Below are 60,948 nucleotides of genomic sequence, written 5' to 3' on the forward strand. Positions count from 1 at the left end.
TGCACAAGAAAAACTCAGTACACTACATGAATATTTTTATACATGCTAGAGTGCATATCGATTCTGTGAAAGTGATGTGAAGATACCTTGGAAACAGCAACACTAGCAGGGAAATTAGTTTCAAACAAAAGCCACACACAGCAGGAGGCATCTAGATTATTTTAGGCACAAATCCAAGCAATAAAGCTCATTTAAAGTGCAATTCCGTTTTTTTCTTTTGTGTTTATTCACTTGTTAAAATGCGTAATTGCCTCTGTACACACATACTGAACAGTAGTTGAATACTTTTGTGAATATTGCACAAAAGAATGAGAAATCAAAACCAAAAAAAAAAAAATACGGCAATAAACCAGTTTTAGAAACCTAAAAAAAACCCTGAAGATATCAAATCCTTTAATTTACACATTTAGGATAATCTGCACCAGAACTGATGATATATCTGCACCTTCCATAAGGTAGATACGTTACCTGAAAATACATACTTAATCCCATTTGACAAGCTCTACACAACACCCTCTTACCTGTCTCTCCCCCAACCCCCGTCCTTCACTCAAGTGAAGCTTCAAACTTCACTACTTCTCTTCCAGTTGCCCATCTACTGACAGGCTTTGCTCGTACTCTGGACTTACTATACATGCAACAGAGCCTTCCCTGGTAAAGCCTGAATAGCCAAAATATGTAGTTGTCTTTAGAGGGACGCGAAGTTAGCAGCTGAATGCAAATACAATTCAGGCTAGCGTCTGTCTCATCCATGATCAAATCCTTCTGTCTCCAGCTCAATGTCTCACTAATCTGTCAGAGCAAAATGGGGAAATGCTATAACAACGAATATAATCTATTTATGTTCCTTTTACACAGAAAAAAAGAAACAAACCACAGAATAAATCTATTTTTTGTTCTTCTAGAAAAAAAAAAATTAAGAACTGTCTTTTTTCTGAAAACCCTGATCATCTTTTTGCTTTAATTCCTCAATTTTCAGTAAAGGTGCAGACAGACAGATAACTATACATTTAAATATAAACATAAAAATTTTAACATCACTAAGTCAGGCTGGTGATACCTCCAGAATAAGAAGCAAAAGAACTCATGGTGAAATCTCTCTGTCAATACCATTAAGTGAAAATCATCTTTTTACACAAAATCACATATAACTAAAAATAAAATCCGCTTCTCTTCAAGGAAACTAAACTTAAAAAACCACCTTCTATAGAAATCTACATGGACCAGAAAATGAACCAGGAATCTGATCATTCCCTCAGCAGTTTTTAAACTCCTGAGGAAACACAGTTAGCTGCCAGGAGCTAGTTTTGGGGAATATGAAAAGTCAATTTTATTTTTGTATTAAAAGTAAATGCTTGCACTGAAGGCCATCTCATTCAATGCTTTCAAGAAAAGAAAGACTTTTTTCCTGCAGAATAATTGTTACACCAATCTTGTAGTTATTTTGATCCTGTATCAACTGTAGCAATGTTACCCTTTTACATTGTCTCCATCCCAGATGACATAAGTCCTGCAGGTTTCCTTTCAGACTGATATAAGCAGAACCTCCTCCCTACCCATTTTCCCCCCAAGCTTTAGTTTTCCCACTTCATTGTCAGTTAAAAGAATTTGGTGTGACAAATCCAAAAAACTTCCTTGTATGTTAATTATGTACTGAGAAAATCAGGTGAGATGATCATGTTTTTTTCCTCCTCCCATCCAAGTAAGTTATCCATCAAGATACCCTAATTAAAGGGCTTATATTACAGCACCTGATTACTGAACTTATTTATGTAATGTCTATACCTATTCACTTTACTTCTCTCAAAGAAAATACTGTAATATGTCAATGTCCTATAGCCGAAGCTGAGAACAAACTATTACTATGTTTCATTTTACTGACATTATATGCTGTTCAGGAACAGATTTTGAGCAAAGACATTGTAACAGCCTTCTGCTGCTGACTTTAAAAACAATTCAAGAACAGACGCAGCCCACCGCCCCACCCTCAATTAGTGACATTCAAGAGACAGTGATGGGAAAGAAGGGGAGAATTGGAGATGGGACATAACATGAAGTTTCTGGAAAGCTTCACTGGATATGCATATATTTATCTCACAGCACATTATGTCATGGTCCCATAATTGCACCATGATGGGCATCTATTTCCAGACCACTTCAGAAAAAATACTTTTCCTAGAGAGCATAAAAAAAGGGTTGTTTTTTTTTTTTTGCTTTATTTCCCCAAAAAGCTCTTTCCCAGTTATCATGCACTTTAGAAATTACAAAAAAAAAAAATTTTACAAAAAAACCCAAAACCAAAATACACATCTCTGAAAAACTCTTAAGAGTACCAGCTCTGGATCAGGACATATTAGGATTGCTCAAAGCAAATAGGTGGGGTTAAATCTTTTTTTTTTTCTTTTTTTTTTTTTTTAAATAGTTGCTTTTTTAATACAAGTTTTATTCTGTAAAATAGTTTCGAATCCTTACACATATGGCAAAGTTTGTGCAAAATTTCAAGTCAGGTACTTCAGAGTCTTTCAATATTAAACAGAATATCAATAAATACAAGTAGTATAATAAAAGTTAAAAATATTAATTAAAATGCATGTTGTGCAACCTTGACATAGGTGTTACGGACCCTTATTCCCAGAGGCTCCCTACTTACCAATTTATAAGAGCCTGTATTGGAAGGTTTTGCACAAGCATCCTTAGCACTGCATTTTAAGAATCTACCTGGTAATGTGTCTATTCAACACAATAAAAACATACCACAATCTTTTAACAAATGATGACATTTAAGAGAAGATTTGTTTCACCCTGTGAAATCTGCTTATTGTCTGTGAACAGTGAAAATGGGATAAATAAAGAACAGAGTAATTTCAGATTACAGCAAAACAAAACAACACAACCCACCCAACCCATCAGATTAAATAACATTAAATATGTCAGTCTTGAGATAATGATAAATACAAGGATTTTTGCATAGGCCTCTGGAATACAGAGTCAGAACTATGGCCAATAAAACATCTGCTAGTAAGCCTAATTTTCCACCACTCAAACCTAACGAGTACTCAGAACCAAGAAGTTAAACTGAACAGTAATTTCATTGTCTAGTAACTCAAACAGAGGTAAGAAATTTCTGCCATCCTGAAATAATACACGGTGCAGCATTCTGGTATTCGTGGTCACCACAGACTTCAGTATTTGCTCGATTACTAAGATCATTGGGCAATACAAACTTTAATACAGACCTATGATATAATAAAACACTCTCAAGAGAAGCTGCATGGCTTGTAACATGAGCCTCAGAACATAACAGGATGGAGTATGGAAACACTAAGGAAAGATGCTTTTTTTAATATTCACTCAGGATTTGCAGGCTGTGGATAAAGCAGCCTCAAAGGCAGTTAAAACATAGGAAGTAGTTTAATGTATGGCATCACTCAATGAGATGTAGGTACGTTCTCAATGTGTCTTTGGTTTAGGGAGGCGGGACTGCCGATTAGAGGGCAAACTATCCCCACCATGCAAACTGGTGTTCTGTGTTTGCACGTTTTCCTTTCTTTGTACTGGTGGCTTTGGGATGTTAGTCTTCAAACAGGTGTTCTGAGGCTCTGGAGACACCGGTGTGGATTTCTGACTGCTCATTTGCTTAGATTTAACAAAGGACATAGTTGGTGGGCGAAGTTTAGACACTTTCTGACTCTGTTTACCCTTTAGGTTATCCTGACCAGATGTTGGCTGTAGCTGAGTCAAACTACTCAATGGCGGAAGCTCACGTTCCTTGGAAGCAGTGGAATGATTCGCAGATCGTGCGAGAACAGCCATCGTAGGAGGCACTAAAGCATTTGGGGGCTTCGCGATGCTTAAAGTCTTTGGCCGAGAACCCTGGTTTGTGAATGAGGATTGACCTTTCACAGCTAATTCAGTCCGCACCTCTCTAGAATCAGCTTGTGTAGAGGTCTGAAAACAGGAACGAGATGGTAATGTCCCTTCTTTATTACTAGCCACCTCTCCAGGGTCTTCAAGATTTTTATTTTTCACATTTTCCAAATATGATGTATTCTCATCTTTTATGTTTAACTGTATGCTCATTAAAGAGTTTACATCATTCAGGCTATTTGTGAGAGAGACAGTTGCAGCATTTTGATTCTGATGATTGCTATTTTCATGCAGACCATGTTTAGGATATTCACTGTGGGCCTCGATATGTGGTGTTTTTATTAGTTTTCCCTGGGCGAGGAGGTCTGTGGAACTGGGAAGGCTGCTGGAAGGCTGTAGTACTTGAGGCTGTTGAAGAGAAAAAAAAAAAATACAGTAATGTATTAGGCAAAGAAAACACCAGATAACATTCTGAATCCAACGTGCGCTGACTGGATGCTTGATAAAGGCCATATAGCTGTCTTTTCAAAATCAAAACTTTGACAAAACAGGATGGTTCATGGGACATGTAAAACATGACTTGAAACTTAAGGAGAAAAAACTATACCAGCACTGAAATACATAACAACATAAAGACAAAAAAATAAACCAATTTGCTTAAAAAAAAAAAAAAAGAAACATGAAAAAGGCATGGTTGATGGTTTCACCTAAATCTGCAGGACAGCATAAGAATTGCAGATGAGTACCGATCAGTTCTGACTGAAGTGCTTAATAAACAAATGCACCGCCTATCAGACTGTATCCATCTTTCACTGTCTACTCACTGCATACTCAAGTTAACTATCCCAAACCTTTTATCGATGTTCTATACTGCACAGGCAGGAAAGGAGTTAAATGGACCACCTGACTTTACAGTGCATTTTTTTTGCCTTACTGAGGTCAGAAAATTTGATACAGCTATGTTGTGATTAGGCTACTGACTAGACTTAGGTAACTGTTTTATCTTGAATGGATTTCAAATGGGCTGATAAAGAAATCATCTTCAACAATGCAGTACAACAGAGTACATGTGAAGCCAGAAATCATGTACTATTACACTGATGACCAAGGGATAAAGACAACTTAATAAAGATTTTATATTTTATCAAAAGATACAATCTAAGCAGACATGTATCAGACCAGAGAATTGCCAGTACCTCTTCTGTGTGATTTCTATTCTCTTTGCTCTTCCCTGTAAGAAGACTTTAAAGATTAATGTGTGTGCTAGCTTCACAAACACATCTTAGACCTGCAACTTGTATACAGATCTTGGAAGGACTATCAAAAATTCTGCAATTCATGGCAAAACCCAAAATCTATTAAAACTTAAACTATAGTTTTAGCAAGTTTCAGGTTCAGATGATTTTATCACATTCTTTATAAAGGAGAGAAACTGAACTACTACAAGCTAGTCTTATGCCTAAACTATTTGTATTCTTACCAACTGATAGATTGCATGAACATAGTAAACAGGCTTATAATATTTGTTTACTAGTGAAACCCAGTAAAAAAGAAGCAATGCTTCTCTTTAAACATTTTGACTAAAAATGTCACTTTAGTCATTCTCTTAAATTATTCACACCTTCTAAATGAGAAAGCCAATTATTTGTCTGATCTTTTTAGCTCTTAATATCAGCAGGAAGAATGTAATGATAGCTGTGCATGCCAAAGTCCTGTTACACTTCTAGGACGACAGCACATCTTGGAACTCTTTAAGCTTTTTATCTTTTCCCTGTCAGGATTACTACTGAAAACTGAATCCTCAAAATTCCTCATCAGGAAGAAAAAAAAATAATGGTAATGAGAGAAATATCAAGGTTCCTCAATCTAATTTTGATTTAGTAGCAGTTTTTCCCTTTAGAATATACTGATTCTACCTGTAAGCAAAGGCAACATCTAAGCTTGACCAGCGACATCAGCAAGTGATAGACAGGTAAGTGCAGGTGTGTTGAGCAGTCTGAACATGATTGTTTTGCAAAGAGGGAGGAATAGAAGGAAAAAAAAAAAAAGAAAAAAGCCTTCAAAATTATGTCAAATTAGTATCAAAACGTTACTCCTTACATGACCAAAACTAGCTTAACTTTGTTAATCTTTTTAACCAAGCAATCCCACAGGAAGGAAGTACTGAACACAGTTAATAATTAAATATATTAAGAGAACTGTAGCTTAAAAAAAAATGAATCCTCTAGATATTTTTGTCATTTTTCAGTTTTTATGTATGGGTTACAGAAGTCATTATCCTTCCAGCTTAGGAGCTAACAGACAGATGTTGGTCAAAATGATGTATTGATTTGAGACCTCACCTGCAAAAACAAAACTGCTGAAAATGAGTGCGGAAACCAAAGGAATATATACTTGATTCCCATACAAACACTTCAACAAATAATTCAAGTTTTCTAATCCTACTTGAAGTCAAAAACTAGTACATTTATAGCAAACAATATTGTGTCAAATTCTGATATGTAAAAGTGTCAGAAAACTTTTTCCCCTCCCCTACAAAGGATTTCTAAATGCCAGTATTCAAAAATGCAGATAAATATCTAATCTAAGCATTACAAATCCTAACTTTCTATCAAATAATCCTCGTTACGCTAAACAGCAAAATGAAAAAAATTTGTAAGTTACAGAAGAAACTAAATTTGTATGGGAAGTTGAGCTAAGTACAGCAAAGCAGCACGCTTTCAATAACGCTAGTTTGAGTTCTTTGGACAAAAGTGAGGTAATATTTGAGCTTTTTCATTTGGACAATTTTGCATTTTTACATACAAAAATAGACAAATACATATTTTCCTCATTATCCTTCATAACCTAAAAAGGTCTAAGCAGCTTAATATCCAGAAAGTTAGTAATTCAAAGATAGAAAACAGCTACATGCTCAGAATTATGAGGACACTAAAGCTATGGTATCATATTTGCTAAGTTGTTTTAAGTACTGTACTGTTTTCTAAGTCTATGTTTCTACTTAGTCAAAGTCTGTCCAATTATCACGATTACAGATTTTAATCTCTTCAAATTGCTACATGCATTAACATTCCAATGACATTGAAAGCAGAAAAACACCACTTCCACAATAAGCAAGTAACAGTTTGCAAGGTGTCTAACACTGAAAATTACATTATCTTCATCCATAGCTCACATCTTTGCCTTATACATAAGTTTTCCTCTTACTAGGGAAGTCTTAATAAAATACGACCATGTTATTAGTCAAAAAAACCCAAACTATCCAGCAGAAGGGCTAGTACTTGATGAATTCCATCACAAGGAGGAAGGGGAATAGGAAGATAAAGAAGCATTCCACGTCCTAGGCACAGTATTTTATTTCATGGAAGTCTTAAATAGTTTGTCATCTGCATTGCTTTGAGTGCACTTTTGATAATATTTCAGGGTGCAACAGACCATGTCTTGGTATAGGCTGTCGTGCTAACCAGACTTTTATTTTTGTCCCATAAAGAAAATATTCAGGTGGACAAACACACCTGCATTCTTTTGGGAACGTTACTGAATGAAATTAGTTCTCCCCAAATTGAAAGTACATTAGACAAAATGGTTTAGGCACATGCTTCTTTTTGACAACAAAGAAACAAACTTTTCTGTACCAGCAAGAGCTTCAAAGACTTGCATGTATTGATGCACCAATCAAAATTACTAGATTACGGTCCCTACCACATTAGCTTAAAAGATTTTTCTCTTACTTCTTTCAAGCAAAACTAGCTGTTTCATCATCCAGAGAAAAGTGACAACACATGCACGAAGAGGACTGCCATTACTACACAGTTATTGAACCACTAGGATTGCATGAGCTTTGTGTTGGAAAACTGAGACAAGTATGTTATACTGAAAGAAGTTAAATCAATGTGGTCATGACAGCAGTATTCATCGCAATATCACTGCTTCAAAATTCCCTTCAGTTTTGCTTTGGTTATTCTGTATCTCTTATCTCAGAACCCATCTTGATTCCCTATGTAATACCTCTGTAGCATGAAATAAAGGCATTTTCTCCCTGCAGTATTTTGAGGAACAAGGGCAGTGAAGTGATGAGAAATCTGAGAACAGCATGCACATCTCCAATAAACATGCATCATGCATAGGGCAAAAAAAAAAAAAAAAACCAACAGTGAAAATGCATGAGGAGGAGATGGGAAGAAATCTGAAGTTGTACTGTACCACGCTTTATCACAGAAGTAATGGACTAACTTCTCAACTCCTTGCCAATGGCATAATGGGAAAGCAGAGACAAGAAAAAGACAAGGACAATGATGTCAGAGGACCAAGACAAAACAATGAGCAATTGCCATGACAGAACCGCAATTTTTCACCATTTAAATTGCAATTACCATATCCCCCATCGGTTTTCAATCCACCTTCCAGAAACAAAGGTAGCAACAGTGTTTAAGTAATGCAGTACAAATAATATTTATACCAAGACCTGCAAGGAATACCTTTGCTTTCATAACTTGAAGTCTTTTAACATGGTTAATCTCTTACACTTCAAATACTGTTTAGAGCTGTAACTAGAAATTGTGTGTATGATTACAAATGTATACATCAAAAATATTTGCACCCATGCACATTCATGTTAGACACCTAACAGTGAATAACAATGCCATAAGATACAGTGCATTACATATTTTGATCATGTTTGCCATACTGTTTAATAACCCATTTTCCTAGCAACTTGCTCAGGAGCTTGAAGAGATTCCGAACTACTGTGGTTTCTTTCTGGAGGGGGGGGGCGAGGGGGAAGGGACATAAACCCTGCTACCTAGGTTTTTCATTTTCTGATCAGTTCTGACACCCCTTATCATCTCACTGCCTTGGCACAGGATAAGCTGTCCTTTCAGACGCCTTCATTTGAAGACAGCCTTGCTGAAAGGCTATGCTGGAAAGCTCTCATTTTCTACCTCTGGAAAACATCAACATTTCATACCTTAAATCTGTAGCATTTGCCAATACCTTCGTTTTGGACTTCCCCCCCCTCCCGCCTCCCTTTTAGCTAGCTATATTATACCCATATTTCAACATTGTACAATAGGATTCCATAGTATGGAGTATGACTTCGAATAATGATACAAAGCAACCCTGATTTTTTTTTTTTTTTTGAACTACAATTCACCACAGCATGAGGGTAGTAAAATAATTGGTAATATGGCTTAGTATGATTTTTCATCTGTATAGAAATCCCTAGCTTAAAGAAAAATACTGTCTGTCTTGAAGAAAAATTACTGAAAGTAATATATAATCACATCAAGGCAGGCATTTCATCCATAAATGCAGATATATGTGCAACAAACAGACAAATACGACCACATGCAACATTAAGTTTTGTTTGCAAATATATACTTAAGTTAGGTATAAGAGACATTTCTCTTGCGTTCAATCTGCAACTACCCAACTTGGGAGAAGGGAGTTTTTCTTAAAAGACGCTTCTTCATATAGCTGAACACTTATTTATCAGAGAAAAAATAATTACTTATGAAGGACAGTAATGTAATGACTCCAGGACATTATTAATAATTTGTCACCCTCTTAACATGAGTCACAGAACTTCCAAGAAAATATTCTGAAGCAACTTGTTCTGCTAACACCAACATTTTGTACATCCTACAAAGAATCTGAATCAGTCAATAAAGGTTTGAAAACTTTTCATAGTGTTAACCAACATACCTTTGTTTAAAAAAAAAAAAAAAAAAAAACACCAAACAAAAACCCACACATGAAAATGCAAAGCCTGGACCTGATTTATAGTCAATGTGCATACAGCAGCTTTCCTGCTGGTGATAAAAAGCTATGTGTCAGCTGCTAGAATTGCTTACGTTATCTTTATTTGTAATGGCTACATAATAAAAAGTCTAAATACTTTTTCCATGAAGTGCACAGTAAGCGGAGATGTGAACAACTACAATTCTTGAGTAACAAAACAGTTTTCACCAGTGTTTGTGTGTGGAGAACACTTGGGGCTAGGGGCCTGGAGAAAGCAGTATAATATTCTTTTATTACAACAAGACTTCATAATTGGTTCATTGACAATGTGTATTCTAAATGCTGTGTTTCTACAGCTGCATCATTAAAGCTTCATAATACAAATGTAAAAGATTTAAATTGTACTGAAGAAAGTTTGCTATGTCATCAAATTGCATCCTATAACCAACAGAAAAATAAAGGACCATTACGTAAGAGTGGAGTTCACATATGTGAGTTATAGGAATAAAAAAATCATTATTTTGTTCATAAAATGACAAAAATCAATGTAGTATTATGAAAGTCTTTATGAAATACAAAATGCTGGCTTATTTCTAACGCTGTTGAAACAACATGAAGTTAATAAATGTTAAAGTATTAAAACATAATTCTCATTAAAAGTGCAAAACACACATCCAATTCTAAAGTGTGTTAACAAAGTGCAGTGATCCAGTAAGTTCCCAGAGCAAGTTAAGCAGCAGGTATGCTAACACTGTAATTGGTGCTAACAGAGAAGAACTGTGAGAGTATGACAGTATTGTAATACTATGTAGCAGGGACATATTGCCTGTCCTGTACGGCAGCAGTAAAATTATATTACAGTATATAAACAACTAAATATAAACATTTACAGATTTATACCCTCATAATCTACAGTGCTTGTAAGTGATCTATGTATCCATCAGCTATCAACAACATAGTGAAGAAACCTGCAGTATTCACGAGCGTAGATGATATTTTAGTTTGGGGATCCACAAGTTAGAGAAGAAATGCTTCAATTCCAACATCTCCAGACAGAAAACACAGCCAGACAAGAACTGAGAGTACTTCATGTTCGCATCACCTTCTCCATATTATTGCAAAAGAACACTAATATTAACATTAAGGCTGTTTTCCTGTTCTCAGTGGTGATACCCAGCTCACCACTTGCCTTGAAACTCCACATCTGGCATTCAACACTACCTCAAAAACCAGCAGACCAAAACCAACTGAACCAAGGGAAGATGTAATGTGGGGAAAGAAGAATGCTAGTGATAATTCCAGTATGTTCTACTTCATGGGACTCTTCACACAGTGACAAATCATTAATTTTTCAAGAGGGTCAGTAAAAATGTCCAAGAAACCTAATTTATGCTCAGTGTTTATCTTTTGATCAAACTTAAGACTTAAAGAAAAAGGCTAAGAACACTCAGAGGAAACATTTCTTTTCCTAAGCAATAGGTTAATTGTAGCTTAGGTTGATTAGTCAAGAGACAGTTCTTATCTACTTCATTTCCTTTACTAGTAATTCATAGAATTTAATGTATAAGACTTAGTCTAAAAAATCCAAACTGCTTTAGTAATGGAAGTTTGCTTTGGAATCCCTGAATAAGAAGCTGCTGCCATTAGTGGAGGAATGAGGTGGGGGCTCAGAGAACTGATAAGAGATTAGCAAAGTTGTCTTCTTCAGTTAAGCAATGTGAATGACGTGATACCAGAGGCATACATCTGGCAGCTTAGACCTCATCCTCCCATTCTGACTCTGATCGGTAAGCCCCAAAAACGTGACATTTATATGCTCCTCAGGTCTAAACCCGATCTTTTTAAACTCAGACTCTGCTGACAGGACAGCAAAATAGCCAGGCTGTGCTACTGCTGGCCCTCTACCCAGAAGCAGAAGACATGATGATCAGTGTGTAGGGGTTTTACATTCATTACACACACACACAGACCCCCACATCAAACATCACAGAAAATGAAGCACGTCCCTCCACTGCATAAAGAAAAGCCTATGAAACAGGCTGTGCATTCCCGATGAGTTAAATGAACATTGTCACAGAAACATCAAGAGAGTATTTGAAACACAATTTACAAAATATTTTATAAGACTCTTTCTTGTAATTCAAGTAAGTTCGGATTATTGCAATCTGAAATATATGTAAGCTTAGTTTTCCAATGTGCAGTTTACTCTTTGGATCTCCTTGGCCCTGGAAATTTTACTTTATTTCCATAATTTTACTTCTTCCTTTATTTCTTGTCCAAATACACTCTTGGGCTTTGCTAGGCAGTCAAACACACTGTAATTCTCAAATTACAGTACATTTAAAAAAAATATAACTTTAGCTTTATGAATTAGTTCTATTTCTTTGAACAATTATCTGTTTATAACGCAATACCAAAGCAGAAAATAAGACTTACCATTTCTCTGTCTATGTAAGCATACAGTTTTAAAATCAGCAATTGTCTTTTGTTTTGCAGATCCAAGCCAAGAGAACAAATGCATCTTACATCAGCCCACATTGTAGCTAGCACATAAGGAATGTTAATAAACCATGCAAGTTTTGCAACAGCCACTTCAGTGTATTAGAATGTAAAAATACAACAAATACCAAGAAGGAAAAAAAATTAGTTTCGGGGAAGCCATTCTGAAAAGTTAAGAAAACTTCTCGTGAGAGGCAACAAAAACTTTCTCACCAACATTTTTATGTACACCCACAATGTGTTTATGTAAATACAACCACATATGCACACGTGCAGACTTACAAGCAAACTGAACACGTATACAAACAAGATAGTATTACAGCCATGAAAAAGAAAGGGAAAATGCAGCAAGCAAGATTTATGTTAAGACAAGACTGGAAACAAGGGCCTACATGGGTTTGCTTGAAGAACTGCTGAAGTAAATCAGCGTTTAATAACTGTTACAAAGCTGTAAGTTGTAGCTGCTTATATACTGGCCAAAGGAAGCATTTTGGTTAGCCACAGGCTATTGTGTATGCCTGCAGATCTGCCTGAGAAAGGAGGGTACTACGAGATGAACAGTGCGTGCAAAGGGGAAGCTTCTACTGGAACACGGTGAGGGAGATGAGTGAGAGGTACAGACTCACTCTGTCTGCGGTGCGGTGGAACAGTCCGAGGGATGCCCTGGAATGAGCCCTGCCAGGGAGAGAAGGAGGGAGCAGAATACCCACCCTGTGCAGAAAGAGAGAGGGGGAGAAGTATAATAAAAAAAAGAGAACAGGGAAAAACAAGACACCAAAAAGGCACACCATTCTTTTTTCCTTTTTTTCCCCAGAAAGATATTATTATATATCCCAGTTGTTCTACTTCGTACAAGCAAACACTACATCCTGCTAAAGCCCTGAAGAAAAATGACATAATTATGTGCTGAACTAGTCAGAAATCTTACATTCTTATTAAATATATTTGCACACATTTCTGTTAAAGATGTTTTTAAGGGAAAAGTATAGGAGCTCAGCTTTTCACGTTAAAAAAAAAAACCATGCTAAAAATCGTATTTTTATATGTTTCAAAAATGTTTTTAAACTGCCTCACCAAGCAGTAAGTTGCTGAATACTAATCTATCAGAAAAGCAATCAGCTTTTGTTTACAACAAAAGATTTCTAATGCATAGGAACAGATTTCCTAGCAAATCCTGGTGCTTTAGAGTCCACTTCACTCATATTTTGATAGCATTATTGAATGTGAAAAAGGAGAGATGACATAACTGTTTTCCTTGCACTTGGCTCTTGGAGCTTGAGTCTTCCATTACAGGATCAGAGTACTGCGCAGATCAATGCCATGCAAGGTTTGCCTGTCACATGTTTCAGATCACCACAAAAGTGACACGTGGTTGCTGCATTCTCAAAACAAGTAAAAGTAATTCTATGCAGTCTATCGTTTGCTCCATACCCTTACCTTTAAAAGAAATCTATCCAAGCTGGAACTGCCCTCTTAAATCACATAACCTTGATTTCCTATTTCAGCACCACAGAATTAAGTCTTTACGACCCCTTCACTGTTTAGCAGCTGAAAACTACTCCTTTTATGAGTTTTGGAATATTGGTGCTAACAGTAACAACGGCCATTGCCTCCTGTCTACCAGTAACCAGCAGATATCAACAGCAACCAGTTGTAGCTACTCTTTCAGAAAGCAGGCGTAAGGTATCTGACCAAACATTTGTATCGAAGAAAACAGGAACACAGTTTGCTCCTCCTCTCCAGTTTCTCTGCTGGCACATCTGCTGCCAATCATACTGCCAGGGCTGGACAAACAATAAAGTACTTTATTTCCATGCTGCTTTTAAAAGAACATTAAGCATCACATTATTTCTATAAAGAAATACTCTGCTTTTATTTACCCTAGGAGAATTTTTAACACTTCCCTGACCTTCCAGTTATCTTAATCTAGACTTGACCCATCACTATTCCAAATTTCAGAACTGCTAAGATGTAACCTAACATGTGCATTTCATCAAGTCTTAGAATTTGCTAGCCAGAACGCTATTAAACTAGAACAGGGAATAAAGAAAAAATTCTGACAAGACTTCTTTGTTCTTCCTCAGAAGCTGAGATAAAACAACTAATGGAGCAAAACCCAAGGAAAAAATGAAACAAGTTCTTTACTCTGATTATCTCTAGATGGAGATATTGACTCCCTAACACGTTCTTAAAGTCCTCTATCAGTAGCCACTAATGTCAACACAATTTTTAGACTGCTGCATGGAAGAACAACAGTACTAGCTTCAGTCAAGCGGTATGAGAAAATAATATGTTGCATCAGCTGAGTAGATACTAAATACAGAAATATTCCTGGAAACAACATGAATCAATTAATGATTGATTGATGAGACATCAACAAAAGCTTTGGATTTTCACAGCACCATACAAAAGAACACTTCATTTTTCAGACTTGTTCGCATTTCATCCTACATTGCAACAGGGTGGTGGAACAACAACAACAAAGAATTCTTTCCATTCTCTAAAGGTAACTGAATCTCCAGACAGTAAAAGCACGCAGTATTATCAGGCATAGGTCTCATCTTGTAGAGACTTATTTGAGTTGGCAATGGGCTTTTTCCAGACATCAAAATTTTAAGCGCATTAAGAAGGGAGGTGAAAATTTTATATTCTCCCCCTTCCTCACTCCAAAAAGAGAGATTAAGACAAGCACAAGCCAACTGAGCTACATAACATGATATTATTGCAAAAGCAAAGAAATATTGAGATGCTTGATACATTTTTTTAAGCATCCATATTAGCACTTCAAAACACAGCACTAAGTTCAGTCTTCTCAATACCTCTTCATGGTATTTAATCACTACTCTGAGTGGAGAAGTAAACAAAGAAAGTGCAAGCAACTTCCTTCAGTGTTTTGCCTGATAAACTGAACTGCTCTCCAGGCATATGGTTCCATCCCCTTCTCCCAAATGCTGGAGAACATTCTATAATCTCAGAAGCAGAAGAACTAGCTCTTCCTCTGGCAGCAGTCTTGAGAATTTACACTGCTGCATATAGGCAAACGTAAAATAAATGCCAGATTTCTTATTTATAAAAAAATCCTAACAAGCATTGTTTAATTGTACATCAAATAAGGTAATCAAAATCAACATCAATTGAACCAAGTAAGGACCAGGAAATACAGCACTGAGAATTTATTAAGATGGGTGTTATGGCTTATACTGATTTTACAAATGATAAAGGCTGTACTGATTCCATAGGTATAGCACATTAAGAGATAAGTATCTGCAAATACACCTGGCTTATGAAAAGATTACTTATATTTTAATAGTATTTTACAGAACTCCAATGAATTTACAAAGCTTTCTGCTTTAAACAACAACTCACATCCATCCCCTCCTACTAGTGAAATGTGTGCTGAGGTTCCCATGAAATCCAAAGAACAGGAAAAAAAGAAACACAGACTAATAAGCACAACTCCTCAGATTATGGTACATATTAAAAATACACAGAAAATGTGGTCATTTCCTACTAAATATAGGGAAGAAGAAAAACCTGAATCACAATTTATTTATGCTTGATTATTAAAGTCTATAAAACTCATAAGCAAACAATGCTAGAATTGAAAGATGAGAACATGACTTACCTCAGGTTCTATAAAAAAAATCCAAAACATTTGATGGCATTCTTCTGGGTTCTGAAGCCTAGTCTGATGCAAGTCTGTCCACTTGCACTTTAATGTTAGACAGCAGTCAGAACACTTCCTCCCCTCAGCTGTTATATGCAAGCAGCCACTAAAACTTAAATCCCATTCCTCTCATTTCCCAGATACTGGAATTGTGAAATAGCAAAAGCATCCCAAAAGAGAAACGATTCAGAATTTTAAACACCAGGCAAAACAGGAGACTCAGGAGTGGAAAAATAAGAGCAGCTGAAATACAGCAGCCTACAAACCAGAGAAAATAATGAATGTTCTTCAGAGATCCTGATGAATAGTACAACTGCTGCTAAAAGCTTTATGAAGTTCTGACCCTAACTGCACTGGAAAACCTGTTTGTTTGTTTTTTAAGAAAGGCTACTATGAAAAAATTAAGGACAGAGTTTTCCATTGCTGTGAACAGAGCTCAACCTCAGCATAAGCGATCACATGAACGAAAGCAATTGCTTCTGCCAGAAAAGGACAAAAGAAATATTTCTAAGCTATTGCTAAACAGTATTTTTAGGCCAACAGCCAAATATTCTGGCTCTTTTCCCAAGGATACACCAATATTCAAAACTACTACTGCTTTAAAAAGTTTTCTGTTGCAGAAACACAGATACAAGAAACACCCATTTTTATCCATACAGCTGGAGCTTTTGAGCACTTCCAAGAAGAGATGATTTTTGCTGCGTCTCACTTCGCACTGTCAGTTGTCTCATATAAACTCAGAGCTCCACATCATGAACAAACCTAGAATGACATACTTCAGGTATCAATGCAAACAAAATGGTTTTGCAGCAGTCTCCTCTTGCTAGCCTAGCACTCAGAAAGAGATTATGAATGAGTAGTTCTGACATGCAATAGACTTTTTGAAACTAGGTCAAAAAAGTCAACAAAAAACCTCCGATCTTATATGCCTATTTATTAAACCAACAAGATCTGCCTGTGAAAAGTTTAAAGGACCTCTCTTCTGTATATGCACCTCCATGTTATGCACTGTCACTGTAACAGTGTAAGACACAGATGGACAACACTATCTAGTCCAGCTATGGTTCTGTCTCACCAAGAATGTACATTATAACGGATCAGCAAGCAAACAGCAGAGTACTGGAGAATGAGACCTAGGCTGAATGTGAAGATAAACACCAATACAGTGCCTAGGCTTCAAAACCTGGAATTTAAATTCATTGTTGCAGAGTCAAAGCATATAGGAAGTTTAAGGCTAAGGCGGAAGGAGATACTAAAAAAACAAAAGACAACAGTACACAAACACAGCTGAAGTATTACAAAGGTTCATCAAGACAATTGGTGTGAAAGGCTTTGGAATGACAAACTGGAACAATACTCAAATGGAATATCTCGGTGCAAAAAGAGAGATGTAGCAAAGAACATGAACATGCATGCTCCCATGCAAACAGAAAGTTTTTGTTGTTATTTTACCAGAGACAAGAATTAACTTGTATATGCATTTAGAAAGCAAAGCTTATTCTCATCACTGTGTACTGCTCTGATACCAAGGAGAAAAATCAGCTTTTACTGTACACTGTCTATTGTTGCAGGGTACAGGAGATCACCCATGATATAGGAAGAGCTGTGTTATGCTAGGGAACTGGGTCTCAGGGGTCAGAATCTTCTACGGACATCTTCAACCAAATTTAGGGCTTTGTAGTTTGCTTGCTTGTCTTTTAGTTCTCAGCATCTGCAAACAACCTTTCCACTTTGAGAAGCCAAGTAATTCGTCAACATAAACTTGACACCTAACACCTTTACCCTCAAAATCTTAAAAAATAATATCAATATTTAGTATTACACAAAGCATGCTGCAATGCCTGTAAGACAATTGTGGCAATGGAGGCTCACATTTTTCTTCTTTGTCACCTTCGTCCATCAACATTAATTTTTTCAGGTAATTTTATGTTCAATACCTTCTTCCAGGTTTTGGGTTTTTCCTTCAATGATAGTTAAATTATATACTTAAAGTAACTGGAAGTGAATTCTGTATAAGAGATCTATCTATAAATCATCCTTCCAGAAACGTCATCGTCTACCCTGTCAGGGGATCCTTGTACAAGCCTTTATCCTGAGGATGGCTAACCAAAAATAATGTTTCCCTCATGGACAGTCAGAAATCACGTAAGCTTTGAGCATGCTGTCAGGACACTACTTATAAGAAATACCATGTAACAGATGCAGTAGCTAGGCAATAGAGAGCTGCCTATTAATTCTCAATATGCCCAATTTCCAAAACATTTATTTTCAGCCACTAGCTTTTTATTACACAAGTACTACATTCCAAGGATTAACCTAAAGCTATGTATCTTCCAGTTATGTACATATTTACCTTTAAATATGAAGAAAACCTAAACGTACTTTCAAAAACTGTGGTGCCTCAAGAGAATAACCCCAAACAAGTTTATAATCACCTCAGGATGGGCCATTTTCTAGAAATATCTGGTAATAATGAAACTAACAATTAAGAACAAGACTTTTTAAAAAGCATACTTAATGATAATTCACTTGTCTATTTACTGGGAGAACAACGAAGTGATTAGAAATATTAGCTATTTCAAATGGAAAGCAGAACTGCAATATATTGCTGCAATTCACATGGTCTTAAATTCCCAAGTGAAAACTTTTAACAGCTGATTTCCACTCTTACTGTTTCCTACTTTATTCTAGCATCTGTTCTTTATGAAACACTACATTAATAGTGTTAAGCAGGTTTATGAAAGCTTTAAAAATATTTCTTGACATTTCTTGAAATGGAAGTAAATTACTGTGTGTTCCTAGACTGGTGTTTAAGCTTCAGGAATGAAAACACAGTCAGTTCTGCTAGAATTTGTAAACTGTCACAATAATCTTGAAAGTTATAAACAAACTAAAGTAACTTCCTGATATTCACCATCATTTACAGTGACTGCCAGGTCAACACTTACAGGAAAAAATGAAATAGTTGAATATTCATCAGCTTTGATTAACTATTATAGAGCTTAAAGGAGCAAAAAGCTTATATGCCTCAAAAGGAGCCATTTGCTCATTGCCAAGACTTCAATTATAACTTGATTTTAAAAAATGTAGTCTATACAAAAACTTCATCATTTCATAAACATTGACTACATTTCACAATTCATGCCATATTTAGGACCAATAAACTTTATTTCTTTCAGCCTGCATTCTCAGTTCCATTATATTAAACCGAACAAGAACGTTAGTGAAGTGAAGCAATTATTTTCTAAGACTTTTTTTTTTTAGTGAGAATACATTTTACTTGGTTTTCTCCTACTGTTTTCATTTATCATACTCCTCCCTCAAGAAAATAGAGCCAATTATCTCTCCTTTGTATTGCAAGCAGCGTTTTACATCACTGTGTTCCAGATCAACAGCGATTCCATGCCAAGGTTTCTTCTATATTTATACTTCTATTAAGCCATGCAAGGAAGCATGTTAGCAGAGGAACTATTAAACCAGAAAATTGAGGTCTCAACATTAGAACTGAAACTTGGCTACAACAGCAGGCCTCTAGGAAATCCCACATTATGGAGTCCTTATCAATTTTTGATTGCTTACAAGAAGCCAATAACTTACAAATATGCAAACAAGACGACATAAAAAAACCAATCCAAAACCCCAGAAATTCTGCCCAAAACTTTTCAGCTGTCAATTACAAATAAAAGCTTCTGAAGAGCAGTATATTTTGAAAATTTGTCAATACTTCATGAATTTTCTCAATTCCTTTATTAATTTTCGTAAGAAGCTTGACATGGAGATAAAAATACTGAGACATTTATAATGTGCATCTAATGACCATATGCCTACACACATATGCTTAAACACATGTATACATATATCCGTACACATACACACATCCAACCATGAATACAGCAGCGGGTTTGTTTTTAAAAAATAGTCTCCCTTAACCCAAAATTCCTCACAATAAAAAGTGCCTTTTTGACCAAAACTACTGCAGAACTTAAAACAAACACACTGAACAACTTGACCAAAACAGACAATTGAGCTAAATGACTCCTTTTACCCGAGATGTCAACTCATATTCCCCATCTTCTCCAAGATCTTTCTCTTATCAATTAATACCACAGGTTGGTCAAATAAAAGCTTCTGTAGTTAGCAGCTAACTTTCAATGGTTACTAATCTGTTTCTGAAATTATATGGAAAGTCAGACAGGAAAAAAACGAGATGGAAACAACAATAGCTGCTAACGTAGTAAAAGTATCAGTGCAGATAAATGTCAAATGAACATCACATACGAAATTAAAACTTGGAACAAAAAAACAAGACAAGAGCCCAAAAGCTCCAAAGTAACAGAAAAAGAGAAACAAATGGGATAAACAAAGACATCACACATACATTCTGGAACAGAGGTGTCAGAGCAAACTAAAAGCTATTTAAAGTTATGTTCTTTATATATTGGGTTCTTATCAGACAGAAGACGGTTGGCAAAGTACAGTCTCAATAGGACAAAGCTGTTTGCTAGCAACTGGTGAACAAACAGCATGGTGGTATTTCTATCGTAGCACTACGTATTTAAAAGAGTAATTTTAGAAGGATAGCAGGGGTGATTTATCTTTAGTACAACCTTACACGAAGTAACTCGATGCAGGGTAAAAACAAAAAAAAACCCCAAAAGTCTAACCCATTTTTAACGTTTTAAAGGAATCTCTTAGAATTCTCTAGCTAAAGCAATAGCTTCAAGATGCAAAGCCTATTTGCTAGTGACTGACAAAAGCCTGTTTATCACTCAAAGGTAATTCCTTACTACTATATAATATCAAGTGTGTTGTCCCTCCCCATCTTATGTATTGTGTTAGTGTTCCATGAACAATGAAAATTTTATATAAAATGGAAGCAAATGTGATCCATGCAACAACATATGGGAACGAAGATGTCCTTTGTCAAAGTGATTTTCACCAAATACTTTTGAATGAGTCAAGTTCTTCAATAAATTATAACAATAAAATAAAAATAAATTATTTTGTGGGTTGTTTCTTTTTTTTTTATAAAAATGATTAATTTTTGGTTTTACACTGAAACTGAGAATACACTGTTGCTCTTCCTCAACAAATGTGAGAGCATCAACAATGAAAATTTAACCAGGAAAAAAATCAAATACACATATCTATGACTTTAAAGTCAGGCTGTAAGAAAATATCTTATATAGGATTAGATATACAGCTTGGACTGCCTGTAACTTAAATAGTGCAAAGGGGGATTATTTTAAGAGGAGACTTCTAAAGTTTAATTACTTAGTTTAAAATAAATGTTTGTAATAAATGTTTAAATAAAAGGGTTGCAAAAGAATGCAAGGGACGCACAGCAGGAAGGATACCACTCTCACATACAGCAAAGAATCTCTTAAACAAGGCCAACTTGTGTGATGGCAAAAGTAACAGAACTGGCGAATGAAATGCAGAAAGTCATAACCAAGAAAGAATGGCATGTTTCACTCACAGAACTCCTCCTCCAGGAGGTTTGCGTAAATTTATCAGCATACGTGCATGTTGCCCCTGTAGGTTTTTGACTGTCTTTCTGGCAGTTACATCTAGTGGCCTTAATCACCCCCAAAAAGAGAAAAAGAAAGGAGAATGTTAGAAAGTAACTAATGAAGCCTCTTGAAAAGCACAGATCAAATATCATGCATTACTTGACAGTTCAGCACAATATGACTAAACTGTAGAAACTAGTATTTACAGTGCTGCACAACTCCTTTTCCCAAACTATATTTAGAAATAATCTAGAATAAATGTTGACATTTGGAAAGTGTGTTTGATTCACTTAAATTTCTGAAGCACCAAATTCTCTAATTCACCTTTCAATAATTACAAATAGAAATTTCACCCATCTTTACTGCAGAGTTCCTTAGCTGCAATGCAGTTTTCAGTTACTACAGCAATTAGGTATACGACCTATCAGGGAAGGAAATATTTCTTTGAAGAAACCTTTGGAGGCTGATGGTAAGAGTGAGACTAAGTGTACTGAAAAATTAACAGTTATTGCGAAATACTAACAGACAAGACAATTTGTTCTGCTATGCTGCGACCTGGAATTCTGTTGTTTAAGCAGCAGAGCAAAAAGCCAAATCTAAAACAAAAATGAAAGAGTAAGAGGGAATGATCACATGTTAGACACTGAGGAGGTGAAGACCACATGTCAGTTTCAGTACACCCTTGTACAAAAGCACATGCTAAACCTTTCATTAGAGATTAGAGTCACACAAGACTGTCTCCGGCCATGATAAATAAATACAGTGTGCACCTCTTGGCATCTCATCTACCCTACTTTTAAGATCTTGCTGTGGCTTGAAATGGTGCGGCTATTTTACAAGAATTATCACAGCAGATGAGTTTACCAGAACCAAATGTAGAGATATGCATGCCAAAATCCAAAGAACAGAACGAGAGGAAAAGGCAAAAAGGCATACATTAGTTTTGCTTGAGGACTTGTATGTCCACCTGAACCTGATTTATGATGAAAGTGTCCCCATAACTTTTATTTATTTGGCCAATCTTACTATTCAACATTTTGGTTGGGTGGTTTTGTGTTGGGTTTTTTTTTTATTTGTCTCTTGTTTTGTGTCTTTTTTGGGGTTTTGGGGGTTTTGTTTTGTTTTGAAGAATCAACTTTGAATACAACCTTACTCAGCTTTAAATTCCGTGGTGGAATTCTTTATTAAGCTAATGGACAGCAGGGGAAAGGACAGGGTGAAAAAAAAAAAACAACAAAAAATCTTCAAGCAGAAGAACTGGGCCAATACTTGCTAATTTTTAAAATACTTTCAAAGTTCTTATCTTTGCTAATTGTTATTGCTAAACAGCTTCTAGAATTTTATGTTCAAAGAGTTTGTTTTGAAAATGAAATATACTTAACCAATGTGTAAACATCCTTGCTTAGTGCCACTCACAAATCATGACTGGCCTACAGAATTAAAGACCCCAGGTGTACAGCTGCTAACGCACTAGAGCATATAGAATCAGACAACTAACTCAACCTTTACCGACAGGTGGGTCGAAACAGAACCCAAATCGACCTTTCCTATAATGGAAGTGTAGGAAAAAAATTAAGACCTCTAGCCCTCTTATAAAGCCTTCATAAGAACTTTCTATTGAACGCACTCTGCAGCGCACACTTGGGATTTTGTTAAACATTTAGCATTAAACTTACAAGTTGATGCTCTAATTGATTGATTGTTTCATCCTTTTTCTTCAGTTCATCTTTAAGCTGCCTTATCTCATTCAGCAGATCATCCATCTGCAATAGAACAGTTGGCAATATGAGGTTTTCTATAAGGGCTACACAATCTAAATCAACATCTCTACAGGACATACTACACAGATGTTGATGGAGGCCTGGCAGCAGGGCCTACGTCCATATAGTAGCACACATCTACTATTCCCATTTCACTGAAGATGTTATTAGTTACTGCTTTAGTACAATACCCAGACTGATTTGTTGTGCAATTTTTCAAATCATAAGCCAGCATCAATTAAAGAAGTGACAACCCCATATGTCAAGCATTTTTTTGTTAAGTTAAAAAGCAACATTTTTTCCTCTAGGAATTAGGACTAAGATTTTTAGATTTTGAGGCAGGTGACTGTAAACGAACGGGCACAACAATAATTAAGAGAAAAGGAGGCCTAAATCTTAACAATGTAGATGCCAGAGTTGCTACAGAATGTTCCTAATGGATCTACAGCTTTGGAAAACATCTTAAACCCTGAAACCAGGATTTGGACAGGCAACCTTCAAACAGGAATAAGATTGTAAGTGTTCTTCCCATTCAAGAAGTATTTCTAATTTTGTGTATCTTCAGTAAGTATTGTTCCCCTCCTGTAACTGCAGGATTAGCGATCTTGCTATGCTGATTTTACAGTAAGAGCCAAGCAACGCTACTGAACCTTATCACTGTAGAAAGCACAATAGTACAAGTCTGTAACCAGAGAAGATGATTTTTTTGGAATATTCATTGTGATTGCTTTTTCCTTTAATACCCATTCTAAAACAATAAATTCACCTTTGACTTTGTGGGGTTCGTGTTGGTTTTGAGTTACATCTGCAATACCTGCATTACCTCAGGGAAAACTTACTTTAGATTAAATATATTTTAAACTGAAGTTATCAATAAACATAATGAAACAGAGCAAGTAATTGAATAAGTAATGTATGATTTACACTTCAAGGCAAAAATTGTCTTCTCAAATTCTAGCACTTATCAAGCAGGCAGAAAATTTTTGAAAGAAGTTACTCTACAGCTGTTAATTCCCTTATGACTGCTACAAATACCAAAAGACAAAGTTATTTTAATAATTTAAACTATGCTAGCATTTTTAAGTATGGATTTTAAAAGGTCAAATAAACCCTTCTATTTTAACAAAACTGAAAACACAAAGTACAAAAACATATGCTAGGTTTGCATTTATGTAGAAGAAATAAGTACTACTTCATAGTGACACAGAAGTTTTTGGTTTGTGTTCATAAACACGAACAGGTCTGTATCTCTTATTCTGTAGATTAAATCAGTGTCATTTACCTTAACGGTTGACTCAGGTTCTTGCAGTTCTGGACTTGATGGAACTGAGACTGGGATGTCCTGGAGTGACCCATTGTCATCATTCTATTAGAGAACAAAACCAAGAGCAACAGCTTGAATGACTTGCTGAAACAACTCCCTTGCAAATTTGCTTTCAAGGATGGAGACACATGACCTCTCTGCTGAACCTGTTAAAATGTCTGACCTCTCTCACTGTGAGTTTTTCTATTCTTCCTCTGATAGGAAAGACTCCCTTGCTGCAGCATATATACAGTGCCATGAATAGCCTCCCTCACTTCACAAAGCTGTAGGAACAGCTGCAGCTATGTCAAAGTGTGCTGATTTTGCACAAAAATCTGATTAAAACTGGCCATTGTGTTCAAACATGTTCTATCAGGAAGGAATGGTGATGCCATGCGATTTTAAAAGCTACATTTCTTTCAGTGTCCATTCAAATACTACAGCTGAGCAATATCAAAATATACAGTCAAAATATTTCAGCTAGGAATTTTTAACTAAAAAAGCAACATTTGCTACTGGGCAGACTAATACAAAATTCACAGCCATCAGAACTAAGTATCAACTATAAAAATCAGAACCACACAAAAGTATTCTTCCACCTGCCATAACATCCGTGAACTCTGAAATAAAGCACAGCAAGCAGAAACAGAAATAACCATGTAAGATGCCAAAAGATGATTGCCTAGATATGCCCTGAAGCACTAAAGCTCTTGTGACAAAAACGCACATAGACATTATGTGCAGCAATGTAAAGTTGCAGCACTCAACCCTGAAAAGTTTCAGTTCAGTGACAGAGTCATGCCACAGGCTGAACAACTGACAGTGTAGTCTCGTGATACTTTCTCAGCTTTGTACCATGATGTTGTGTCCAATCTTAATGTGACACAAAATCTACAGTTACACATTAAAATAACAGTACAGTTATTTTATGGTCGTGGAAAATCATAACCCCCATTTCCTTAGCATAAACCCACTTATTTCCCTCCTGCTTCCTGTCCATCTCCTCCATCTGCTACCTTCTTAAAAAGTGAATCTTCTACTTTCATTCTTTAGGGTTCTTAGAGGAGTTTCTTTACCCAGTGACCTCAGTGCCTAAGATTGCATTTGTACAATATAAGAGCAGCATGTCACAAAACCTGTCTAAAACCACTCTGAGGCTGAGCCAGCAACTCCCCAAAACCACAAGAGTAAAACTACAGCTCAAATGCTAAACATCAATACAGGGAAAAAGCCACAATAGACCTGTTTATGTTCTTTATGTCCATATGTTAGCTTTTTTGCTTTTTAATCCATAAGCAAACTAAACTGCAGAGAAACATCAAGGAGATTGTCCAGATGCAAAAAGGCAAAAAATTAAAATTTATGAATTTTCAACAATTAAATTTTTACTTTTTCCTATATAGTCACCAACTACTTGCAGCCAAAATATGCACAACATCACCAGATTTAAAAGAAAAAAATACTAAGAACTATCATACAATTCCAAATTGCTTTTACCATACTACAAACAGTTACATTTAATTTCCATCATTTAGATGTAATTTTCATCTTACAGGTTTTTGGTGTCATTTTGGTGTTTGTTTTGGTTTTGTTAAATTCTTGGCTTTTTTTTTTTTAAAAAAGGACTATTAATTGTGAGGGCAGTCAAATTTCAAGGCTTCTGACTCCTTAACATAGCAAGTATTTCAGCTTACACTGTCCAACACACAGTTGTATTCAATTCACAAGTAGTTGCTTGTCCCTTCTGGGCAGATCGCCAGCAAGTGACAAGCTGATGAAGCAGCAGTTTACAGTCTATGTTATGAACAAGTTCTAATATAGTGTTTTGAAATAATTTGCACAATAATGTCATTATTTAATCCAAAACATTTCTACAATGGTAGAGTAAGTGAGCAGCAATTAGAATAATTTACAGATTAACAGGTTATATTTTATATATTTTATCTTATATTTTTTATTTATCTTATAGTCTATAATTAAGATTTCACGAACATTTGTTTTTTTAAACAATTATTCAAACAAATACACTCAGAAGGAAAGCTATGTCAGACAGTCACAATTATAATTGTGAAGGAGTCATCATGGGAATGGAAAACACAAAACGGGACAGGCAAAAGGATCTCGCATGGTTTTTAAACGCTCTATCACTGATAGCTCTGGTATACCTTTTATTCCCATTAAAATGGATGTAAGTGGAACAATAAAACATTCTACAACAGCAGATTAAGACCTAATTGCAAAGACAGTATGTCACATTCTCTGGTGATTTAAATCCAGCCCTATGCTATGCCTGACCAATATTCACTAGCAAAGCAAGAACTAAGTTCCTTTGCATCAATTCCCTTACCATTGTCTTAATTATCTTAATACATATAATGAACATAGGGCAACTGAAAAAAATCCAGTTCTAACACTCTCAGTGGGAACTTCAGCATTCCATTGTGAACATATGCTAGGATTAATCCATGAAACATTTATTGTTCTGCTTTTTCGATCTTGCTCATCATATTGCTTAAATGAGACTGAGGAAGGGGAAAAAAAAAAAAAAATCAGCAGAATAAGGCTATCCATGTACAAAAAAAGATATTAGAATTAGCAAAAAGAAATGGCAAAAAAACAAATGCTACTGGTTATATGCACATGCTATTTTTGGTAGCCTAGAAATTATATGCTAAAATATAAAAAAATTTTGGAAAATTGGAGAACAAACTTTTAACCTTTAGGTAAAATTACAATAAACTTTATAAAGGTATCATTACATTGCAAGAGGCAATATAAAAAACTTCTACCTCTTGGGTTTTACCTAACATTTTAACAATAGTAGAATACATTATTTACTCCAGTATAATCATGTCTTCAGAGCAGTTGCACTATCCTAATTCGTGCCAAATGTAAAAGCTGCTTGCAAAAAGAAGAACTCAGGGTAGTTTGTAACCCATATCAAAACCAAAGGCTTATCAAATGCATTGAAAAATAAGTTCTACCTATAAACATAAATAGCAACAAAATATTTTAATTTTAATTCTTTAGCAGAAGATTGCTTTGGAAAAACAGCAGCATTAGAAGGAAAAAGTAGTAGTTAATATTTGTAACTCTCTCCTAAATTGAAAACATTGCAACAAACAACCCAAACCTCATACATTCTGGCAATCCTGGTACAGTTATTTTTAAACATTACTGGCAGTTTAGGGATGAAAATAACCTGCAGTGTGTAAACTGACAGAGGACTAACATTGTAGGGATAGTCTTCAGTTATAGATTGATTACTTTAACCCAATATAAATTTTTTTTTTTTCGAATGCAATGTTTATTCGAGAATATGCTCATTTAAGAAATAGTCAGGTAATATGGCAGCGACTGATCATTTCACAGCCCTTTTCTTGTTGCTATGAGTATCAGCAACCCATTTGAATCGCTACCTGTCTACACTGATTTTCAACTCAATCACATTTGTTGGAAAGTTCTTGCTGGACTTAAGTCAATAGCATATATTTCAGCTTTGGGCCAGTTTCTGGTGGTCCCTATGTAATAAACTGAGGTAACCACATGCCTCAAGATGTGTTTTAAAGTGGCTTATAAAATTATAGCAAACCAAAGAGTCAGAAACCATTACAAAATACCCCAGCAAGACAGAAAATCATTCTAAACTTACTAATAGCTACATAAAGGGAACAGGTGGCTGTGGTAGAAAAAAAATCCACACATAAATCCTTTTCAAACACTTTTAGAATACTAAAAGACTAAAAGGTTGCTCTGAAACTTTGAAATAAGTTTCTGAAGACAAGTGTGAAGAGATATAATTCACCACCTCTCTAACAGTATTTTAGTCTTTATCAGCATAGTGCCTATAACAAATGCAGAGGAATATCTAAAGCTTTACAACCATGACTATCAAAGTAGCCTGATTTCATGCTGAGTATTATTTCAGCTTCATATTCCTTTGCAAAGGGTATCTGCTGAGAAAATTAATACCATCTTTGATTTCTACAAACCAGTTGGTTTTATTGTTTTAGAAGAAAGTCAGCAAGATTTACAGATACAATTAAGTGTATGTCTAGGCAAAATATGTAACAATCCTTTCTTCCCCAAGTATTAACACTGTCATGCACCTTATTTCTCTGGACAATTAATTTTTCACATGTCAATCATTTTTACATACCCATTCACAAATGTTACGGTCTAATTGAGGCACTTGTTTATATTCGCAAGTCTGCATCTGTCATTTTTAACCCATCTCAAGAACATGAGCTAAAGGTTACGGGAATAACCCTCCATCATGGCTGTCACAGGTACTCTACAACTCACCCAAATACAAAGAGGCACAAGTTGAAACATGTATTTGAGTGGCTGTACTTCACATGCTCTCATGCCAATATTTTACGTGTGAAATCTTTAGCACAAATCCCCGTGCTTGCCTCACCTTACAAATTCCCAAAGAACTGACTTTGTGCTTTTGATAAACAGAATATTAAACATTAATTTTTGCTTAGTGACAGATTATTATTTATGAAGAAATGTATCAGAAAAGCATTCAGTCAAGAACAGCCCAATAAAAAAACCTTACTACCTTTTAACCTAGTGTGCTGATTATACATAGCAGCAGTTTACCTACTATAGATTGCTGGGCTTTGATCACTGCAGTATTTCTGCTGATAAACAGTTCAGCAACTCAAAAATGCCATATTTGTTTGTATTTTCTCCTATCCTCTCAGCAGTTACATATTCTCATTTTACCTGCCTCTATTTTAAAAAGAAAAAAATACAACCAAAAGAAAAGTCAAGCTCCATGACTAAATACACCATAATAGTCCCCAGAACACATTTCAACATTATAAACATATGCCTTCTATACAGCATACAGACGATGCAGCTGTTCTCACTGCCCATCCTCCCTTTTCCCCTTGCTTCTCTGGGTGATCTTACTTGCAGGCTTCAGTTCAAAGCACATGTAAAATTAAAGAAAAATTGTAAAACTTCTAGAATAGGAGAGAAGAGATAAAGGGTATTCTCTCAGAAGAAATCTGCCATACTGCCTCAGAGGAAGACACAAAGCTCAAAGCTTAAAGACAATAATGGCTTTCATTATACTAATGTATTTTAAATTCTTCTATCAGAAAAATCAACCCATTAGAAGCAAATGCATTTTCAGCAATTATCTTGTGGTTCTCTAACAGCATAAGCTGCATTTTAACATGTAAGATTTTAGAAGAACATACTACTAATAATAGTAAGTGTTCAAGACCAGGTTGGATGGAGCCTTGAACAACATGGTCTAGTTGGAGGTGTCCCTGCCATGGCAGGGGGGTTGGAACTAGATGATCTTTGAGGTCCCTTCCAACCCAAACCATTCTATGATTCTATGAATAGTATACTAATAATTTCACTTTCAGAATTCTTTCAACATTCCAACATCAACAGTTCATGAAGAAGTTGAAAAATGCTACACAAACGTTTCTAAAGTTTATCAAGGTCTAGCCTTTGACTCCCAATTCAAAGTTTTCTTTGGTACAAGTTACTCATTTGAATAGTCCCCTTTGCTAACAGCATTTTTATAAAGATGCAAACAGAAAATCCATTAAGTGTCCATGAAGTAGAGGGTGCTAATCACCTGCTGACTGCTTGGCATTTGAGTGTAGTTTCATTCAAATAACGCTACAAATGAATGTCACAATTCCACTGCCCACTGCCAAATGCTGTTATAATGACAGCCTCAACAACTAATCAACTGTTTAAACTTAAAATTTGCTAATTTTATTTGCTATTGTTTGTTGATTTTTTTGGTTCTGTTTCTTTCAAGCACAGTTAAGTCACTGAGGTGAACTGTTTTGTGGATAAGCAAAAAAGTAACAATTGCAGGTGCAACTTATACAACTTAATACATGACACAAAGAAATCTTTGTATTTCATTAAATCAGTTTCTTCCTTGTCCTTCCTTATAACAAAGATAAATATCGCTTACAGATCTGACCAGATGCAAAAAGAATGAATATGTACTTCAAAGGTAGGCAAGTGACTTAGCAATCTAAAGCCTCAGCAAAAATATATTGGTGTCTTTAAGAATTCTGCAATACAGACTTCATTTTTTCATTCATACCTCTTCATACAAATGGGCTAGTCATATCTGGTAAATTACAATGAAGATTTGTGCTTGAAAAATAGAATTTCTTTTCCATTCATGAAAGGTAAGTTGAAACTAAGCGGTTTTTTTATAAAACTTGCCTCCCCCATGAAAAAGGTCTTCACAGATCTGAGAGTTCTGTGATCTGCTTCATGTTCCAGTCCTCCTTGAAAAAAATCACTAAATGCTTATTTGAGATAAGACAGAGTGGTTGTGAATCATTGATGCCAGTCTTGAGAGGAAGTTACTACAGAGGACTGTCAATCCTTGCCTAGATCAAAGACTTCAGGGCATCAGAAATAGTAAAATTCTTATTTAAATAAGGCTCTGTAACCTCAACCTAGAGCACCAAGTTTAAGAAATTAATTGAGCAGGAGGAAGAGGATGAAGAAAGAAATTAAGATCAGGAGAAAACTTACTTGCTATTAAGCATGCAAATGAAGTACCTTAGTCGATGTTTACAAGACATTAACATTAAATGTCAATCACTACTAGAGTTAGACTTCCAAATCATTTTCTTCTACAATACAAAGGTAGTGCTCCAGTTAAGCATTAAGTGAGAACATTCACCAGTAGTTTAACATCTCCCTGTAAATAATTACAACTGCATTTAGCACAAGAGGAATGTATGTTTTTCATTCCATATAAGCTAGTATAACACTGCGGCAAAATCAGAGAAGGTTATACTTTTACAGTGAGAATTTTGAAAAACTTTGCATGAGAGAGACTTCTATTCCTGATTTCACTGAAGATACAGAAAGATGTCAGCAAGTGAGGAGTAAGCAGACAGCATGTGTACTGCTGGCAGTTACCCTGGTCACACGGAGTTCAGAAAAGGTTAGACTACTCAAATAACTACTTATTTTTTCAGGCAGAACTGGGAACACATCACCAAACCCATGCTGTTGCAGCTATGTTGCTAGCAAAATTCAAGATAATTTATATACAGTTATGTGAACTACGGTCACAGTAATGAATCCAGTACAACACATTAAGTCTCCCTAGGAATCTGCTAGGTATACATTCATTACATGCTACGCTCAACAGTAAGCCACATTACAATTGATTAGATAATTGCATAAAACTGAATTTAATCACTATATCTTACTATCTTACTATAACTGTACCTGTGAGTCCTCAATGCCGAGACCTCACTACAGCTCTATTTCTACCTAATCCAAATTAAATAGTATTGCTGAAAGTCATAACTGGAAAAAGGTAAAAGTTACACATTTAAATGTATAAGACAGGTGAAGCAAATAAAAGAACTTCTGCTTCCTTTACTAAAGCTAGTGTTTTAGAGGAGCTGACTTTGTACCTTGCTTTTTTACATTCTGTAAGAAAAGGCCTGTCACATGACCTGGACTGAGACCAAGTCCTAGCTCAGTTTCAGATTGCTGAAGTTTATGTAATTGTTTTCAAAATTATATTTCTGTTCCTTACAATAAGTAAAAAAAGAACTGCAATATTTTTTACTCATGTCTGTTAGTAGTGCTCAGTATTTCCAGAAAAGGTTTAACACTTAAAAGCAATGAAAAAATATTTCATACAAATTTTACTCTAATTGTTTAGTAAACAACGGTAGTAAAAGTCTAAAGTTTTGCCCTCTGTAGCAGGTTAATTTACTTTTACATTACTTCTCACATTGTTTGATTAGAAGGCTGCGCAGTAGAATAAACATTCAGAAGTGCAGTGATGAGTTTTGGAAGCAGGAGACAAAACAGGGGATGGTTAGGTCAGGAAAATACAAAGAAGTATGCCTGACAAAGTTTGAAGGAAGAATAACACTTGTTATTACAAAACTCGCTATTGCAGGAAGGGAGGGGGACAAGATCAAGCTTTTGGCAAGTGAAGTAGCAAATTCTGAAGAACGTACACATTAGGAGTAACTTTCTTCTGCGAATTTAAAGTTTTTTTTAAAAAAAATCTGATTTCTTAAAAAAGGGTTTTTGTTTGTTGTTGTTTTTTTTTTTTTAATTTGAGCTACTTGAGGCATGGTTTGTGTTCTGCAAGCGTTTATAAAAGCCTGGCTATTATAAACTAGATCAAGATTTAAAATACAATATTCCGCAGGGCCACAGACTAACTGGTTATAACATGCACATCTTTACACAATGAACTACACATACAGATCATCTATCTAGTTGTCCAATTATCCTTGTGCTAAAGGCATTAAAAGCTCTGGATAAAAAGTTTGCTGTCTCACATACCAATTGCCTGCTTGAGGCTGCTGGGAGGCACAGTTTATGCAGTCCACTACTCAGACATTAGGTTCTAAGATGACACCTTCCCTCTCTGACACTACATTATTTTTGTTACGATTGTATTCCTGATTTTGTCAGTGGAGAAACGTCTCCAGTATCCCCAGTTATCACAGGAAGCATATGCTCACATTTCTAAAAGTCACAGTCATACCGCTGAATTAGCCTCAAGGTTCATTTGCTTTTTGTTTTGTTGTGTTTTTAGTGTCTTACTTTCAGGGCACAAATTTATTTCCACTACATTATCCTGTTAGAAAAGAACAGCAGTAAATCTTGTACTAAAGAGAACACCATACAGATGCTTTTCAATGCTAATCTGTATATGTCTCCCAAGAAATTCACGTGGACCTTTTTTTTTTTTAAGGTAGCAAAGTAATTTTTGTAGATGAAATGCCATACTTCTGCTAAGTCATCCAGCAGTTTACCAGCTCCCACAATTTGCCAAGTTTTGAGGTGAAATGAAAAAGCTCCTTAAAAGCTTATGAGAATTCAGTGATTTCATCACTAGAAGGTTACATTTGAGCACTTCCAATAGAGATGACCCAGTAGGATTTGCTAAGCTTCTCATCAAAAGCTGAAAAGAATGAGGAAAACAATGCCTTGAGAAAAAGCTATTAGCATTGACTTGCTGAATGCAGGTGTGATCAATGGGATCGATTTTTTTTTTTTTTGCACCCAGCTTTTTAGGATCTTGTTAAATAAAAGCTTGCCTTCACATCCACTGATTTGTTTTTCTAATTTAGCATTATTTCCTCAGAAAAGCAGAATAACAGTATTTCTGCAGTCAGTAAAATGCTGAAAAAGCAGAAAAAGCACTATTTTAAATAGCAATAAAAAGTGCACACTTCCTTGAACACTGTAATTCAATGTACAAAGGAAATTACAATAGCCTAATAAGGCTAAGCAGAACACTAGCCCACCTAGGCTCACACTCCAATATACTTTACTGCTTTTGTTCCCTTTGAGCAGCTCACCTGGTGCAGTAATCTCTTCAGTTTCAATAACTGAGTTTTTACAGCTGTACAGTCTTGGACCATGTGCCGAAGGGTCATTTCATCAAGCATCACAGTACTGTCAGGTAAGCCCACCAGCTGTCTAGGAGGAGCCTGGTAAAAATTTGGTGCTCCATAGCCTTCAAAGTGACTAACAGGAGATTCTAGGTAGTTTAATCCCCTACAAAAAAAAAAAAATAGAAAATAAAACCCAATGACGACAAACTGGAGCTAGACAGCATTTAGTAAAAAAGGAAGTGTTATGTAACATGGGCTATATTCATATACTGTGGCACAGCAGAAAATAAATAAATCTCAAAGTGTCAATGCTATTTCACTTACATGCTGGGCTTTCCTTCCCACTTGCATAAATCTCTCACAGACTAAAAACTACAGTACCCTAAAACCAGTTTGCTCATCAGGATTTCAATAAGATCTGTCATTCAAGCTAGCCTGTAAGAACTACAAGATTATGTCTAAATTTAAATGTAGTTAATAAGTAAAAAGCTGTCCAAACTTACAAAATGCAAGTAGTAAGAATGTACTGTTTCTCCATGCAACACATACGGTAATTTAGTCAAGCATTTCTAATATCATATTAACACAAATAATAAATATTTGGACTAAAAACAGCGACACAAACAAAAGTTTTGAAAAGAAATTGTTATAAATCTCAGTGATGCTGCCACCCAGACATGCTATTTATAGACATACAACTATTTGGAAAATGTCTTGTACTCAGTATCACTTGAGACCCTTCAGTGCCACAAGAGGTTTCTCACAGTATTTTAATTGTTTGGGAGAAAAGAGACAAGTCCTTTACCTGTTCAAATCATTTTTACCATGGATATAGTGATCAGTATGGCCAAGATGATAGTGGTCCTGTGTATTCCATCGCTGTTGTGGTGCTCTTTTCCAGAATCCTTCCTGATGTTGCCTAGCATTTCTGTCTTGTCTATCATAACGGCTCATATTTTCACATTCCTCTACAGAGAGCAGAAAGTCAAAAAAATTTTAAAGTTTGTTCCTAAGACCTTGTAAATAAAATATTTGCTACGTGCTGGTAACAGATGCAGTGTAAAACCTGTGGGGTTTTATTTTTTTAAACTGATCCAAAAAAGTATGGATTTTAGAACTGTAATGTCGTCACATTTTTACTAACATATAAACTTGTTACAAGAATAAGAGTAACCTGTAGCAGAAACTACAGAATTCAGCCTTAACAGTATTTCTGGTTTAAGCAGAAAATCATTTGGAAGAGGTAGAGCTATGGGGAAGAAAAAAAAAAAAAATATATCCAAAAGTAATACTTTCCTGCCTGTCTTACTAACAGTATCTTCAGGCCTCTAGAAAGTTCAAAACACAAACACAGAAAGACGACATTTTAGAAAAAAGCCAGTACTTCATTCCAAAACAGAACAGTTCCATTACTTAAAATACAAATATGCCTCATCCTATCCTTCTTGGTTTTCAACTTGAGAGACACTTACTCTTTATTTATCTTTTGTTTGCATGATATAAAACAAGCAAACAAAATAATCTTTTTAAAACAGTAACTTCTGCAAAGCAAAGCAGATTCCACAAACTTCTTAAGGGAACAAAAGCTATATTTGGCAACAGCTTGTAAACCACTAGAAACGAAGCCAAAACAACTGCTATATGTGCAGTCAGACACAGCAAAAAAGTCATAAACTGGTATTCTGCCATCGCACTGTCTCCTTCACTTACCCAAGGAGTTTTTCCTCACATTGTCAGTCCTTTGCTAGGAGAATAACTCTACACAAGAGAACACCGTTTTATTCAGCTGCCTACTCAGACATAGCTGCGCATAAGACACTCATAAACAGGCCTTCCTTCCTGCTTGGTTCCCAGCCTGTGTGTTGCTGGGACGTGAGCCCAGTTTTACCCTGTGATTAAAAACTGCCATCCTCACTCGCTGCATACTTGTTGAGCTAGAACTGTTTCTATAAATAGTGTCCAAGCGGCATCCCAGACTCCAAAGTGAAACAAGGAGACTTTCTGAGGACCAGGAAAGTCTTAAGAGGCTGACGTCAGTGAAGTCACACATAATTATGAAAAGTGTTGCCAAAAAGTGTTGTTAAAAAATATTATAACAAATACTCATATCTACAATTCCAGTTTTATCACCTAGTTCAATAACCAAAAAAGTAAGTAAGAAAATAAACTTGTCCACCTAAAGTAAAAGATTCATTTTTCCTTTAGAAGCATCCTCCTGCAACTTATAACACATGAAAATTCAAGTGGGTTTATTCAAAATAAGCCCTCATGTTTTAAGTAATTTTATTATTATGATTTTCAGCTTTGGAAAATGAAATTGAGACACTGAGTAAAGACACATGAATACTAACAAAGAACAAGCCTTGCTTTTTCAGGTGGTCCTGTTTACTTAAGAGGAAGCTTGGAGGTGGCTTTTGAATTCTTCTTTTCAGATCCTATTTGCTAAAAATTCAGTGATTCCAACATAAGAAGCGATTATAGCAGATACACTCAGTTTATGCCACATTAATTTTACATGGAAACCCAACTTCTAAAAAATGCCAAAAATAATAATAACTAGCTAATATTGATCTCAAACAGTAAGTTTTTCTTCCTGAATCAGCAGCTTACACAGCAGATTTTCATAGTTACAAAACACACACCAACTACACAAACATTATTGATACTTCGCTGTAGAAGCGGGAGTAGACTTAAGTTTATTATATTGATGCAGTTAAAGCAGTGAAATAAAAATCATATTTCAAACGTTAACTTTTCATGTTTGTGGCAAACATTCACCTTTAAAATGCATGTATTTTTAACAGTTTTTACATTAATCATTTGAAATGGAATTAGTAACGCAGATGCAGTGTGTGTTTTATAAACAAGAAAACATTAGAAATTGATCCAACCCTTAAAATTTTTCTTAGTTTTCCCCAGCAGAATTAGAATTACCCTTATTGAAACAATATCCCCTAGGCTTGGATTGTCATCCATTCTGGAAAATTAAAAAAGTAAAAAATAAAAATTGTACACCTATCTGGGCTGCAAAGTTGAATAGTAGCACTATGGTCAACAAGCACCTTTCACACAAGTACTCTGGAAAACTTATTCTGAGATTAAAAAAATTAAGTACTGCACTTTATGTGTGCACACTGTTAAAACACTATGTGCCCTGACCGCGGTAGACAGAAAATTATGTATTTACTTACTGTTAATTTGGCTTTATATCTAACATACACAGAGGAGTCTTCACTCAAAAGACTCAAAGGTACTCTCAGAAAACCTGAACTTACCCAAACTTCAGCAAGCAGCTGAACAGCACACAAATTAAGGAAAGTCTTTTTTCTTTCAGTGACTGTTTGTGCAGGGTAGGGCATTACAGTGCTCCGCATTGAATGTTTCTGTTCATTTGAAGACATATTAGCCTCCACTGAACTTAGAGGTAAAGCTAATACCCATATTCACATGACAATTATTAGGCGTAGGTCAAGAACAACCAAAAGCAAATGCCTCAAACACCTCAAAGTTTTCCAGGCCAGGATTTGAGAAAGTGAGGCAATAATTTCCCCTACCTAGTTCATCTAGTCTGGTTTGTATTGTTTTAGTGGCATCTAGGTACCACTATCCTCCCTGTGAAAAGTTTGCCAGCATCCTCACTGATAATAAGAGTGCATAAAAGACATCTTTAAAAAAACATCTTAAATCTTAAGTCTGTTAGCCTGAATTGTATAAAATATTTTAGGAGACATTGTCACTTTGTAGAAGAAAATGAATAATTATCTCAAAGAATTACACTGCCATTCACCAAGGCTGAAAAAAAGCTGTTCCAACATTTTCAAATACAACTGAAGCATGAGACTGAAGGACTAACTTAACAGTTTGAAATTTATGCTACTAAGATAGTTTAAAGAAACAAACTTGGTTGCATTTTTATAAATGACAGTAAATGTCTAATTTCAGAATTACTGCATCTCATTAGAAATTCAAGAGTTGTATTTGGGGGAACTGAAATAACACACTTCCTATGTTTCAGAAAAGACAAGAGCTGTTACTTAAAGAAAAAACAATTTGAAGAGTGCATCGGCTTATTAAAACAGAAGCCAGAACCATGCAACTCAAGAGTTTCTGAAGCCCATAATGCAGTTTCACAATAAGACTGCTCAGCTAATTTACTCACCTTTGTCATGAGGTGGGTCCTCAGGCAGATCCACATCAAGCATGAGATCATCATCTTCAAGATCACATGAATCAAGATTATTCAAAATATCCTGCAAGAAAGAAAATGTGAGATACAGCTGCTTTCATATTTCATTTACCCTATTGTCATAAAAGTTTGTTTCAAAGCTTTGTTACACTTCTATTGTACACATTGTACCCAATGTCATCAGCAGCCTCCTCTCTTCAGAGGCCAAGATCAACCTTACTTGAGACCATCTATACAAACAACAATCATCACACCTCTAGTAATGTGATACAATAACAGTGCTAGATGAAACAAAGATTGATTCAAACATTTTTCTGCCTCATGCCTACAGAATACTCCAAAGATTTTTCTGTTCATTAATATCCTGTCTTCTCCCCAATTGGTAGCATTTTAAAACTAAATTACTTTGCTCAGTTAGAATTCAAAAACAGCTTTGTGGAAAGAAGATGTTAAATCACCTTTTTTTAGCTCTCATATCATACTATCACAATATCATTGAAGGGAATATGGGGAACCTATGTTACCTTGACTTTTTGGGCCAACAAAACTTAAAATATTATATTATCAGCACAAAGCTCTGCTGCCTTTTGTCTTTAAGATTGTGGTTCATATCAAGCTGTTTCTAAAGGGTCTAACAAACTGTCATGTTGCATGGGTGTGCTAACAGTACAAGAAAAACGCAATAAAGTGTTAGTACTAAATGGAATTATATGTATTATATATAGTCAGGTATACTGAAGAAAAAGGTCTGTAGCATGGGTAAGTCAAGTCAGTGTTAAAAAGACAAACTGTTCCTTTAAGAACATCAACAGTAGGAAAAACTCAAGAGCTCAAGGCTGTGGAATATTCAGCTTTTTCAGCAGTCAGATGCTGCTAGCACCATGCTACTGAAAAGCTGCATCAGGCAACAAAGTGCAGTATTCTCAGAGAGCCCAGACTCCGTTTTATTCAAAGAAAGTTAAACTTACTAACACCAAGTGACTATAACACAAAGTAGGTCTAAAGAAACTGTTAACGGTTATACAGCTCTAACTCTTGAACTTTATTTTCCTATATCCCACAAATAAAAGCCATAGCTTTTAGCCCAACATCAGACTCAGGCACTTCACATCTGCCTCTTTTCTAAGAGCAGAAAATGCAGATCTTTCTTAGGTTTAACAGCTACAACTGTCAGCTGTTAAAGATGATTCATGTGACCAATATTTAAAAATTTACCAAATGTTAAGTAAAGTAAGTGTTTTACTAATTATTTCTCACTGGATAATAAAGCAATCAGTACATACTTAATTGAATACTTGCATACAGACTATCAATACACTGCAAAACAATACCCACTTGGGAAGCTATCCCTTTGCTGGCTACCATTTATTTGATTCACTTTGTCAGACATGTATAGGTAAAAAGGAAGAACATTAATAGGCATTTGTCTAAACCATTGCTCCAACTGTTCTTTGACAGTCTTCCTACAGTGTTCAAAAAGGACTACTATATTTTATTACAAATGGTGGAAAGAGTTAAGTATAGTTTAAAATTTTGGTTTTTGTGACACAGAACACATTCTATATTTCTGCAGGGGACATTTATTGACTTAGAGAGGGTATGAGATGAAAATAGTCAACATGCACTTTGTAAGACACAAGCAATATAAATGAAAGATGGAATACTTCAGATGGAAGCACCTGTTTTTGTTATGTTTCAAAGTCCTACTTGAATTATTTTGTTTACATATAGTGTTCTAAGTATTTACAGGAAAAAATAGAAAAACCCACATATCAGGGCACTGTCAATAATAATAAACCCAACTACAGAAAAGATTCACAGGACATGGAAGCCATTTAAAGGAAATAATTTAAAGGAAACATATTTAACATTTGGGAGAACAAATCGCCTGGATTTATTTACTACTTTTTGTTTCCACTAATTTACATTTTTCCAGGAACTAGAAGATTTTTAACTACCATGTATTTTTCAAACAATTCTGAAAAATGTAGGTGTGTTTGAGAGGCAGCTTGGGTTATTAGTTGATACATTGTTTCTATGCCATGCTTTGTGATCTTCCAAATTAGTATGAACAAGTAGTATTTTCTTCTACTGTGGGAACACTAATGAGCGTGACAAAGAAATTACAAACAGTGGCCACAAACATGTAAAAAAGTTGAACACATGTGCCACTGCTATGCAAAAGCATTAAAAAAAAGCATAACAAAAACATACTATGTCAGAGTGTTAAGCAATAAGCTTAGATAATCCACTTTACCGTCTCAGTATCAGAACTCCAGAAGTCTAATGATGTCGGAGAAGGTCAGCATTTGAGATGCCAAACATACTTTTCTGTCAACAGCACATTTCATTATGCTTCCCTAATTATACATTCCTGCACCACACTGAGGCAATTCCATGCTAGAAAACGCAACTGTGAATATGAAGCCTTTGTACTAGCTGGGCCACATGTGAATTCACTTTGAGTATTTCCCAAGGTTATCTACTTGGGAAACATAATATAAAAGTAAATGTAGGCAATGTCATCTTGAAATAGCTTTAAGATAAAGTGCAGGTTTCATCAACAGATTGGTACATATAAAACCTGTATTTACATACTTCCATTGTAATTCTTACTACTGTATAATGAACTCAAGTTAACTACACGGCAGTAACATTGTTAATAATGTGTGCTTAAGAGCAATTATAATGTGATTCTGGGCAATGAGCTCAAACAGAACAGGAAATAAATTCTTCAAAAGTGCATCAGCTCCAACCCTACAGAATATTACATGTTTGAGCAATTATTAAAAGTTACAGTAAGAGAAGAATCCTATTTTATTTGTATAGTTGAAAAGAATAATACATATTAAAAGGAGCATGTAACTTCACAAGGCTAACGTAGCACTAAATTTTTGAGATAGTACACCTAGAAAGAGACTAAGTTTGTGGCTGAGAAATGCCCAAACTACTATGCTGTCCTCAAGCTCTCCCTCCAGAAGAGTCTGCAACTGAACACAGGCAGTAGTGCTTTGTCCTCTTACTGCAACAGAACAGGAAAAGTAGTATTAGGTGAGAAACAGATGATGTATGACTACCAGTATAAGAACTTAGTAAGCAGAGAATCCCAACAGCAGGGAACACTCATATTGCATTAGGAGACCGGAAAAGACTAAATAGAAAGGCAAGGGCAAGGCTAGCAAACAATTACAACACATTTAGCAAGTTCACTTCAATGTTGTGCAAATTCTTTCCATAGTGATTGCCCTCAAGTGCTATGTTAATCAAGCACACACCAATAGCTCACCTACAACAGCTTGGGGTTTTTTGCCTAATTTATTGGATGCATAGAGTTCAGCATCTCTTTCTCAAGAAGCGTAACAATATTAGGCAAGATCTTAAGACCAATGCTTTGAAGACTGGGATGCTGTAGAGTTGCTATTTTTGCTGAAGCCAAACAACTTTAAAGTTCAGTATAAATTCATGTCCATCATAATGGACTGGACTAGCAAAACATTCTTTTTAAAAAGTTCCATTTCTAAAAAGTCCTCATGCTACATACATCATACGCTCTCTTCCACTGAAGAGCAGTGTTTTTCAGTCCACCAACTTGAGTTCAGTTTAGCTTAACAGTTAGACCTAGGCAAGAGGCCTGATTCTCAGCTTTCCCATTTCTTCAGCTAAGTATATAATGCAACTCAAGATAAATTAAAATGTGGCCAAATTAGAAGGCTAGATGTCTACATTTTCTCCCTATTAAACATAAAAGGTGTGCACTAGTGAAAGCTTTAGACACAATGTATATTACAGAAAAAAAAAAAGAAGTCATTTGGGTTAGTGCAGAAATACAAAGCAATTCCAGATGAGCAACCCTCAAGTAAATTTCAGGGAATGTTCACAGAATTGAGAAAAGCCTAAGCTCAAAACACCAATTCAGTATCCTTCTTTTCATGCCAAGGTATGTTATCTTGCTTGAAAAAGAATTGCAGCGAGGTAGTCATGAAATGTTGGTGAATATTACGAACAATGTTCTCCCTTTTTCCACAATTCAAGATCTCAGACCTCATTCATTTGTTCTTCCTTTAGAAAGCAGGCTGTTAAAGGAAAATAACTGATTATTTTTGTTACCGATTTCGTGAATTAAGCCTTGCTTTCAATAACACACTTGCACTTCTGAATTCATTGGAAAATGGAAGTAAAAGTTCACATGCAATTAAGTATTCCATAGTGATTACTTAAATTGAACACAGATACCAATTTCTTCAGTTTGATTTGCTCTACACCCTTTTTTTTTTAAGCCTATATGCAGAGTTTCTTTGATACGTATGGTCTTTTTTGAGCAAGAGAGTAAAATATCAAAGAAATAAATAATCAAAGCACATCTACAAGCTCAAAATGTGGCAGCAAAAGCTCAGGCAATATCTACAGCATCAGCATAAACATACCATCTGGCACGCCTAACTTTCATGTTAGTATTCATATAATCCTTTCCCAGGTTACTGACAATTAATTTAGAGAAGCTTTATCTGACATTAAGGTAATCTAATTTAGTAAAAACTTTACTGTTAAATCTGTCTGGATATTGTGAAAGGTAAACATGCTAGGCTACTTCTAGTATATATTTTCAAAGTTGTTGCTTGAAGAACACAGCAGTAATTACAGGTCACTTTGTTGACGGGCAGCATGTTAGGGCACATTCCATTTATTTAGCTACACTTTACTCTCTGTACAAACAAATCATCAGTAGGTTATAATCACACTTCAGATGTGTAGTTAGTTATTTTTACAGTGTCATGCTGTATTACTTTTGATGAAAAGGTATTATAGCAAACACAGTAACGACCACTATAAAATCAAGCTTATTTTATGACTTCCATTAGTTAAAGTTGCTTTACTTATTTCGAATGTTGTTAGTCTTTATGGTCAAATTTTAGGCTCAATTTTTCTATGTCTACCTCAAGTTGATTTCCAGTTTTAAGTAAGAGAGTAAACAGTTTCTCAGAAACTGTTGAAAGATGAAGCGAAGTCATTTGTCCACATAAGATTTTTTCCTTCAGTTTTTATGTTACAAAGATCTCATGGACACGTACAGGAAGAAAGCTCAACATTCCAATTTCTCTGACAGTTCTCTGAAATTGAGATCTCGGTTTGGGTGAAATTTGGGCATGCATAGCAAACTTAGAAGCTACTGAAAAACTAACTAACATATCAGACCAATTTAGGCAATGGCTTAAAGAATGACATTTAAATAATGCTAAAACCAAAAAAAAAAAAGCATATAAAAAGCCCTCTGAATAGAATTCTACCAGAATTTTAAATGCTGTATGTTACTAGTCACATTAAAAATAATTAAGCCCAATATCCAAACAAGTATTTCATCATTTTGTTCATTCTCTGTAACAGAAGGTTGCTGTGACAATAAATACAACAAGAACTTGTTCTGAAAATCCAAGACATTTTATATTTAACTATCGGCTATAGAACCATAGAACAGTTTGGGTTGGAAGGGACCTTTGAACCTAGTCCAACCCCCTTGCAATGAGCAGGTACATCTTTAGCTAGATCAGGTTGCTCAGAGCCCTGTTCAACCTGCCGTTGAACGTTTCCAGGGATGGGGCATCTACCACCTCTCTGGGCAACCTGCGCCAGTGTTTCACCACCCTCATTGTAAAATAGGTCTTCTTGTATCTCATCTAAACCTATCCTCCTCCAGTTTAAAACCATTACCTCTTGTCCTATTTCAACAGGCCCTGCTAAAAAGATTGCCCCCCACCTTTCTTACAAGCTTGTTGGTTTGTTGTTGGGGTTTTTTTGGGGGGGGGTTTTTTTGGTTTGTTTTTTTTTTTTAAAGTACTGGAAGGCCACTATAAGGTCTCCCCAGAGCCTTCTCTTCTCCAAGGCTGAACAACCACAACCCTCTCAGCCTGTCCTCATAGGGAAGGTGCTCCAGCCCCCTGATCATCTTCATGGCCCTCCTCTGGACTTGCTCGAGCAGGTCCAAGCCTGTCTTGTGCTAGGGATCCCAGAGCTGGACACAGCATTGCAGGTGGGGTCTCACCAGAGCGGAGAGCAGAGGGGCAGAATCGCCTCCCTCAACCTGCTGGCCACACTTCTTTTGAGGCAGCCCAGGATACAATTGGCTTTCTGGGCTGTGAGTGCACATTGCCGGCTCACATTCAGCTTTTCATCCACCAGCACCTCCAAGTCCTCCCCTGCAGGGCTGCTCTTGATCCACTCATCCTCCAGACTGTTTTGGTACTGGGGATTGCCCCAACCCAGGTGCAGAACCTTGCACTTGGTCTTGTTGAACCTCATGACGTTCAACACACAGGCCCACTTCTCAAGCTTGTCCAGGTCCCTCAGGTGTGTCAACCACACCACTCAGCTTGATGTCATCTGCAAACTTGCTGAAGGTGCACTCAATCCCACTGTCTGTCATTGATGAATATGTTAAACAGCACTCATCCCAGTACAGACCCCTGAGGGATGCCACTGATCTCCATCTGGATGTGACCATCCAAACAATTCCTCATCCGGTGAGCAGTCCACCTATCCAATCCCCATCTCTCCAATTTAGAGAGAAAGATGTTGTGGGAGACTGTGTCAAAGGCCTTACAGAAGTCCAGACAGATGACATCTGTGGCTCCTCCCTTGTCCACCAATGTAGTCCCTCTATCATAGAAGGCCACTAGGTTGGTCAGGCAGGACTTGCTCTTGGTGAAGCCATGCTGACTGTCTGGAACCATCTCCCTGTCCTGCATCTACCTCAGCATAGCTTCTGGGAGGATCTGTTCCATGATCTTCCCAGGCACAGAGGGGAGGCTTGACAGCTCGGTAGTTCCCAGGGTCTTCCTTTCTACCCTTTTTAAAAACAGGTGTAAAATTCCCCTTTTTCCAGTCACCGGGGACTTCACCTGACTGCCATGACTTTTCATATATCATGGAGAGTGGCTTGGCAACTACATCAGCCAATTCCCTCTGCGCTCTGGGATGCATCTTGTCAGGTTCCAGAGAGTTAGGTATGTTCAGGTTCCTCTGGTGGTCACGAACATGATCTTCTCTTACTTTGCTCTCCCAGTCTCTGTCTTGCAGCCCATCCACTCAAGAGGTGCGAGAAGAGCAGTTGCCAATGAAGACTGAGGCAAAAAAGTTGAGTACCTCAGTCATCTCCTCGTTCATTGTTACCAGCTTGCCAGTCTTGCTCATCAAGGGCATTATGCTTTCTTTAACCTTCCTTTTCTGGTTGACATACCTGTAGGAGCCCCTCTTGTTATTCTTTGCATCCCTTGCCAAGTTCAACTCCACAGCCAGACAGCATCCCTATGCTCTTCCCGGGGATACCTGTCCCTGCTTCCACTGCCTGGGCATTTTCTTCTTGCCCTTTAGTTTGACCAGCAGGTCTCAAATCAGCCATGCTAGTCTCTTGCCTTGCTTTCCCGATTTCTTACACCTGGGGTGGGGATTGAAAGCTCTAGTGCTCTATGGAAAGTAACCTTAAAGATCTGCCAGTTCTGTTCTGCACCCTTGTCCCTGAGGGCAGTTTCCCAGGGGGTCCTACTGACTAACTTCTTGAAATTCAGGGTCCTGACTTTATTCTTTGCCTGACCCATATCCCTCAGGACTGTGAACTCCACCAGTGCATGATCACTGCAGCCCAGACTGCCTCCCATCTTGACATAACTGATTAGCTCACTTGCTCTGGTGACCATTAGGTCCAATGCGACATCTCCCCTGGTAGAGATTACCAGAGATTACTGTCTATTACCTGGCTTAAGAAGTTATCCTCCACGTACTCCAGGAGTCTCCTGGATTGCCTACAGCTCACTGTGCTGCTTTTCCAGCAGATCCCTCCAGCAGGATGAGGGCCTGTGAGCACAAGGCCTCCTGTAACTGGGGCAAAAAGACTTTGTCATTATCCTCCCCTTGACTGAGCGGCCTATATAATGGTCTTAAATAAAGATTTACTGCTCTTGAAAACATTTTTATAGAGGCATTGTATGTTCCACCTAGGTTTACTAAAAGTAGACAGGAAATAATTATTAGGTTAAGCTACTACCCACTATATCTCAAGAAGCAGCTATACTTGCTACATTTTGGGGTTTTTTTAAATATAAAATCAGATGTCAGACTGTTTTTAGAAATCTGAAATTCAATAGCACGACGAAGGGAGAGGGGAAAAAAAAAAACACAACAGAAATATTAACCATGCTGTTGAGACTTCACCAATCCAGAAACAACAGCACTTTCCAAACACCTTGTGCAAGTTAAATCCCACAGCCAGAAAAAGCATTCCTTGACTGCCATCTAGCCTCCGGCAATGAACCTACAAAAAAGAAACTGAACGGAGAAAGAAGCATTTTGACCATCTTTCTGCAGAACTCCAGCAAAATTTAAGAACATTTTCTAATTTTTTTTTTTTTTTTTTTTTTTTTTTTTAATAGGCAGATGCTTTTAAATAGAACGTTTCTGGTTTACTATCACAGACAACAATAGAAAGTCAGCATCAGTAAACATAAATAGTAACACAGAAGTAGCAGAGGCCGAGGAAAAGCAGTCCTTTCTACTCATTGCTTCCAGTCTGCTTTCAGAAAAAGTCTACCAATACCAGAAGTTTATCATTGCTTTCACAGTTTACCTACAAATAACAGAGCATTTTACACTATAAAGTAATATGTAATGGCTACAGATACCCTTAACTGGCAAAAATAATTGTGAATTATTCCCATTCTGTACTGACTTGCAATTGCATTAATAGCGTGAGGTTAAGCTTAAAGGAAAATAGAGAGGCTTCAAATAACTCCCAGCTGAGAAAGGAACCCAACCATAACCTCAAAATTCAGAGGAACACCATTGGCACGGCTGTGATCAGGAGATCAATTAAGATTCCTGTGTAGTAAGTTTTAATTATACCCTAGCTAGATTTTGGGGTAATCTAAATACTACTTGTTACACAGCATTAACGTGTTCTATTCTTATACAGTCAGATTAATATACTTGTTTCTAATTAAAAACAAAACAATCCTCAAATACCTCCTAATTATGGTCAAAATATAATTATTCAGAAAAATCTCTAAATGAACTGCTAACAACACAGGAAGCAAAGCATCCTGACATGTACTTGCACTGTTGCGAAAGTATTCTCATTACATTATCCTGATACGTTTCAACAGTGTGAACCAAACACACTGAAATGCTGTTTACTCAGAACCACCTCATATGTGGAAAAATGGCACTTCATTAAACTTCTAGTCTCGGGGAGTATGACAATCACTCATAAGGTGATATCAGACTGCAGTTGGTATCAACATGGCCTGAATGCAATGTTAAGTGTTCTTGAAGTTAAAGTGCATCCCACTTTTCGAACTGTGGGAACAGTAAGACTGAAACTGCGTGTACACATTTCATCCAGAGGGACCAAATCTGTGTGTACTACAAAAACAATTGACCCCGACATGTATAAGATTCTGCCCCTCCCCCAAATTTCTGATGATTTGCAATAGAAAATAATTTGGAAAAAGATTCAACACCAATGTTCCTGTAACATATTAGGACATAATTTTAGATAAAAAGGAAAAGGAAATTGTGTGAGACTTAAAAGTTCAGCAATACAGTCAGATGAAGTACACTGGAGTAATTCTGAAGTCCTTTCGTTATTGAAAAGTGATGCTACTCGGTAGAATGAAGAAAAAAAATAGTGAAAAGGAATAGCTATAAACTCACAATAGAATATAACACTGGATATGCTGTTACCAACTCACAGAGGAAACGCCACTTGCAATACTTTGAAATAAAAGCAGTGCTAATTTCTACCAGTATTTGTTCTCGTATTTCACACAACACCACATAGCTGCTGCTCTCTCTCCACCATACAATTTCAAAGCTGTCATTAACAGCTACCACAAATGAAACACAGGAGTACAAGTTGCCTTGATTTTACCAGCCAAAACAGCAAGAGAAGATTTACTGTGCCACTTTTAAATCAAGCAGCTCTCAAAGCTATATATGCTTTCCCATCCCAAAGGAAAAAAGGTAATTTGCCATAAAAGCTTGTTCACAAAATGCCATGCCTCTCAAACCAACATCACAAGAGGTTTGTGCACTGTAATATAGTCGTATAACCTCTTAATAGTATTTGACAGCAGGGACACTATATCACACAAGACAGACAGAAATGCCACCTCATTAAATAATTCAGTTTCTCACTACCTCCCATCGCTGTAATAGTTAAGCTGTGATGTTGAAGACTAGAGCAGTGGTGGGAGAGTAGACAGTGGCTATTTTCACTCTAAAGGCAGTACCTCTGAAATCACAGTTTCTACTTTCATGACATTTCCTTTGTCTGCCATGAGCAGAAAAAAAAAAATCTGCCAGCAAACTCTGCCAAAAGAACACTTGAGGAACCCTCCTAACAGAACATACTGAAACAAGTTTGTATTCCTTACTTGTCTTAATAAAGAACTAAAATACAGACTGAGTTTTACATAGCAGTTGCACAGTTTTCTACTAAAAGCTTAACTATGGACATGTTAATCAAGGATGCTTCCCACTAATTTACTGTGTCCACAAATATTATCTGTTCATAATGGAGACTAAATGCAAAAAGGTGACACTGACTTCTGAGGCTCTGAAATCAGAAACAAGCAGTCTAATGGTTTTCCAAATATAAATTTTTAAGCAGTTTTTTTAGAAACTGAGGATATGAAAAACAAATGCCAGAGATGTCTATACTTGTAATACTGGAAAAGTGAAAGCAATTATATCAACCTAATGAAAACTATAAAGATAGAACAGCACAATTCAAGTGAGTTGGTGTCATTTTTGTCAGATTCTGGAACATGGCATGAAGACATCGGGACAAAAGAGCATGGAACTTGGACATGACCTTATAAGCTTAAACAAAGGTTACCAGCAACACCAGCTTCAGGTAAGTGGCACACAGATGCATGTGTGAAAACGAAAATGAAAAACACCTTTCAGGGCTGACATCCGTATTAGATTCCAATCCCAGAATCACTGTATTTCTGAGCAGGAAGTTTGACCCACTTGATAAATTTTAGAAAACAGAGTAAGACAAAGCTCTTTCACATGGACATCCTAAGCAGAAATGGCAGCTTACCAAAATAATGTACTTCCAAGAAATCCTCTTATATCACAAGCAAAATCCAGACATGGTATTTGCCATTTTCTAGAATGCATCAGTAAAAGCTAAAATCTCAAAGACGACTTCCTGGGCTACTCCAATTTCTCTTGCCAAGAAAAGTATTGGCCTACAAGCCCCAAAGTTGGGCTTTCAGGTGAAGGAGTATGAAAGACCAAAGAATTATTCAACTTGTCCTGCAGGTCAGGATTTCTTTGGTGATGAATGCAACAAATGAAAGTTCTCTGAGCAGAAGCAGAACTCCATGCTGCCATTCCACATTAGTGATGCTATGTGCTACACAGCTCTGTCCATAAAAATGGTCTCCAGTATTACCTCCCCCTACACTGGTACTACATTCTCACAGAGCGTTTCATTGCTCTAACATACTAATGAATTCTAATATTAATTCACATACCTATAGTAAGAGATTGCCCAGTTTCCTCCTCTGTGGTCCAGTTATTATCACAAGAGTGGCCAGATAAACTTGGCAGCAGCAAGAAAGACTAAAGTTTCTGGGGACTCACAGGCTTGTTAGACAGCATCTTCAGGTGCTAAAAAAGGACCAGCTACTTCAAAATCCAAATTACTCTACTATAGGTATGATAAGATTCCCCAAGAACAGAGCTGTTATACTTAACTAAATATTGTTATGCCACAAGAATAATGCCTTCTTCCTTTCAATCTTCCTTCCTCACTGGGCATCTAATCATGTAGTCAGTTGTCACAGTATCAAGTTCTCTACCAAACATATTTTAAAAAAAAAAACCTAACCACAAACAAAATTAGAAGTGTGTATTTATTAATGTCATAATGAATTCAAGTCAGAATGGCACTGACCAAGGTGAAACCACCCTTTGGTTTCAGGTACAGAACAAATTCAGACCCTTCTTAAGGAAGCGCCCAATTGAAGTACATGAGCTACTTCAAGGAAGCATCATAGAAGCACATAATGCAATTAATTCTCTGTACTAGCTTAGCCTTTTGTTAGCCAAAAGACACGTGTTCATGGAAGGAGGAAATACTATTAGCCAACACTGTTCATCTGAGTACAGTCTGACAAAGAAATACGTGCCTTTTTTAATGCTGTCCTCTGCTTTGAGAAATATCTTTATTGTTCTTTGCTGAACCTCAAATATATCAATAATGTAATACATACTGATGATAAGTATTACTATTAATTTTAAATTCATCCATCTTTCAAAAAATAGACAAATAAGACAGACTCCATAAAACTCACCCAAGATCACAAAGTGCGGCTGATCAGCAGTTGGGAAATCTCTACTCACAGATCATTAAACTATTTTGTATACTAATAGCAAGTACACTCAATCTATCAGTGAACAAAAATATTCAGTTGATTCTGTCTCTTATTAAGAAACAAAACAGAGCCAAATGGTGTGCAAGTCTTTCCTGACTGAAACATCTTTGCTAATGGAAGATTTTAATATCAACTTGCAGACAGAAAAGCAAATACAACGAGGAGAAAAAAAAAAAAGCCTTAGATATTAGAAATCTAGGGGTTTCAGTAACGGCTTAAAGACAGCATGCAAATCTAAATAAATTTAAGTCTTTGTTTCAACAATAAAATTATGTGTATATATATTATTTCATATGAATATGCAGATTATACATCAAAGCAGTTATTTTTTTAAAGTTTTACTTTCAGCATCTTAAAGTCTTAAGACACTTCACTAGCAACATGAAAAGCAGAAAAAAGAATCAAATTTCAACTAGCTCATTAGATGGAAACTGCTTTTTATGTGGGTTTCTTTCAACTAGTTTGCACCTGAAGGACTCATTTCAAGGTTGCTCTTTTCAGAAAGTGATAGCAAAAAAGAAATGTCTGTGTTGAGAAAAAATACATACTTCGTTTTACTATACTCTGTTAAATGGACAAAAATGAAACGCATGACCTTCTGAATACTCTGTACTGAATGCCTCAATAAATCAACCACTGCTTCTTATGAAAAACTCCATAACAATGCAACTTATTTTCAGTATACTACTAAAATTGTGTTCAAGTCTGTAAACTCCTTAATACAGCCATTATATAGTGCTGCTAGCAGAGTAGGGAAACTCAATATTTACCTGTTTGGAATTAACATTGTACTGTTTCCAAAATAATTTCAGCACTTCTATCATAGAATTACATAGTTTCATCAAAAAAACACAGTAAGCAAGAGATACCTTATCTCATATGGTAGCCCCTAAGGGATTCACACTTCATAAAAGTCTCCCAAATACTACTTTAAAAACAGTCCTTATATATCTGAATAGCTGTTTCTTTCCATTCATTTACATTATCTTAATACTTGCATTTGTGTTTTTATTACAGCTGTAACAAAACAGTCCAAAATTTAAAATGGAAGAAAGGAAGATGGGTAGAAGACAATACCTAGAACACTTCACTCTACACATGTAAATGTAGTAGAAATACACGTGTTATAAGTCTGAATTCACATAATAAATTACTCATTTGAGAAATCAAACTGGCAGTTTAAAGCTTACTATAAAGTCATTTTGAGAAGTGAATTATTAAAAAATTGAGGTAATTAACACTAAATTACTTGTAAATAACTAAAGCACTGTAAGAAATTAGTGATTGAACTAAACAATGCTATTTTAGCAAGCTTTTTTCTCTTTCTCTAATAAGTAGAGCATATTTCAGCGTATTTCACAGTGAGAACCTACGCCTCTTGAACCAGAAAGCATTCTACTCAGTCTCAAAAACTAATTCAGAATTGTCCTTTCCCAAGTTTAAATCACAAAGGGAAAGAAAATATAACTAAAGAAAAAAGAAATCTTACTAGATTTCAAAAATTACTTAGGAAGAAGAGAAAAATACAACTATTTCACACTCTGGCTAAAATTCTGGCCACATGTCAATAAATGACAAAATATATTCATTCCAATGAGATCCAGATTTCATCTCAAGAGCAATTAAATTGTCAGCAAAGCAGCTAAAACCCATCTGTCTCTTCAAGCCAGATTTCAATTATTCTTCCATAATCCTATATCCTTATAACTACATTGATGCTTATTCTGTATATACCCAAAATACTGGCTTTATTTATTTCTGTAAAAAATAACATAGCACAAACATTCATATTGTTACTAGAGCCTACAGTAAAAAGGGGTCAGAGGACTCAATCTTTTTTGTCTTTTTCTAAGATAGGGTATTGATATGGTCTGATAACACAGAGAATACTCATAAAAGTTTCCTGTCTAAACCTATTTGCCCAAATGAAATTGCTTGAAAAGAAAAAACAAAAAAACCAAACAAACAAAAAAAATCAAATCCACACAAAAAAACCCACACCACAACAACTCCTTCTCTAGAGAGAATTAAAGAAAGAAGCCAAAGCTAGTGGTGGAATGTTTTCAGTTTGAATTTTTACTTCTTGCAGGCTATTACGCACTAGAATATCAGTGTCTTAAAAAAAAAAACCCACACACACGTACCTCGGAACAATACACACAATAATAACTTTATTATCTATCCTATTCTTAACGTAAATAAGAACTGTGTCATTCCAAAAATATTCAAAGCTTCACAGTATCAAAGCTTATGTTTCTCATGTGTCTATTTAATACAATGGACAGGAGAAAACAAAACAGCTCAAACCTTGCTACAGTAAAAGTGCTTCACTACTGGCTAAGCAAAGGAGCAACAAGAGTCCTGTTAGGATGCATGTTTTAGGCTAATATATATGTTGAACAGTATTTCCAGATCAAAACTAATGAAAGCAAAAGTGTAGCAAGGTTGGTATACTCGACTATAGTCCTAGTTCTCATTCCAACAAATAGGAAAAAAACACATTTATTTCCTGCACTCTGAAGTGAAATGACTTAATTCCTAAGCACCTATTTCAAAGATCATTGCAGAAATCAGACATCCAGTCCTTCAGATGTGTTACTACCAGACTTCTACTTAAGGCATGCTAACCCTCTCAGCTGCTAACGGAATAGGTACAAGCAAACAAAATATTAATACAGTCTCCCCCTCCAATGAAACAGAATCCATCTATAGGAACTAAGAACTCTCAAAAATCTTGATTTCAGATTGGCTCTGTAAATTGTAACTTTTTTTGTTTAATGAAGACAGTTGCATTAGAATCATGAGCACAATTCAAACTTAGAGACACAGTAAATATGTAGATTCACATTAAGGTTCATTGTTTGGGAGTTTTTCCCCCCCCCTTTCTTTCTGTAATATTAATTTTGTTTGCAAGACTTTTTTGTCTTTAAATAACTGTAATCATAAGCTTCACTTATAACCACTCACTCAGTGGCAGTGGAATTAAGAGACATTTTAATTATAACGCTTAACTTGGTCCCTGACCTAAAGTTAGACTGCAACAGAATTGATGAAAGCATGTATAAAAAAAAAAAAACCAAGCAAAACCCAAACCAACCAACACCCCCCCCTCCGAACAAAACACAGCAGTTGTACCTCACATTGTTGAGCAACTTTCTGCCATGAAACAGTAAAGCAGCTAGATGTTAAAGTATGTAGCTGAAACATAGGACATGACCAAACAGTACAGTTAAACGTTAAGTGAGAGTACATATAGACTAGTATTGTCTATGTTTCTAATTTACAGAGCCATCACAACTGCTCTGCGAAGCATCAGGGATCTCACACAGAATTGAGCGGAAATAGCATCAGTGATTTGATGCTCAGTAGCAAAGACCAGTCGTTGAAAGGAGTACAAGAAATACCAATGAAACACTTTAAAAACTTGAAGGGAGTACAATTCTTAGAGTGTTAACCAACTGAATTGTTGCCTTCAAAATGGGAAATGAAACAAAAGTAGAGATAGTGGAATAAGTTATTTTCTGTTACACAATTAGAGAATAAAAACATTTTCATCCTGACAAGGCCTCAAAAAAAAACCCACACATCCTGCTTAGCTGTAAATCCCCATGGCATTGTCTTACAAGAAGTTATTTAGCTTTGTATAACTTTTAAGCATCCAACACTGGATTGCACATTTTCTCCATAGCTGTTGGCTCATCCAGTGAAAAACAGGATTGTCCTATAAGAGGCCAAATTTATTTTATTTTTCCCCTCTCTGTCTGCTCTACTGAGAATAGCAGAGATAGCTGCTCTTCTTCTCCCAAAAAAGGAACAAAAAGATTGAATAGTCAGCAAGCTCCTTCTATTGTCTTCCTATTCTGGTGGCCATTCCAGAAGCCCGGTTAAAATCCCCTCTGCAGAAGTTGCCTTTTCAAAGACCGTCAGAACACCTCTAATCCTAGAATTACCCAGTAAAAGCTGCACTGCCATCTACAGAAAAGTTTAGGAAAAGCATTTAATATTTGCTGATACTAAAGATGATACACCTTAAAAGACTAAAAATACAACAGCAGGATGGAAATTTTAAAAAACATGAATGTTGCACTAGACACTACCAGTTACTCACTACCCAATTACCTGAATTACTATTCAGCTACATTGGCTCTGCTCACACCAGGCTGATGCCACAGAAACTCCAGAAACAACTACCTGCTTTGGAGATTTCCCTGGAAACATTAATTCCAAGGGGCAGTCAGGCTGGCATTAGCTTAAGCATTCAAAATTCTTAAATCTGACTCTTACCAATCGAATTTTGACACACAGATACTAACTGCTTTTACCCTTACCACACTAGAGGATAGAAGCCACATAATTTGATCACGTATCTCACAACAATCAAAACATCTGACATGCTGAGTTATCACAACAATTATTCTCAACGCCTTCAGTACTATTTTTTTTTACCTCATTAATGCATGGAGGTCACATGTATTACAAACCCAGATACATAGTCCAACAGCATGGGAAAGTAACATCTTTCATCTGTTTGATAAATCACATTGTATGTATCAAAACTACAGGTATTTAAAATGTATTAAGGACAAAGTTTAAAAATTTCCCTTTTTCCCTGGCATGTGCATGCATGCATCTGGGCTAGAGGGTGTTTGTTTTTGCAGTGGCCTACATTAAATATTTTGTCCCCTACAAACGTCAATAAACCTACAAAGCTCATACAGGAAGTCTCAAACTGCTTTTCCAAGCTGGCCACAATTACCATGAAAAATTAACATCCATTTCAAAACTCTTTTAAGCACTACATCCCAACTTCATAATTTAAGACAGAAAGCAAACAATAATACCACAAGCAGCTAAAAATATATCAGGAATTTGTATGTAGTTACACATAAAAATATAATTACATAGCTATGCCAAACTTCCATGGGAAATCTCTGCTGTTCTGCTCTTGGGCTACAACAGACAACCCTACTAAAATTATGTGGTGGGTTGACCCTGGCCAAAATGCCAGGTGCCCACCAAAGCCGCTCTATCACTCCCCCTCCTTAACTGGACAGGGAAGAGGAAATAAAATAACATCGGGCTTGTGGGGTTGAGATAAGGACAGGGAGATCATTCAACATTTACCATCACAGGCAAAACAGACTCGACTAAAGGAAAATGTAATTTATTGCCAATTAACTCAGAGAGAAGTAATGAGAAATAAAACCAAATCTTAAAACACCTTCCCCCCACCCCTCCCTCCTTTCCCGGGCTTAACTTTGATCCCGATTTTTTCCTCCCTCCTCCCTGCCAGCGGCACAGGGGGAAAACAGGGAATGGGGGTTGGGGTCAGTTCATCACACTGTTATTTTCTGCCGCTCCTTCCTCCTCAGGGGGAGAACTCCTCACATGTTTCCCCCGCTCCAATGTGGGGTCCCCCTCACAGGAGAAAGTCCTCCATGACTTCTCTAGCGTGAGTCTTCCCACAGGTTCAGTCCTTCATGAACTGCTCCAGCGTGGGTCTCCTTCATGGTGTGCAATCCTTCAGGAACTGACTGCTCCAGCGTGAGCCCCCCTCACAGGGTCACTAGCAGCAAACCTGCTCCAGCGTGGGCTTCTCTCTCTCCATGGGCCACAGGTCCTGCCAGGAGCCTGCTCCGGTGCAGGCTTCCCACAGGGTCACAGCTTCCTTCAGGTATCCACCTACTCCGGCATGGGGGCCCTCCCCCGGGTGTAGGCAGTCATCTGCTCCACCGCCCATGGGCTGCAGGGGGACAGCCTGCCTCACCATGGTCTTCAGCACAGGCCGCAGGGGAATTGCTGCTCCAGCGCCTGGAGCATCTCCTCCCCCTCCTTCTTCACTGACCTTGGTGTCTGCAGGATGTTTCTCTCACATATTCTCACTCCTCTCACTCGCAGCAATTACTGCTGCGCAACAACTTTTTCACTCTCTTAAATACATTATCACAGAGGCGAAAAACGCTGTTGCTGATTGGCTCGGCCTTGGCCAGCGGCGGGTCCGTCTTAAAGCCGGCTGGCATTGGCTATATCTGACATAGGGGAAACTTCTAGCGACTTCATACAGAAGCCACCCCTGTAACCCCCCCCACTACCAAAACCTTGCTACACAGACCTGTTACAAGTTACCAATCAAAGTCTGAGTAGGTGCCACAAACCCTGTCCAGGTCCAAACTGGTATCTACATTACTAAATCGGCAGTGGTGACACAGTACCTAACATGCCTGAAACATGAAGCATGACACATCGATTATACCAAATTCTTTCATAAAGATAAAACCTGAGTTGCTTAATTCAAGTCTGTTCATATAAAAGAATATGAACAGGCAAAAGCAAAGGACAGACAGACAGTATTTTCCTCACACCCAGTGAAATCCCAAGGTTGGCTCCCTGACCTCAGCTGGAGGGTCACAGCACTGCGACAACTCTCCATTCATTCTTCAGGCTAAGTGACGTTTCTTGCAGATCAGTTACAAGTTTAGCAATAAGAAAAAGGTTGTTACACATCTTGTGTATCGCATTAAAGACATACAGAGAGTCCTGCTACAGTGAGCTACTGTCAGGTATCTGTCTACCTTAAAGATTCTATGCTTGAGCAAACTGAGAAATCAAAATAAACTTCAGTTCAAAAGAGTCCTATACATACACAGTATAGAAACAAGACAATAGAAGTAGTCAGACAGGCGATAGCTATTTTCTTGCTTTTTCACTCCTACATTTAGAGACTGGTAGGAGATACTTAACCCATCATTTGAAGAAATCAATTCCTTTATTCTTTGTGAACAATACCATGAGATCACGTAAGGACAGACCTGTTCTGTCCTAACTTAAGAATAAGGAAAAAAAATGTATGTAATCAAGGTCACCTGTCCAGAAACAGGGGTTCCTAAACAGGAAGTTTCAAAAAGCTATCAACTACAGAGGAATGAAAAAAACAATTATCAAGTAAAAAAATAAATTAATTCTATTTTTAAAATATACTTAATAAGCAATAAACTCAAAACACTATAATTGTGCATATAAATACATACTATGCTGTTCATTTCTGAAGATTCATAACTTCCACATGGATGAACACTTCCAATAGGTTCCAACCCTTCTTCATCCCACATATACGTGCCATCAGAGCTGTCAGATGGAGAAAGTTCAAAAGAGGACCCAGCTCTGTAATTCATCTCTGGAGAAATCACATTCTCACCAGTACGCTTTGCGCTTTCACTGTTGTCATCTACTGCTTAAAGAAAACAGGAATAGTTAAGATTCCAAAACCAATCCAATATTCCAAAGATAAATATTAAGATGTATATTATTGGTGTGTTAACTTTCTGAAACTGTACCGTATCAGAAATATCTGAAAGCATTCTCAGTATTGTTCACTCATCCCAGAGGGGAAAAAAGCTCAAGCTTTTTAAATTTTCTTAAAAGATCACCAGCCCAGAGGAATGAATGGCAAAGCTAGGATATGAGGAATCCCACAACCATACAACAGGCGTGATTAAAAGAGGTATCATTCATTCTTATCCAAAAGAAAAACACCTCTTCAAGGTCATGCTTGGGAAAGGTAACAATCATGCAGACAAAGCACCACAAGAAAACAAATGGGCCAGCATAGAACCAAGTTCCATTTTGAAAAAATTCACAAGCAATGGGCAATTATATAAAACGACTAAATTGCAGTTACAGATCTTGATTTAGTACCTAAAATTTCAAACAGAACAAAGTATTTACCAGGCACATTTATATCAAGCCAGTCATCAGCATTACTGCAAGATCCTCCGCTTTCCTTGAGAGAAGTGAATGGCTCAATCGACGACATACGCCCATGCTCTAATTCTTGAAGGGAGCTCTCCTTTTGCTGTATTTGCATAGTTCTGTTTGGGTCTTCTATATCTATGAAATCGTCACTGAAGTCTTCGCTCAAATCATTTTTTTCAGAGGATGACAAAGAAGATATAGATATTTCATCTCCATCATCACTCATACACATGACTTTCGACCCATGCTTTCCCATACTTTCATGCAGGCCCTCATCAGATCCTGTTCTTTGAGCATTGCTCTCTATAATACTGTTTCTCTCAATTGCTCTATTAATATTTGTTGACATTTCAGAGTTCTCCACAATGCATGTATCAGGAGTTGTACTTTTGCTGTCATCCACAACGATATTTCCAGCAAATTGATGCCTGGTAGGCTTCATCAGAGAAGGCCGACTTAATCTGTATCCAAAAGAATGTGCTGACCCAGATCCATTTGACAGTGGGGGCTTCTTTGAACAAGGAGCCAACAGACCAGAGTAGGGCCTGGTAAATCCATACTTCATAGGTTCATTTCCATTGGGTATATCCAACTGATGTGCATTTCTTGACAACAAAGTCGACCTCTGAGATGTCCTGGCAGCTAGATTTTGACTGTGATAAGGCCTTGTAAGATCCACAGCTTTATTAAAGGAATGTGACCTGGTTAAAGATGCAGCAGGAAGGAACGAATTCTGAACTGAATGTGAAAAACTTTGTGATCTTACCATTTTTTCACAGGAAAAAGCCTTGCTATTGTCTGTAGATTGTGCCAGGCTTTCTCCTGAACTTGTCCTTGTGGCATTGGAATTAGCTCTAGGTCTCTGCAAACCTACCACCGGCCTGTTTCCATAAAATCCATTTAAATGTGATTTTGGAGCATTGAGTCCGGAATACGAGGTCCTTCCTGACAGGGTACCTTTGGCAAATTTTGCTGAACTAGAGAGTCCAGGCAAAGACTTTGGGTTTAACTCCTCAGTAGAAGATACAAACATATTGGTTTGCTTTGCTGCTTTTGATGAAACCGAAGTAGTACTGTTCAAACCCACCCTGAGCACATCATTACCCAACGCTCCTTGAGATTGAGGATATTTCTCAGAATCAATTAATTTTTCATTACAGTTATGTTTAGAGCTGGTCTCTCTCCCATTTTGATCATGAAGTTGATATTTATTTGATTTTTTCCAGTTGAAAGAAAAGGAAGACATGCGAACAGTGCCATTGTGCTTGCCAAAATTTTTGCCACCGTTATTTCCTGCTAAACTAACAGCCGTTCCATTTGGCATAGGTTGCAAAACACTTCCTAAAGTTTTCGTTCCATATTTCGGTAGCCTGGAAACCAAGGATGTCCTGATTTGATTTTTTTCTTCCATGAGCTATTGGGTACATTGGTCCCTAAAGGGTGCTTGAATCTGAAGAAAGAAAAAAATTAGACTTGAATCAACCATACATTAAACAACATAACTTTACATACACTTGCATCTGTATGTTTACTGAATTCCTGTGCCTAACTATACCATGGTGATACAAAGTAACTCACACAAATTTTGTGAACTCCAGAGAAATACCTGTCACCAGCAGTTATCTGGCAGTAATATGTTATTCGGGTCACCCTCCCCTCCCCCAACATTCAGTCTCTAGATAACTGCCTTTTTTGTTCTTCTTCCTTTTGAAATCTGTAAGATAAGCTTAAGAGGGGATTGGGGTTTTTCTCCATTTACCTATTTTAAGCAAACTGCATTTTACAACTGTGCTACAACTATTAAATTACATACTTCAGACTTTATATTCAAAAAAATCCCACAAATAGAATATAGCACAAACCTGTGGTGAGCAATGTAAAACTGCAAACACTATAATGTAAAATCTGACTAAAAGCTAATTTTTCAAATTTTTTTTTTTCAGTTTCCCCAATGTCTATGTTATGAGATAAAAAACACTCACTCATCTACCTTCACCACGGCTTTTTTTTTTTCCAGATCTTATTGATATCCCCAATTCAAGATGAACATTTCTAGTCACGTTTCCCACTTTGTACAGAAAGTGTAGTCTGGTTTGGGCATCTTCTTACACACGTACAAGACCTGAAGTACAGGGCAACAGTTGCATAACGTCAGTGTTGGCAAGTGGATTCATAACTAGCTACAAAAGTATGACACAAAAAGATTATAGCATTCATGCATTCCCTTGTATTTTGAATTTTGCTCCCATCTACCTGATTTGGAATATAGGGACTCCACTACAGTTTTTAATGAAGATTTGTTGTAGCTTAACTTATAATCATGGTCTATTTTACAATCACATTTATTTTATAAAGCCATACCTGCTTTACAGACGTATCTCTGCCTCAAAAATTTTTGCCTTGAGAATTCCAATCTCCTTGCTTTGATTTACTGCTTTTTGTTTCTCCCACACTCATCTACATATCCGTCCCACTATTTGGACAACTAACTATGTCTATATCACTCTTTGGTACAGCACTTAGTCTGTTGTTTCGCCTGACTATACAATACAAACAACTTGTCTAAACACTACTATTAAAGACCTGCAATTCAGGCAATAATCCTTGAGAAGTCTTCAGGTTTCAATGACGCACCTTAAGCTTTACTCTTGTGTTAAATTCTGTATTTGCAAGACCAGGTTTCTGTTTTTTCAAGAAAGTCGTAAAAGGGTATCTTGCTTCTGCTAGCCTGGATTTTATGTTTTCACCAGTTCTACTCACTGGTCTTACAATGATGTAAACACACCAAATTTCAGTCGTTCATATGTTATTCCCTGAAACTATTAGCCGCGTCTGT

At 36.5% G+C, this 60,948-nt stretch overlaps 1 protein-coding gene across 4 annotated transcripts; it reads right to left on the bottom strand.

Annotated features, from left to right (window-relative positions):
- Window positions 1-3,409: 3,409 nt before the first annotated feature.
- Window positions 3,410-59,523, bottom strand: CCSER2 (coiled-coil serine rich protein 2). 4 transcript variants are annotated; one of them, XM_086466839.1, is made up of 11 exons: window positions 58,086-59,523; window positions 57,389-57,585; window positions 37,897-37,987; window positions 34,543-34,705; window positions 33,702-33,900; window positions 24,328-24,411; window positions 22,962-23,048; window positions 21,252-21,350; window positions 12,732-12,816; window positions 8,071-8,110; window positions 4,194-4,275 (listed from the first exon to the last, which is right to left on the bottom strand). In XM_086466839.1, exons 1-11 carry the CDS (start codon window positions 59,521-59,523, stop codon window positions 4,209-4,211), a joined length of 2,550 nt encoding a protein of 849 aa, XP_086322965.1. In that variant the 3' UTR covers window positions 4,194-4,208. The 4 variants fall into 4 exon arrangements, with proteins under 4 accessions (XP_086322962.1, XP_086322964.1, XP_086322963.1 ...); XM_086466838.1 differs by lacking the exon at window positions 8,071-8,110 and having other exon boundaries at window positions 4,163-4,275; XM_086466837.1 differs by lacking the exon at window positions 8,071-8,110 and having other exon boundaries at window positions 4,163-4,275; window positions 57,389-57,591.
- Between the last annotated feature and the right edge of the window lie 1,425 nt (window positions 59,524-60,948).

The sequence above is a fragment of the Leptosomus discolor genome, chromosome 6 (genome assembly GCF_034619465.1).
Source record: "Leptosomus discolor isolate bLepDis1 chromosome 6, bLepDis1.hap2, whole genome shotgun sequence".
Taxonomy (NCBI): Eukaryota; Metazoa; Chordata; class Aves; order Leptosomiformes; family Leptosomidae; genus Leptosomus; species Leptosomus discolor.

What these genes read in the sequence shown, in the direction of transcription:
- CCSER2 (XM_086466836.1), bottom strand. Translation starts at nt 59,523, where the DNA reads ATGGAAGAAAAAAATCAAATCAGGACATCCTTGGTTTCCAGGCTACCG. An exon ending in CTTCAGAAATGAACAGCATA is followed by an intron (nt 37,988 to 57,388) that starts GTATGTATTTAT and finishes TCTTTCTTGCAG; the next exon opens with GATATTTTGAATAATCTTGA. An exon ending in ATCAATTAGAGCATCAACTT is followed by an intron (nt 21,351 to 22,961) that starts GTAAGTTTAATG and finishes GGGGTGATTAAG; the next exon opens with GCCACTAGATGTAACTGCCA.